The sequence below is a fragment of the Triticum aestivum genome, chromosome 7B (genome assembly GCF_018294505.1).
Source record: "Triticum aestivum cultivar Chinese Spring chromosome 7B, IWGSC CS RefSeq v2.1, whole genome shotgun sequence".
NCBI classification, from domain to species: domain Eukaryota; kingdom Viridiplantae; phylum Streptophyta; class Magnoliopsida; order Poales; family Poaceae; genus Triticum; species Triticum aestivum.
In genome coordinates, this window is record NC_057813.1 from 550,305,545 (window position 1) to 550,377,633 (window position 72,089).

A 72,089-nucleotide genomic window follows, 5' to 3' on the forward strand; every position below is an offset into this window, starting at 1 on the left:
ATCACGAACTCGACATCTCTGTTAGGTGGGACACATGGCAATTCTTTTGGAAAGACATCCGGAAAATCACAGACTACCGGAACGTCTTCGAGGTCTGGCAAGGGACTAGCATTAAGGGAATATAGCTGTCGCTTGGCTACTCGGGTCAAGACATTGACTATCTTTCCCGAAGGATGTGTGAGTTGAACAGTCCTAGAGAAGCAATCAATCTTGGCATGATGGGCTGACATCCAGTCCATACCCAAGATGATATTAATATCCGAGGATTTGAGAGCTATTCATGATGCAAGTAAGACAAGTCTGTCGACCTAAATTTCATTCCCATGGCTTACTCTAGAAGTTTGCCATTTGGATCCCGGGGTTTGAATTACCATGGAGGTGGGCATATCACAGAATGTGGTGCTATGCAGACGAGCATAGCTCTCAGATATGAATGAATGAGATGCTCCAGTATCGAAAAGAACAGATGCCGGATGGCAATTAACAAGGAGCGTACCGAGAACAACGTTGGGATCCTCTTGAGCCTCTTCAGCTGAGACACAATTAACATGGCCACGTGTAGTGGTGCGAGTTAGTGAGTCCTCCTGTGTGGAGTCAGCATAGATAGCCTGGAGATACCCCTGCGCTCCAGGGAGTGAAGCTGGCATATAACGGAAGTCAGTGTTCCGAAGCAGGCCAGTCCTGACTCGCATGATGGTCATCATAGAATAGGAAGCATCCTGCACAGCCATCTCAATAGTAACCCCGAGTCCATAGGAACAGTGGAGGGGCTCTGTAGATCCAGGATAAGAGGGAAATATCCTGACAGTGCAGAGATATTGGCTTTGATTAAAGTCACAGAACTGCTTTTCGACAGTGTATTCGGGATACCAACGGTAACCCGTCTCGATCATTACCCGGAGTAACATAGCCGTATGACCGGGCACATGAAGGCACCGGGTCAGGCGAACCACTTGGTTTTGAGCAGGAGTGGCCATCTGAAAGCACAACCACAATGCAAATGCATTAGAATTTCTAGCAGAATTTGGACAGCATAACGACTGTAAATGCTCAAAAAGGATTTTGAGACATTTTACAAAGAATTGCATAGACACTCAGCAATATCATATCAAGGTTCTGGGTCCAACTTAGCAATATAACAGGGTAGTAGACCTGAACTAGGCTTGTAATCATCAAACCTATAAGGTACTACTGATTAGTAACACGTGAACCTGATAGAAAGATGACATCCTAATCCTTAACCCCCGGGGGAAGAATGGACTGACTCAGATCAGAATGCCATGAGATAAAGGAGTAAAAAGAGCCTTACGTTCCATCCCACAATCAATTCCCCTACATATAACTAAAGCATTTCTAGACTCAACATCGACCAGTTTGGCTTGGAGAACCTACAGGCAGTCCGGCTCTGATGCCAACGCTGTCACGACCCCGACTCAATGCCACATCGATCTAGCATGTAACACCTCATATCACTTTGCGGCCTCACGCACGGTATTCCCACGGGTGTCGCCTTACCTTTGCCCGGGACCATTTGCGCCTTTTGGCACATGTATATGATAGTGTCGCTAGCATCCATATGGTAAGGAGCCCGGGCTGACATGGCTAGTCGTAAACCCAAAGTGGCATAGACTTACAGGGACAGGCATCCATGACCCAGCATCGAATGTGTCGGTCATCAGTGAGTGAATCCGGGCTGTAGCACTGGGCTAGCAGGACTCCGGTAAACCGGGCTGTAGCGGTCTAGCAGGACTCCGGTATTCATCGCGTGACATTTCCCCGAAGGGACAGACACAGGAACGAAGAAGGACACATGCCGGCCAGCCTAAGTGTTCCGGAGCGGTAGCAAGCTACCATGGCTTAGTGGAAGCACTAGGAGACATTTCCCGGTAAGAGAGGCTACTAAGGATAAACAACTAGATAGTCAGAGACATTTCCCACACTTACCAAGCATTTCAATCATACACACAATATGCTCGATATGTGCAAATACAACGAGGCATCACAACATGACTCTACAACACAAGTACTTTATTTAAAGGCTTAGAGAGCCATACATAGCATACACACAAGTATGGGTCACACGACCCACATTCAAGTCATACAAGCATACAAGCCAACAGCGGAAGTATCGTGTCTGAGTACAGACAACTAGTAAACTAAAAGAGGCTTGGGTAAGCCTAGCTATACTACATGGTCCTTCACAAGCTCAGGATCACCACCTGGGCCTCAGTCTACTCATCGATGTCAACGTCTACGAAGAACCCATCAGAAGGGGTTGTAGCATCTTTTGTAAAATGTAAATTAAATCATCATGAGTACAAAGGTACTCAGCAAGACTTACATCAGATCCTACATACATGCACATTATCAAGAAGGGTTGGTGGGGTTATTGCAGCAAGCCAGCTTTGACTCTTGGCTAAGCTATCCTACGAGACTCCAACTTGAAATGGTTTTGAGCACTCGAGTCCACTACTCACCATTTCAATACACTACCGAGGAATAAGAAGCCGAGAGGGTCCATTGGTTTCGGGCCCAATGCATGGTAGTAGCTAATTCTTAAATCACACATACAAATCTCAGTGCTTAAGGACGACTTCAATGAAACAACCCACCATGTACTCCTACATGGCCTCTCATCGATACATTTACCAAATCGTGTTCAACACATTACTCTCATACCCACATGATCATTTCACTCTAGCCCATCACCCAGATGAACTAGACCTGACACGACTCTAAGCATAGTAGGCATAGCAAGGTAGGAACAACACATACACATGGCCTAATCAACTCCTACACATGCTAGTGGGTTCATCTAGTTACTGTGGCAATGACAGGTCATGCAGAGGAAATGGGTTCAACTACCGCAGCACACAACAGTTTGAATCGTGTTGTCTTAATGCAGTAAAAGAGAGCAGGAGCGAGAACATGGGATTGTATCGATATGATCAAATGGTTGGTTACTTGCCTGATGGGTCGGTGCACTAGTATTGTTCTTCGTTGGGGTAATCACGGTACTCCTCGGGGGCAAGACCTGCCGCAGAGAGCACCGATACACAATCATCACCAAACAATATGCAACAATATGATGCATGCATGAGACATGGAAAAATGAGTGTATTGGGCTAATGCTACTTAGGCCAGATGGGTTTGAACTATTTTGAACCAAAGATTCAAATTTCAAACTCATAAGTGGCCCTTTTAAGTGCTTAAACTTGTTCTGTACTGAACAACAAGTTAGTTTGATTAAACATTCATGAAACCAGTACAGATGGATAGATTGGATTTTTCTGATCATTTTTATATATAACACTTTGCATTTGGAGCTACAGAGTAATTTCTATGATTTTTTGAAGTTTGTGGTATTTTCTGGAATTTCCTGTGTAATAATAATTCCAGTAAATAACTTACTGTGTCAGCATTACGTCAGGATGACGTCAGTGGTCAACGGAGCTGGTCCAGGTCAAACTGACCAGTGGGTCCCGCGTGTCAGTAGTTATATAAACTAACTAAATTTAGTTAGTGCTAATCTAAGTTAATTAGCAGAACGGGCCCCACTTGTCATAGACTCAGGGGGAGTCAACCTGGGCCCACCCAGTCAAGTCAACGGGGTCAAACCCGCCGGCGTTTAGCCGCCGGCGAGGCCAGACGCGGCGGAGAGAGTGCATTAGTGCGTTCCGGTGACCAAATGAGCGGCGGAGGGCATCTACGTGTAGCTGGGAGCAAGCCGCAGCGCTTGGTGGTGGTGGTTGAGCTCGGGGTGGCCGGAAACGTCGCCGGTGACGACCCTGGCGGTCGCCGGAGTTCGGGTGGGGTCGAACCCGAAGCTACGGGGCACGGCGAGGCACGTGGTGAGGTGCGTTGGGCTCCTGGGGATGCAGTGAGTGTGTTGGACACGGTGGTGTGGTCGGTGGTTGGCCGGAGACACGTCGGCGACGAGCTCGGCGGTGGCGCGTGCGGTGAAGCTTCATGTGCTCGCTGTGGTGCACGAGAGCAAGAAAGGGAAGGGGGAGAAGGTAGCTGGGCTCACGGCGGTCTCGAGGGAGCAGACGGTGCGGTCGGGGATGAGCTGGTGCGGCGGCGACGGCGAAAGGGATCTCCAGTGGTGGCGGGGTCGGACCAGGTTGGTGCAGAGGCTTCGAGGCAAGCGAGCGCTCGGGGCTCGGCTAGCTCGAAGGAGAGGAGGGCGGCGGAGCTCCTGGAGACAGTACCACGGTGCAGGGACGACGAAGAGCGCAACTACAGCGACGGTGCGGGTGCGGTGGTGTCGGCCATGGTGCGGGAGAGCGAGGGAGAGGAGCTGGGGAGGAAGGGGCGTGTCTGTGAGCTCGGGGGAGGAGTGGGTGACCGACCCAGGGCGATAAAACGGCGAGGGGAGGAAGCAGGGCGGCGGGCACCTGCGTGGCACGCTCTGGTGCCGACGTCGAGCACCTGGCTGCCTGCCTGGCCAAGCCAAGCAGCTCGCTGGAGCGGTGGCTGGGCTGGGCCGGCAGGTGGGCTTGCTAGGTGGGCGCCAGGTAAGCCTTTGCTTTTCTTTGATTTTCCTTTTCTATTTTTCTGTATGTTTGTGGACTTTCTAAAAATACCTAAGCAACTCCAAAAATCCCCAAACTTCTCATGCCCACTGTTTAGAATATAAACAACATGGAACATTTTAGTTTAGGATTATTTGGACATTTAAAATATTTTATAAATTTTAAATGTCCAAATTCAAATACTTATGATTTAATTCAAAAACCTTAGGATGACCTAGAAAATTGTGCACCACTTTTGGCAGAGGTTCTGAACCAAGACAAAAATGATGGACATTTTAGAAGGGCATTTCAGGTTCATTGAAAATATTTTTAGTAAACCCTAGTTGGATTCAGAGGGGGCTCGGGGTTCTGTCATCCCCATTTCAAGTTTCTGTTGAATGGAATAGACATGATGCAACACTCTAATGCATGAACTAGCTAGGGTGTGACAGTGTAATATATTAGAAATAATGATCTGCGGACAGGCCCCTGAAAGAAGGGTTGTGAGAAGTCGCCATGATATATTAGCTTGATGTCGGATAAGTCCTAGATGGTACTTATTGTTGTCCGAAGACGCATTTTCCTATAGTTTGGTCATGCCGAACACTGAGCAATTTGAATTCTTTGCATTGAATAAGCAATGTCGTATCCCCCGAGACACTGGTCGGGTGGCAACACCAGATTAGGGGATCGATGTGCCCCTTTAATATTTATAAATAATGAGCGAGAAGCCTAGTAGCCCCCGAACCTTAATGTAGGCACGGGTGGCCGAATCAAGGATCAATATCCGTTTGACATAAAACTTTGTTGTGTTTAACACAAACTTCTCAGAAAGAGAATAAAGATCTCTTAAAGGAGCTTAGAGCTGGTCAAAATCTGAGCTCGCCAAGGTAGCCCCCAAGGGGTTTAAAAGATGGATTACAAGAAATGGATTTTTTTTGCAATTTTTATGTGTAATGATTATATGTATCCAAGTACTTTACATCGTTAATGCTCGGATCCGCATTATACAAAACTTTGTTTGCCGACCATCGGCTTCAACCTCCTCGGCCAGTAGCTGGAGAGTGTTTGTCCTACTTTATAAAGCCTTTACAAGGGCAAAGTATTATGAAAAACAAGGCAATCTGGCCATATGGTTTAATAAACAAAGGTATGCGGAGAGATATGCTATATTGCTATTAAATGTAAAAAACATCATCCAAAGAAAATAGTCCCTCTATCGGTTCCTTTCTTTGGGTTGTCATGCTGATCATGATCATGAAACCCACCTCTTATCATTTTGGGAGGAAAATATTGAAGATTTACTTTGGGGAAAGTTCCCAAACTATGCGGTCTATAGCGAACCTAAATTTTCACTTTCGTCGTTGCCGAACAATTATATCCTTTAATATCACTAGCTTTCGGCTTCACCCAGTCTGAGGTACTAACTCGGATGACCCGGTAGTAAAAGTCACAGAGGTGCTCCCTTTACCGCCTAGCAAAACAATCTGGAACGTAGGGGTAAGCACAGGAGCCAGGCAACCCAGCTTGGCCAAAATTTAAGTCAAATTGATGCATATTTATGGCCTTATATAACGATGATTACGGAAGGCACCCCTCGTATATTTAATACAAATGTCGATGATATGTTTATTTTGACTCTGTTGCGACAGTTTATCAGTTGAAAGTGGCCCATCGTTGGCTTCCGCCCCTTTGCAGATGCTACGCAGGGTGCTTCCACAATAACAAAATAACCCTTAGTCGACGTCTCGGTGCCCGAACGCGATTGTGTTAGCGAAAATTAGGCAATCAGATATGCAGGCTTTAAAACTTGCACTTAGTCATAGGAGCTTAAAGTTGGGAGGCCAGCTACTAGCCCTTTGTTAGTGTTCGGCGACAGCCGAGGGCAAGCCGTAAACACTTCAGCCAATGTTATGAACGACCCATCATTTAACACAGTCATCGAATCGCTGACCAGTTTATGCTTATTGTGACAGTCACTTTTCTGCTTTCTCCACTGAGGTGCTTACCCATGCGAGCTGGAACCACAATTGCAGTGGTTCTCCCTTTGCACAAGTAGACAAACAAAGCGGAACGTAGGAGGCAAGCACAGGAGCCGGGCAACCCAACTATTGACGAAGACACAATTCGAAACCGATGCATATATAGCAATATCCAAGAATGTTTTCACAGAATCTCAAAAGGTGTCTGGCGCTGCACTATGAGACTTATGTTGGAAACACATAAATAGTTTAAAAGTGCCATAGGCTCAACAAGCCAAAAACTTATGTAAAAGCTTGACATCCAGACTAAACCGAGATTTTGGTGCCAATCCAGAAATTGGTCTTTAAAAAAAACAAATGTGCTCCTGTCGTGCTTTAACATGACACATCCGATCTCAAGACTTCAAGCAGGTCAGCCTATGGCTTCAAGCTCCTTATCCCGAAGGCGGAGTGCTTCTCCGAGGCTAGTTTAGCAAACTAAACTTGAGCGGCTTTCGAGAGAAGCTAGGATATCCGGCTATTGACCATACACTCGAGTCGAAAAAGGAGCGGTAGAAAAAGACTTTGCAACTACCAAGAAGAGAACACATTATTACAGAACGACTCGTTTAAATTTCAAGAGCCGCCAGTTAACATGGGTAAGGGAAGTTTCTTTTAACGAAAAACGTATGTGAGCATGGTCGAACCGAACACAAGTTAAAAATTTGAAACTTTGAGCATGAAAGCGACTTAGCTGTTTAATGTGTTCGGCGTTGATGACGCGGTCTAAGCTTGATGTCAGACAAGGTTCCATCCCCCAAGCCAATCCTGAGGTGGCGAAGCAAAGAGCTCGACACTCCGAAGTGGTGACATAGCACGGCCAATGCAGGGCGGCAGAGTGACGCCGAAGTCCCCGGCATGTGGTAATGAAGTGTTGACAAAGCCCCCCGTCCAGCCGAGGTGACGGGGTATGTTAGTACACCGAGGTGACAACACTGCCAGACCCGGATCATTTTCCTGTGCACAAAAAATAGTGAAAAACAAAGATAATAGTAATAATAACAAATTAATAAAAAAACTTGCATAATAAATAATTTATGCAAAGTGAGTAATAAAATAAATATGGCTTGCGCCCCGAACACTCGATGAGGTAGAGCTTTCTCGGCGATGCCAAAATCCCCGAGGCAACCGAACACGTCGGTATGATAACTCGACCAACAAGGTGATCATGCGAGCCGATTTACACTGATTGGGACGACGGCGTCGGCTTGCCGAAGTGACCACGTGACGCAGTCGAAGTCCATTACCTGCACATGTACAATAGTGCAGACCAAGAATAATAATATAAATATATAAAAATCCTCGCATAATTAACTTACGCAAAATAATTTATTTAAAGATATGTGGCCTGGCGCCGAAGTCAATGTCGATGCAGGGCATCGGCATCATGCAGTAAAGGCGTGGCAAAGCCTGAATTCACAGGTCGATTCGACTTCCAGAAGCGGCGTTCACCAAACTATGTATGGAAACTGACCGAACCACCACGCGATTGTCATTAATGTGGCCACCATTTGATGGACCTGTGTGTAGATGATGGAACAAACCAGAGTAGTAATTCGTTGGGAAAAATAAACCCAAGCAAGCAAACATTGCTAGGATTAATAGCACCTGGTTTATTTGTTGTAGCAGTCCGAAGAAAAGGGACTCCCAAAACTGGGACTTGGTCCGCACACCCATTGCCTGATGGGCGGTGAAGCGACGGCATGGCGATGCTGGTAAAGGTTGTCTCCCAAGGCAAAGCCCCTGGTCCAGCTAACGTGACAAAGTTGGTCGACGGACCATGCCGAAGTCTCCAGAGTAGGTTGATGAAGGGATGGCAAAGCCCCTTGTACAGACGAGGTGATGGAGCTGGTCGGTAAGGAGATGTTGCAGCTGCCATGTCAACCGAGGTGTTCAAGTAGTTCAGCGTGATGGAAATCGGCTCGAAGAAGCAACGGTGCGGCCATGCCGATGCAGGTCGTAACTCGTGACATGGTGAATGCCGGCTTGATGAAGTGACCGTGCGGCGATGCTGGTATGCCCGCTTTGTGTAATCCATGGGGCGGCGATGTTGGTGATGATTTTTCCTTCGCGATGCCGAACTCTTGTTCGGCTTGCCGAGATGATGATTCGAAGAAGTTGAGCTCAGCTCAACAAAGCGACGACGTGTCTAGCGCAGGGCGGAAGCCGTGGTGCAACGTTGTCGGGCAGGTTTGACACCGGCGCGATGGTGAAGATCATATTGGAGAAGACTTTAAAATTAGTGGGATGTGTTTGGGAACAAAACAAAATACCCCATACAAAACTTCCTTCAAAAAGGATGTCTGAAATCCCCTTCTTAGAAAAGATGAACTCGGGTGAGATTCGTTCTCACGCAGAAAACAGATCTAAAAAGTGATGCACTAATGGGAAGGTTCCGGAGTTTGGACTGTCGGATCGAGCTGAAATTTTGAGGGGTGGTAGACATAGGAATTCCGCAGCCGATCAACGGTTTGATCTTCCAAAGGACGTCCGAGCTAGATGATGGACACCATGCTCCAAACTCGTCCAGATTTGACGGGGCTCCGGTATATCCGAGGCCGGTGGAGATTGCTGCATCGGAATGCGATTAAATTTTACAGTGTTGTTGTAGACTCAATTCCGCACAATTCCACAGAAGGAATCGTCAAAGCGATGCTCGAGGAGGTGGTGGTAGTGGATACAAGTTTGCTGTTTGGAAAAACAACACGGTCTCTCGAGGGCAATGTTGACGCCGAGCCCCCGAGCTCCATGGATGATTCCCCCATGATCTTGATAGAGATCGGAGTTGATGTTGTTGAAGGCCCTCATCCGAACATGATAATTGGAGGTAGGGCACAGTCCTTGGTCAAGCCAAGGTGACCAGTCGAGGTGGCGACAAAGATGCCAACATCGCAGTTGATCTGCAGGCGAGCCATTGATCCTTTTGCCGACCACACAGCGCAACTCTCAATGAAAGCACCATTGTCGGTGTCAATACCGACAGATCTCGGGTAGGGGTCCCAAGCTGCGTGTCTTAGGATTGATGGTAACATGGACATGGGATTTTACCCAGCTTCGGGCTCTCTCAAAGAGATAATACCCTACATGCTTCTTTTGATTGTATTCAATGTGTATGATTATAGAGTTGATCTACCTCAAGATCATATGTTGTGGTCTAAACCCTAGAGGTATGATGGGTAATGTTATGATTCTCCATCACCTAGCCCGGCCTCAGCTTATATAATCTACCAAAGGCCTAGGATAACAAGAGTCCTAGTCGAATACGCCAGTGGAGAGGAGTCCTTGTCTTGATCACCAAGTCTTGTCGAATCTTCCTCGTGTATACATCGGCTGTCCGAACTGGCCCATGAGTAAACGACCATGGGGGTCCTCGGCCCAACCCAACTGATTGGGAGACGACATGGTGAGTACCCCCGAGTCCAGGACACCGTCAATGTGGTCGGCGCAGGCGGCACTGTCACCACCACCCCCATGGCCGAAGCACAAGCGGGAGGCACCGGGGAAGGACAGGAACAATAACAACCTAGTGGCCACACTCCTCGAGGTATGGACGGAGGGATTATTTTTTTTCTACACCCTCTCTCATCACTGAAGGGCACAAACGCAGTGGTGGCGCACGTTCTGGGGCGAATCACAACCCTCCGGCCGCCCCTGCTGCGGGCGCGACCGTAGGGCACGGACCACCCGGTAACTGGCCGCCGCAACTAATGTGCCCAACAGAGGCGCTGGCCCTTAAGCGCCTCTCCCACGTAACCACGCTATCCAAGCGGCTGGTTCGCAACGACGCGAGCACGGCGCGGTCGCCACCGGCACCATCAGGAGCCGAACGACACTATGGTCTACATCATCATCACCTATGCCAAGCACTGCCTCAAAGGCGATGGCATGGGCCCAGCTGCTGTAGAGATTTCTGCCAGCAGCCGATCAGATGGATGAGTTGTGAGCCACCATCCAAAGCCTAATTGGATTCATCGAGGTGGAAGGATCACAGCGAGCTGGCCCACCACGGCCTCCCCAGGTGACGTCAATGGCTCATGCGGTACGAAAGGGGCCGCCCCCATGGTGCAGTCCCCACCCCGGCAAGCAGCACGGGAGCCACGTAACCAAGAGCCCAATGACGTCTCGATGGCCTCTTCCGACCCTCGAGCATGCCAAGGCCAACGGCGAGCCCTAGAGGACAGGCAGAGGGAAGGCGCGCGCGTCATCATTGAGCAGCGCTGCGACAACCACTTCCAGCCCGATGGGTGCGACGGCCCCGACGTCGACGAGCCCGCGCTCGGAGATGGCGGGTACCTTCCTTTTGAGGTTGGGTGTCCTGCCTTCACCCATGAGCTGCGGCAAGTCCGTTGGTTGTCCGCTCGCACGTTCAAATGAGAGATACCCCAGAAAAATGATGGGAGACTGAACCCGACAGAGTTCTTGAGCATCCACACTATCTCTGTTCAGGCTGCAGGTGGAAGAGATGTGAAGGTGTTCACCAACTACTTCTCTTTAGCACTCAAGTCAAATGTGAGGTCCTGGCTGATGCACCTGCGGGAGAACTCCATTTCAACCTGGGCTGACCTGTGCCATGAGTTCATTGGCGTCCTCATGGGCGGCCATCAAGAACCAGGACGGGCCAAGATTTGCAGCTTCTTCAGCAGAAAGAAGGAGAGATTTTGTGAAAATACTTACAGAGATGCAGCCGAGTCCACGGAAATATCCCAGACATCCACCCGGCAGCTATGATAGTTGCCTTCCAATCCAACATGCACAACTGCAGGATACATTCTAAGATGAATGTTCGGTTGCCCAAGACTGTGAAGGAGTTGTATACCTTGGTGGACAAGTGTGCTCGGGACGAGGAGGGAAGGAAACTCCCTGGAGAGGAAGATTGCATTGACATCAACTCAGAGGATGACGACGATACCACTAATCAGGAGAAGAAGAACAAGCAGTGCAACAAGAAATGCAAGGATAAGTTAGTGTTGAAAGTGGAGAGATCGGGCACGCCTAGTGCCGACAAGTGGGCTAAATCCGAAGCCCCCGTCAAGGAAGCTGGCAAGTGCGCTGACTGTCTGGAGGCTGCAGCTGCCAAGAAAGCTGGGAAAGGTGATGGACCATTCTACAAGATACATCGGACCAAGGGCCATGATCTCCAAGAGTGTCATCAGGTTGAGCAGCTCGTCAAGAAGCAGAGGGCTGAGTATGAGAAGCATGACAAGGGAAAAGGTCAGAACGGTACTGGCGGAAATGGCCGGGGCGGTGAAGCAAATCGCCCCAGCAAGGCTCTTCGGAACCAAGGGAAACCTGCTAGGGGCCGAGTGAAGGAGGATTGCAATCATAAAAGTGATGGAGGGAATGAAGAGGGAAACCAGTGAGAAGGAATTCCAGAAGGCTACTGACGCCCTGTGCATTAATGGGGGTGCATCTTTGCACTCCTCTCACCGCCAACTTAAATAGGGTGCTTGCCATTGTTGGTCTCACCAACGATCCGCAACCTCAAAGTCACAAAGATGTTGGTTACCGGAGGGGCCGGGTTGAATATGATTTCCCCACAAGTTATCAGCAAACTCCAGATAGCAGAGGAACAACTTAAGGCCACGAGCACATTTCAAGGAGTTAATCCTGGCAGGAGTCATCCTAAGGGAAAGAACACATTGCCAGTGACATTTCGGGGAGAGTTAAACTACCAGACTGAGAAGATTGTGTTTGATGTGGTCGACCTCCCCCTGCCGTATAATGGAATCCTTGGATGCCTGGCCCTGGCCAAATTCATGGCGGCATCCACTATGCCAACACCTTGAAGATGCCAGGGCCAATGGGCGTCATTTCCATTTTGCCAGACAAGAAAGATGTAATGATTTGAGTGGATAAGATGTACCGGGACGCAGTCGCGGCAGAGGCTGCTGAATTCACGGTGCCCACCAGGGACAACAAAGGAAAGAAGAAGGATAGTAGGGACGCCGACAAGGAATCCGGGAAGCGTACCTCCATGGAGTGTGCCTCACCTATTGATGACGTCTCGGGGCATTCCAATAGCAAGAGGACCAAGGCTGTTGCACCCCATGTGAAAAAGGTCCCTGCAGAGCTAGCTATCACTAATTGTACTTTTACTATTAGTGCCACCCTCAATGACAAATAGGAAAGCATGCTTGTTCCCTTCCTGCGGGCGAATATCGAAGTGTTTGCTTGGCAACCATATGATATCCTCGGTGTTCCCAGGGAGGTATCGACCACCACCTTGATGTCTGCCCACATGCCTGACCCGTCAAGCAGAAGGTTCGAATGCAGGCCTTGGAGCGGCAACAGTTCATTGCCTAGGAGATCAAGAAACTTGACGCAACAGGTTTGGTCAGAGGAGTACTACATACTACATGGTTAGCAAACCCACTGGTTGTGCGCAAGGCCATGGGAAATGGAGGCTTTACATATACTTCACGGATTTGAACATGGCACGCCCAAAGGACCCATTCCCCTTTCTGCGCATCGATCAGATTGTGAATTCCACTTTCGGGTGTGATTTTCTATCCTTTCTGGATGCATACTCTGGGTACCATCAGACATTCATGCTCAAGGAAGATGAAGAGAAGACCTCCTTCATCACCCCATGTGGCACATACTACTTTGTGTGCATGCCTTTTGGGTTGAAGAGTGTCGGTTCCACTTTTGCAAGAGCAGTCCAAATTGGTTTTGAGCCACAGTTGCACAGGAACATTGAAACTTATATCGATGATATTGTGGTCAAGACCAAGGACAAATCAACCCTCATCCAGGATTTGGAAGAGACATTTGCTAATCTGGGCAAGATCAACTCGAAGTTAAACCCGGAGAAGTGTGTGTTTGGCGTTCCCTCTGGCAAGCTACTTGGTTTCTTTGTGTCCCACCATGGGATCGAGGCCAACCCAGATAAGATCAAGGCTACCGAGCAGATTCAGGTACCCGAGACAGTTAAGGATGTGAGGCGTCTGACAAGATGTGTTGCCGCGCTTAGCAGATTCATCTCCAAGTATGCCAAGTGCGCCCTGCCGTTCTTCAAAATTTTGAAGAAGGCAGGACCTATGAAGTGGACACCAGAAGCAGATGCAACATTGCAAGATTTGAAGACCTACTTGTCTTGCGAGTCCACTTTGGTTGCTCCCAAACCACATGAGCCATTGCTGCTATATCTGGCAGTGACTAATCAAGTGGTTAGTGCACAACTGGTGGCACAACAGGAAGTGGAAGAGATACTAACCTCGGCAGTTGTCCCACCCAGAGCAGAAAGAGAGAATAGCCCGACAAGCCTAGATATTGATCAGGACAAAGAGGAGCAGGGCGGCGAAGGCAACCCCAAGGACGCGGCAAGGAAGAAAGTGGTGCAGCACCCAATATACTTCGTCAGCTCCCTATTGCAGGGGGCTAGATCCAGGTATTCTAGCATGCAAAAATTGATTTTCGGCCTTGTCATGGCCTCAAGGAAACTGCACCACTACTTCCAAGCCAACGAGATCATGGTTGTCACACGCTTCCCATTGTGAAGGATACTCCGAAACCCAGAGGCTACTGGCAGAATTGTGGAATGGGCATTGGAGTTATCTAGCTTTGGCCCATCAATGATTCCAAGAAGGGCATTGGCAGAGTTTATTGCAGAATGGACGCCAACCACTGATGAGGATGTGCTAGAAACAGTCATCCCCAGCAAGGGATCACCCCAAGAATGGATCATGTATTTCGATGGTGCCTTCTCCCTACAAGGTGCAGGGGCTAGCGTGCTTCTCGTTTCTCCCACTGGGCTCCTTACTGGGCTCAGGATACAACAGAGTATGAAGGGCTCCTTACCGGGCTCAGGATTGCCACAGAATTGGGAATCAAGAAGCTGATCATTCGAGGAGATTCAGAACTTGTGGTGAGACAAGTCAACAAGGATCACCAAAGTCCATTGATGGTGGCATACATCGAGGAAGTGAGAAGATTGGAGGAGCGCTTTCACGAATTGCAAACAGAGCACGTACCCCGTGCGGAAAACAACATAGCTGATCATCTGTCAAAGTGCGCTGGACAGACCTGTGGAAGTAGGAACTTTTGTTCTCCATCTTACTCATCCCTTCGTATCCCCGACAACAATGGCCAGAAATAGGAGGAAATTGGATTCCGGTAAGCCTCTCCCGGTAAAACCCCTCGGGGTTCCTAGCAGGGACCCTACCGAAAACAACTCCCCTTTGATTGCAGGGATGCACCCTCCTGTCGGGCCACTGGTCCCCACAATCGAGGGATGTGCTCCCATGAATGAGGAGGTGCCGCTGGTCCTCGTTGCCGAGGCTTGGGCTCCAACTTGGGCAAGGCACATAGTCCATTTCCTCCAAACTGGAGAACTTCCTGAAGAGCAAGAAGAAGTGGAAAGAGTAGCCCGGAGGGCCAGTATGTATCAGTTTGTTGATGACACTATGTACAGAAGAGGGCCTAATAGTGTGAAATTGAAGTGCATTTCCGGGAAGAAGGAAAGGAACTGTTGGTAGAAATACAAAAAGACATGTGCAGCTCCCACATTGGATCAAGGGATTTAGGTGGGAAAGCATTCCGGCAAGGATTCTAGCTATTGGCCCACATCCCACGACTCGAAACAGGAAATTTGCCATCAGCCAGCTCTTTGCCATCTGCCAGCTGATGGCAAAGAACGTCTTTGCCATCTGCTTATAAAAAACAGATGGCAAAGAACTGACAGACGACAAAGAACATGGTTGCCATCAGCCAATTCTTTGCCATCTGCTAGTGGACGGCAAATAATCTTTGCCATCTGCCAGCAGATGGCAAAGAGGTTGGCAAATCCTGTGGCTGTCAAGCGTGTAACGGCGTACCAGCCCCACCTCTTTGCCATCTGCCAGCAGACGGCAAAGATTCTTTGCCATCTGCTGGCACATGGCAAAGAGATGGGGTTATTTTTTTCGAGGTAAAAAAAACTGTGGGGTTATCCCCTCCCTCTCTCCCCACCCATCCAAGTAAAAAAAACGACGTTCGCATCTCATCCACACACCACCACCTACCTCCTCCCTCTCTGCCTCCCGCCCCTTCCTCCCACCCCCATCCCCATCCCCCTTCACCTTCCCCCACCACCTCGACCTCCTCGACCTCTACCTCCCCACTGACCCCTTCTTCGTCCCGCCCCTCATACCCTCCCCGCATGCCTTCCTCCTGCACGACTTCACCGACCGTGTCGCCGTGCTCGAGCTCGCAGCCCGCGCGGCCGCCCCGCAGCCGGCGCGCCGCAAGTACACCTACGCGGCCATGGAGCCCGGCGGCCGGAAGGTCAAGTGGACGGCGGAGGAGAAGTCGCGCGGCAGGGGCCGGGCGCTCAAGTGGGAGGCGGAGCTCGCCTCCCCCAACGACGACGGATTCGACCGCAAGTGGAGGTGGGAGGCCAAGTCCAAGGGTGGCGCCGGAGGCAAGACAAGGAGCAAGTGGGGCACCGAGATCAAGGGCAAAGGCTCGCTCGAGCCATGGTCGCATGCCTACACCTGGGAGGAGGACTTCACCGCCTCCGACGACGACGAGGATGAGCTGGAGGTCGAGGAGCGCAGGCCGGAGAAGCCCAAGAAGATCAAGGCCGCCGCCAAGGACAAGGAGGATGACAAGAAGAAGAAGAAGCCGGCAAGGACGTGCATCCAGATCGAGGAGATCCCCGAGGAAAACACCGCCGGCTACGACGCCATCCGCAAGGTACGGTACTCAGCACAAAAGATGAGATTTTTGTGGGGGTTTTGGTTCTGTGGCCCGATCTGAACGAAATGTGTGATTTCTAGTAGAATTTCCAATAGATCCAAGTTACCTCTCACTGAATTTGAGAGAAAATTTGGAATTTTAGAGGATGCTAGTGTCCACACTCTAGATCTGTGCCTAGTACTAGCTACAGATTGACTGAACTCTGCTCTGAATGATATCAGCTTGAGGATTCTGCTCCCTTGCAATGCACTACTGTCATATGTGTACTGACCGCCTGACATTTGTCTCTCTTTCTGATGATGCAGGCCTTTGCCATGGGGAACGTCAAGGGGAAGGCCAAGGAGCTGTCGCCGCAGGATGCCGCGCTGCTCATCCAGATGAACTACAGGGCGCACCTCACCCACCGCTCCCAGGTGGTCAGCTGCCTGCGCGATCTCGCCCTCGCCAAGGCCATGCTCAAGGAGCTCCGGTCCCTCTTCTACAACCTCTCCTACAGGCGCCGCCTCTCGCACGACCACGAGGAGCACCAGAGGTTCTCCGAGAAGATCATTGTCTTGCTCCTCACTGTCGACGCACTCGAGGTGAGCTCCGTCACGGCCTGTTTACGATTGCCGATTGCTGATTGCTGATTGCCATTGCTGTGTTGTGGATTTGAAATTCAGTTACTGCATACACTGGTTAACACTATTACTAGTGAGACAAAAAATAAATAAATGAAAGCGCACAAGGATGATTACCATGCTATTTAGCTCAGCATCTATCCAACATATGTATGCACTTGAGATGATCACCATCAGAACCTGTTCATCATTGCCATGGCTGTGTTGTGAATTTGAAATTTACTTGCTAGTTAGTACAGTACATTGTTGGTTTGAGGATGGTCTATCAGGGTTGTGTACATAAGTATGATTTTCTAGCAGTGCTTTAGTGTCTGAAGGTATTGGTTAGCGATGCATTATAATTGAAAAAATAAATCAAAGCTCACTACAAAGATTAAGATGCTATTGAACACCTTTTCTTGTCAATGATGAGTGTGCATGTATATGTGCTCAACCAAGTATGTAGTTCCTGTTAACACATATTGCACGATCACTTTTTCAATAAATATGGTAGAATGGGTGCCAACACTCCTCAGTATGGAGATAAATACTATCATATTGACGGGTAATGTTTGATCTGAGTTCTCAGTTGTATCTTCGGTGCTTCATTAGGTCCAAGCATGATAATATTCTTACATTCGGTACTGTTACTTGTTTCCCAGTTATATCTTATATCGAATGATTTCCATGGTAATGGTATATCAAGTGCAGGGGCCTCTGGGCATTTAAATGTTTGTTTCAGCTTATGGTAGCTGAACTAACAATACCGTGAACATTTCTAAGGCCATGCTATTATTGAGTATAGTGAAGGAGAATGTAGTCTGTTTCTTGTGATAACTGAATTATTTTCTGTCATTGCCATTGCCCCTGTAGGATTATGCGTCTGTTCATCAGTTACTGTGTTTATAGCTCTCATTATTTTATGAACTCGAATAGCATGGGTTGCTTCCTGTTCTTGTGCTACCTTTCACTCTTTTATGAACTAACTAGCAGAGTGGCCCGCTCGATGCGCGGGCTAGAACTTTACAAAGTTAAATGGTGAAATTATATTATTTGATTTATCTAAAGGAAAAATTAAAACCAAATGTGAGACATTTTTTAATATAAGACTTTGCAAACATAGTGTTTTAGTTCCAGAGTCATGTGCAGACGAATACTCAATTTAAATTTATAATTGATACTTTTGTTGTTCAAGTGGAAGTCCAAATCAATGGTGGGGATCTTTTATGAAGAAAACAATACTTTTGTTGTAAGATTTTGAAGAAAATAATATAATATAAGTGACTCTGGAAGTCTTCATAAAAGATCCCCACTATGTTTGCAAGTGGAAGTCCAAATCAATGGTGGGGATCTTTTATGAAGAAAACAATACTTTTGTTGTAAGATTTTGAAGAAAATAATTGGCCATGTCATATTATCCTAATGTCTTGATTAGTCACAAACCATGTATGTTATCTCTTGGTTTCATCTAGGTGATTCAAATGCTTAACATGCAGTTTCACCTACATGAATGGCACATAGTACGTTGCCAAAATGATGAGCATCACTTCCAGTTTCCTATAACTGCAAATTAAGCATCTGAATCACCTAGGGCAAATGTAGCATGAACCGGGTAGTGCTTTTATGTAACTTCTGTCCCATTGTATTCTTGGTTTTCCGAAGTAAGTACATACAAGGAGCAAGTACGTACAATGTTGTATGTCTCTCGACTATGATCCATAGAATTAGGCGCAGCCATCGTCTAATTATTTTTCATGCTCAAGCAATGTAATCATGCAAAAAATAGTACGTATCTTGTTTGTCAAATATGCGGCCAACCTGGAAACTTCCACCGCATAGCTGCTGCTCCTCCTTATTAAGTTTCTGCATCGTACATGCCATTGGTCCATTTTTTTAAAACCTGTCGCTGGCCTTTTTTTATGGTGTGAGCAGAATTAAGAGATCTCTATGGAACTGCAGAATTAAGATTTTTTAACTTTACCCTCAATTAAGTATGTACATGATCAATGGAGCCGCGATGCCATCCTGTAATTCTTTTTCCGTTCTTAAGCAATGTTCTCATGGAAGAAATAGTAGTACGTATCTTGTTTGTGAAACATGCAGCCCAACCTGGAAACTTCCCCCATAGCTGCCGCTGCTCCTGTTGGTAAAAAAAGCTGCCGCTGCTTCGCACCTGCCGCACGTTGTTTTTTTCTTCAAGTTTACCTGCGGCTGGTCTCTTTTTGTGACGTGAGCAGAATTAAGAAATCTCTTTGATCTGTTGTATAAAGTTTTTTTTTTACTTTACATGTCCCTTATTCTTTTTGTGAGACGTGGACAGAATTAAGAGATTTTCTTTGATCTGTTGTACTAAGTTTTTTTTACTTTACCTGGCCCTTATTTTTTTTCTGTGACGTGGGTTAAATTAATTGATCTGTTTTGATTGGCCTAACAAAGAGATCTTTTTTTTTTGCAAATCAACCTGTGGTTGAGTTGGTTAGGTGGACAGTGGTATCCCAAACCCATCAGGGTTCAAATCCTGATGCTCGCATTATTCCTGGATTTATTTCAGGATTTCCGGCGATGCGCTTTCAGTGGGAGGAGACGTTCCCATCGACGACGAGGCGCCTACGGTGACTTCGTAAATTTCAAGATGATATGCCGGCTCAGTCTCTCGGAGGTACTCATAGGGGTAGGGTGTGCGTGCGTGCGTTCATAGGGATGAGTGTATGCGCGTGTATATGAGCGCTTGTGTCTGTACTGATGCTCAAAAAAAAACAAAGAGATCTTTTTTTTGACTAACAAAGAGATCTAGTCCAAGACGTTCTATAGATCTATAAACATGGTATGGGCCAAGGTTTACTTATAAAGATCTAAGGGTCATGTTTTGTTGATTAATAGTGGGTCCACCATATCAATGACCGGATGTTTCTGATTATTGTCGTAATTTCTAGCATATTTACCTTTTTATGGTTAACCCGTCAATTAATTTTATATATAAACAGATATGACTAACTCGTCAAAATGTGCAGTCCATGTGCGAGAAGAACGGCCAGACCCCTCCGCCGATGCCAGTCATTGCTCCGGAGGGCATGGTGAGTTTCATTTGAACGGTCATTAGTTACTAGTCTTCACATTTGAGTTGCATCATGCTAACGATACATTGGAAATAATCTTTGGTGCAGCGTAACTCCCGACAAGCATCGACCGATCCTTCTCCGTCTGCCACTGGCGCAACCGGTCCTACACCTACACCTACACCTCCGTGATGACGGTAAGTTTCCCAAGTGTTTTGCTTAATAGAGTTTTGTTATAATGCCATGTTGTATCTACACATATCGTGCATAATGTGTGTATGTTTGAAATGCATTGTATGTGTGGGATTTGACACCTAGTCGTGTGCCTTTGGTAGCCTTCCATGCAGGAAAATGCCTCCTAGTGCTTCCACTGAGCCATGGTAGTTCGCTACTGCTCTGGAACACATGGATTGACCGGCATGTTTCCTTCTTTGCTCCTATGTCTGTCCCTACGGGGAAATGTCACGCAGTGTATCACCGAAGTCCTTGTAGCTTGCTACGACTTGGTTGCACTCGCTGATGACCGACACGTGCATTGCTGGGTCATGTATGCCTGAACCTGTATGTTTGTGCCACCTTGGTTCTATGACTAGTCATGTCGGCCCGGGTTCTTTGCCATATGGATACTAGCAACATAATCATATACTTAGCATTTTTTCCTCCAAAATGACTCAATATGCTTAGCTAGCTCAAAAATGACATAATAAGCTTAATTAGCTCCAAAATGACATATTTAACCTAGGATAGCTCTAAAATGACCTATACTTAGCATTTTTCCTCCAAAATAACTTAATATGCTTAGCTAGCTTAAAAATGACATATTTAAGCTAGGATAGCTTTAAAAATGACCTATACTTAGCATCTTTTCCTTCAAAATGACTTAATATGCTTAACTAGCTCTAAAATGATATAATATGCTTAAGAGATGACATATTTTAGGTCCTAAATGACTTCATATGCTTAGCTAGCTCCAAGATTCGGTCGAGCTAGTCACAAAGTGTGAAGCCTACCAGTTCCATTCCAAGAATATCCATCTGCCTACCCAAGCACTTCAGACAATCCCTTTCTCATGGCCGTTTTCGGTCTGGGGGCTCGATATCCTCGGCACTTTCCCCCGAGCTGCCAAGGGCTTTGAATTCTTGTTCGATGCAATCGACAAGTTTACAAAGTGGCCGGAAGTAGCTGCTGTGAGAAAGGTGACTTATCAGTCAGCTATCAAATTCTTGAAAGATTTGGTGTGACGCTTTGTGGTCCCTGCCCAGATCATCACTGACAATTGGCACCCAATTCACAAGCCACGCCTTCATGCAATATGTTCATGCCCTCTGAAGCAAGATCTCATTTGCCTCTGTTGCATATCCCAGAAGCAATGGACAAGCTGAGAGGGCGAATGCTGAAGTGTTGTGGGGCATCAAGACAAGAACATTTGATAAGTTGCTAAAATGCAGCAGCCAATGGATCGATGAGCTGCCGATGGATCGATGAGTTGCCGGTGGTTCTTTGGTCCCTTAGAGCGACAACAAATTGAGCTATCGGGCAGACTCCCTTCTCCCTATTCTATGGGGCAGAAGAAGTTATCCCCATGGAACTCATTTACGGGTCACCTCGAGTACTAACCTATGATGAAGTAGCGCAGGAACAGCACCGGCATGGTGACGTTGTGCTTCTCGAGGAGAACTGTCTCCGGGCTGCTATGAGTGTTGCACACTACCAGCAAGCCCTACGTCGCTATCACAGCCGCAGGGTTCATGCCCAATGTTTTGAGGAAGGCGGCCTTGTCCTTATGCGCGTTCAGTCCACCAAGGGTACAAACCAGTTGTCGCCAAACTGTGAAGGCCCTTACTGGGTATTACGAGTCACCGGACCTGCACTACAAAAAAATACACTTCCGCGATGATACGTGTTTGTCACAGTAGGTCGCGTTTTTTGTCATGCATGTACATCCATGACGATTTTATGACAGAATCAAGATAGTCATACATGTGCTATCATAGAGGTGTTCCATGACATTACCAAAATTATCATAAAGGAAGTGTCCACTTCCATGACGATAAATCGCGCGTCATAGAAGTGCTTTCGTCAAGGGTGACCGACACGTGGCATCCACCGTAATGGAACGCCGTTAAGCTATCGGGTCTTGGATCCGATAACCTGTTAACAGCCCCGACCAATGGGGATTTTCCATGTGTAAAATCATCATTGGCTGGAGGAAACACGTGTCGGCTCACCGTTGGGATAGATGTCATCCACTCATTGGACCGAAGGCGCCAATGATACGGCGACATGTGGCACGGCCCAACAGAGGCCCATTCCTATGAAAAGGCCGGCCCGTTTGACTTGGTTAAAAGGTGGCGGGCTGGCCCATGGAAAGCCTGTTAACGGTCTGTTCGCATATAGCCCATTTACAGCCCGCTAACCAGGGCCCGTTACGACCTCTCCGAATTAGGCCCAGTAGCGTCATCTGGGCCGTCCAATATGATTCTAGCCCGTTTTAACTTCTGGCCCATGTGTGGCCCATGACTTCTCTCGGCCCATATGAGGCCCTTTGTAACTCCTGGCCAATTAACGGCCCGTGGTGAAAGTGGCCCGTAATGAACAGTGTATCACTTTATACCCATTAATGGCCCGTTATACCATTGGGTCGTTTGCAGCCCAAGTTATCTTTCGGCCTTATCAGGGCCCATTGATTCATGGGCTCATTTGCAGCATTCGGTTACATACGGCCCGTTATTGTCATTTTTTGCTTGTGGGCCAAATTCAGCCCGTCGTTATAGTCGGCCCTTTTTGTGGACCGTTAATATGTTGGGCCGTTTTCATGTCAAAAAAACCAGTTGGGCTGTTTTCATACAGTTATCAAATACGGCCTATTAACGGCCTGTTATGGTCCACGAATAGTACGACCCATGATTGGCGAAATGATGATATGCCCCGTAGAAGGCCCATGGATCGTACGGCCCGTATGAGGCCCATGGATCGTACGGCCCGTAGAAGGCCCATGGATCGTATGGCCCGTAGAAGGCCCATGGACCCTACGGCCCGTAGAAGGCACATGAATCCTAAGGCTCGTATAGAAGGCCAATGGATCCTATGGCCCGTATAGAAGACCAATGGATCCTACAGCCGGAAGAAGGCCCATGGTTACAATAGTCCGTGTGTTGCCATGATTATTTTGGCCTAGTTACCAAAAATAGGCTATTGTGGCCACTAGAAAAACACAGAAAAAGAACTGCAGTAACTATAAACAAACAACTAAACAAGACAATAAGAAAATAAATAAGCAAGCAATTAATGCTAGCCTATTACCGCTATTACACATATTACATCCACTGGGCATCAAAGTTCACCACCAGTGCAAATATAGGGAACAAAGCAGCATATTACATACACTCGCTGTCAAAATTGGCCACCAGTGCAAATAAACGCGACAGCAAAACAAGAGCATAACTGAAACAACTTCAGAAGAGCTCAAGAAACGTTATCTTAGGTATCCACCATGCTGGCAATAAGCTTAGCAAGCTTATTAGCTTTGTCCTATTTGGCGCTAAAATCCTCCAACGCTTGCTGTTGCACCAGAAAGTATGCATCTGAATGCTCCAGGGACTTCCGCAGTCCTTCCGCGTCTTGTCGCAGCACAGCTGATCGATGTCTTTCAGCTTGTAGTTGAGACTCAAGAAACCGAACTGATTCAGACAGCGAGTTTGAATAGCTTGTGCAAGTGGTAGTGGCCAGTAACTCGAACACTAAACCAAGACAGGACTTTGGGGTTGTCTCCCTGTCTTCAAGATAGTCTTCCTTAGCTATTTTATCTGCTTTGTTGGAGACCAACAAGGATGTGTCACTATCCTGAACCTTATCTACATTACTTCCTTTACCATTGCTTAATAAGGCAATCTTCCCCAATATTCTGCCAGCATTCTAAAAGAAGAAACAAGAAGACACATAACAAGTTTAGCATGTACTAGTCTAGGAAACTCATTTCGGTGAACCAGTTCATTAGTAAGGTGGAAGGATGAAACTACCAAGTCTTCTATTGCCAAGTACTAGTACATAATAAAAACATCAAACAAACATATATCTATGTCCTATGGTCACTTCATTGTCTTGCCAAATCAAAATAGAGACACGGTTCAAATAATATCAGTTCAAGACAAAGCAGCAGTGAAAGAATACAAAGCGTGGGAAACTACACGGCACAACAAGATTTCAGATGGGTACCACGGGTTTACATGTACAACCACACTATTGGCTCTGTTGTGATGCTAGTAATGTGCATGATATGAAAGTCAACTGTATACACAATTGAAATTGAAATCAACAGAGCTATTGATAAGAGCAAACCTGTTAAAGAAACATGCATGAACATACCTGCTGTGCCATTGGAGTTTCGATTGGATCCTTCAATTTCAAAATAAGTTTGTATGAGTAAATACAGTGATACAAGAGAAAACCAATCATAGTTAAAAAATGCGCGCCTAAGCAAGCGCTTAAGCGCGCCTAGGCTCTAGGCATTGGCAAAACGCATTGCGCATAACTACGCTTAATTTGTGCATAACTGCGCATAAGCATGCGCTTTTGTGAGTAAAGCGCAAGGCGGTGGCAAAACGCACGAATAATGCCAGTGCTTTTTTGAACTACGATAGCAATGAATCTTAAATTAGAACAGTTGTCCTTCAGGTTTAGGCACTTGTTCTACATGAACAGAGTACAATAAGACGCAAGAATATAATACTTCAAAATAGAAAATGAGCTCGTAGACCTTACCACATTCTTGGTTCGGGACCAATACAGAACAAGGCGCTCCTAGTCATCGTCCAGTAAATGTGTCTCAGGAGCACGTAAGGAAATTTGATGAGTTTCTTTGCCGGTGAAGTACATTTTCTTCAAGTAATTCCGATACTGCCACCAAGTATTCTTGAAGATAGCATAGGTATTAGGACAGGTTACCTCATGCTGAGTTTCCAAATCGGTCCTTCTCTATAGAGAAAAATGGGAAACATTTGCTGTATTATAACCATCATGGAGGTAGGATGTATGGGACGAAGCAAAGTAATTGCCACGAATAACATTACTTACACATAACTCCTGGACAAACACCTGCAACTGGCATTTTCCTTCATCTTCAGTATAATATTTCCAAGATGGGAAGATACGCACATACGATTTAACAACAGCAAATGCGATAGATGCTAAACTACGACTAGCTGGTTGTGCTTCCTCCACAGGAATAGGCGTGCTAACTGGTGGAGTTGGGGTTCTCCGTGATAGTACTGGCCATTTGGGCACTGAGCTGCCTTACTAATTGCTCTTATTTGGGAGCTCTGTGGTGGAGATGACGTTGTGTCAACATGAACTGGGTTACTATCGGCTAGGGTTGGGGTTAGATTGGGTGAAGCTGGTTCTTTGTCCGTCGCAGTAGGGGTACAATCTGCAAGGGTTTGGGTTATGTGTGGTAGGGCCGGTTCTTGTGCATGTACAACCGGGGGGCTATCTCCACCAAGAGGTAGCACTGTTTTATTTGAAGACCGTGTTTTTAGTCCGCTAGATATTGGCATCACTCGCTCCAATTCAAATGGATGATAAACAGGAAACATAGTTGAATGTACAGACATTGTATGAGAGACAGATGCAATAGATAGTGGAAAAAAGAGGGCATGAAATAGTTGACATGTATATTGTTTAACTAAAACGGATAGCATGACATAATTTCACATATATGATGTCTATCTAAACTGGATAGCATAGCATAACATAATTCAAAGATATGATGAATAACTAAATAGGATCGCATGACATAATTCACCTACATGTTATCTAAGTAATCAGGATCGCATCATTTATTTCACATATGTGATTTATATGCTAAACAGAGGGCATTCGATATGATGTCTGAAATAAGAACATGGTGTTGAATATTGTGTATATGATGTCTAAACTATGCAATGCAAGACACCATCACTACTGGAATCAGAGGATTTGCCATCAGCCCTTTCTTTGCCGTGTGCTAGCGGACGGCAAAGGAGGTCTTTGCTGTCCGTTTCCAAAATACAGACGGCAAAGAACTGGCTGATGGTAAAGATCATATTTGCCATCAGATAGTTCTTTGACGTCTGCTAGCGGATGGCAAAGAAGCTTTGCTGCCGGCTAGCGGACGGCAAAGAGGGAGGGGGCCCCACTGACGAGCTGCTTAAAAAAAACTTAACGGCCCACCCCTCTTTGCCGTCTGCAAGCAGACGGCAAAGAGCAAAAAAGCGGACGGCAAAGGGGGGCGGACGGCAAAGATTTAACCTATCTAACAGCGGCCGCGCCATACCCCGCCCCTCTCTCTCTGTTTCTCTCCCTCTTCACATGCGCGCCGCCGCCCCGTCGCCCCACCATCCCGCCGCCCCACTGGCCCCCAGCCCCGGTGCCACCGCGGCCCCGTCGCCCCCACCGCCCTGCCGTCTCGGCGCCCCCGCGCCCCGGCCCCCGCGCCCCACTGCCCCGACTCCGCCCCCCCCCCCCGCGCCCCACCACCCGGCGCCCCACCGGCCCCCGCCCCGTCGCCCCCGCTGCCCTGCCGTCTCGGCGCCGCCACGCCCCGGCCCGACGGCGCCCCGGCCCCCCCGCGCCCCACCGCCCCGGCCTCGGCCCCATCTCCACTACCGCCCGGTGCCGCCGCCCCGCCCCCCTCCTCCAGCGGCCACCTCCTCCAGCGGCCCTGCCCCAGGTGAGCTCTAGGTTTATGTTTAGTTTAGATTTAGTTTTAGTTTTAGTTTTAGTTTTAGTTTTAGTTTTAGGTTTAATTTTAGTTTAGTTTTAGGTTTAGATTTAGTTTTTTCCTTTTTTCTGTTTTTTAGTTTTAGGTTTACATGTAGTTTAGTTTTAGTTTTAGTTTTAGATTGAGGTTTAGGAAAGAAGAAGAAGAAAAAAAGAGGAGAGGAGGGGAAGAAGAAGAGGAAAAAGGAAAGGAAGAAGAAGAAGAGGAGGAGGAGAAGAAAAAGGAAGAAGATGTAGAAGAAGAAGAAGAAAAAAGAGGAGAGGAGGAGAAGAAGAAGAGGAAAAAGGAAAGGAGGAAGAAGAAGAATAAGAAGAAGAAGAAGAAGGAAAAAAAAGGTAGAAAAGGAAGAAAAGGAAGAAGAGGAAGAAGAATAAAAGGAAAAAAGAGGAAAAAAAACCCTGACCCGACACGGCACTCCGACCCCGAGACCCCGACCCCGACCCCAATCCAGAGGCCGACGGGGTCATATATTTGTGAATTATTAGTTAGGTCATATATTTTTCGATTTTGTTATGAAAAACATCATATATAATTGTGTTGATCTGGTAGTGTTAAATGTGCAGTTGTTTCATCGCTGCGAGGTTTTGTGTTCGACGACCTCGCCGTGCGTTTGACGAGCTGTGCCCCTTCGTTCATGGGTGAGCAGAAATGACATGCCCTCCTCCCCCATTAATTATTTGATCTATTTCGATGAAACTTGATAGCTAGCTATATACGTGTCTTGAATCATCAGTATGCGTAACCAACATGTGTCTCACGTTCGAAAGCGTCATAGTTATAAATATGCATGCATTTGCATATTTATAACCTTCATTCTTTCGAATTGTCCAACGCTATCCATGGACAACCCGAGTATGTATAAGTTGGGTTCGTTTTCCCATATGCTTTACTCCGGATCCGACGCATAAATTTCGTCAGTGCCTCCCCTGTTGTTCTCCGGGCACACATCATCTCTGTTTATTGCAGAGACGTGTATCAGGAGAACAGCGGGGAGGTGCTGCCGAAATTTTGCGTCGGATCCAGAGCATAGCATGGGAAAATGAACCCAATCTACACATACTTGGGTGGGATTAGTACCTATCATTACCTATTAGAGTTTAGGTTACATGGACGTAATAAAATTGACAAAGTAGATCAACTGATGAATATATACATGGTGAATTATATATATAATTGTTGTGTGTCCAGTAGCTCTGAAAGTCAAGATGAGTGATCGTGCGTGGATGTATACTGGTCACACTGGTCAGAACAAATGGAGCATTGAATGGTTCACAAAAACCAAGGGGTTTGTGCAAGCCGCATTTGCAAATGGCCAGAGGAAAACTTGGTGCCCCTGTTTCTGATGCGGCAATTGGGAAAAGAGGACAGAGGCTGAAATGGGTAAATACCTGCAGAAGAATGGTTTTACGCCCGATTATACGGTGTGGACATTTCATGGTGAGTCTGCCCAACGTGACCGAGCTGAGGTGGATCATCGTCGCACCGACGAGCATGGTACCAGGATGGAAAACATGGTGCAAGACTATGATGATGCTCGGGATTCGGACGAGGAGATGCAGGAATCTGCAAAGGCCTTCAATGAAATTTTGGAGTCTTCAAAACATCCGCTCCATGAGCACACTGAGCTTTGTAAGTTGGATGCCATCTCACAAGTAATGGCTCTGAAGGTTCAGTTCAACTTGGGCAGAGAATGCTACGACGCAATTATGACAGTATTTGGACGCTTTCTACCCAAAGGCCATGTAATGCCTGCAAACCTGTACCAGTCGGACAAAATCCTCCGTGCACTGAAGATGCCCTATGAGAAGATACATGCCTGTGAGAAAGGATGTGCCTTATTTAGGCTTGACTATGCGGACTTGAACTATTGTCCCATTTGCAAGTCTTCCAGGTATATTGTGGTAGACAACGATATGGGTGAGAAGACATAGACCAAAATCCTCGTTAGTGTTCTTCGGTATATGCCAATCGTACCAAGACTTCAATGTCTTTTCATGGTCGAAGAGACGGCCAGACAGATGACATGGCACAAAATAGGCAAAAGAACCGAACTAGATGCAGATGGGAATCTGATGATGGTACACACATCGGATGGTGTTGCGTGGAAAAAGTTTGATGACATGCTGACAAAGCCGCAGATCGGAGGCATCCTCGAGTCGGCATCAGCACCGATGGGTTCAGTGTGTTTGGTATGACGGCAGCCCAATACAGTTGTTCACCCGTATTTGTCTTTCCACTCAATCTTCGCCCCGGACAGATTATGCAAAGAAAGAACATTTTCCTAACGTTGATAATTCAAGGGCCCAACTATCCGGGGAAAAATATGAATCTGTACATGCAGCCGCTTAAGGATGAATTGCAAGAAGCCTGTGATAATGGGTTCAAGACATACGACGCCTATAGCAAATGAAACTTCATAATGCATGTCTGGTACATGTACTCGACGCATGACTTGCCGACGTATGCGCTATTCGTTGGCTGGTATGTGCATGGAAGGTTCTCGTGCCCCACATGCAAGGGAGCTCTTGAATTTCGTTGGCTCCAGGCCGGTCGCAAGTTTACTTGCTTCGACATGCATAGACAGTTCCTGGATCCTCGCCATAAGTTCAGGAAAGACAAGAAGAACTTCATCAGAGGTAGAGTTGTAAAAAACTCTGCACCACCTGCGTTGACAGGACAACAGACCCTGGATCAGTTAAACGCTCTCGAGCCAGATCCAGAGCGTCCAGGGTACTTCAAGGGGTATAATTCTGAGCACGCTTGGACTCACAAAACATGCTTATGGGATCTGCCTTACTTCAAAGACCTCCTTTGCACTCACAACATCGACATGATGCACACTGAGAAGAATATCGCCGAGGCCCTTTTTGGTACATTGTTTGGCATAGATGGGAAGTCAAAGGATAATACTAAGGCTAGAGTCAATCTGGAGGCGCTATGTGATAGGCCGTTACAAAACATGAAAGAACCGAAAGGAAAGCAGAACTGGACGAATCCAAAGGCATGGTTCAATCTTGGAAGGCCAGCTATGAGGGAAATTATCTTGTGGGTGAAAATGCAGTTGATGTTCCCCGATGGGTATGCAGCAAATCTAAAGAGGGGAGCGAGTCTTGATAAATTGGAGATATTTGGTCTCAAGAGTCATGATTGGCACTTATGAATTGAGCGGGTAATGCCGGTGATGTTGCGTGGCTTCATCCCTGAGGATGAATGGCTAGTACTGGCAGAACTCATCTATTTCTTCCGTGTTCTTTGTGCGAAAGAACTATCGCCTGGCGTGCTAGAAGAAATGGAAGAATTGGCGCCGGAGTTGATCTGCAAGTTAGAGAAGATCTTTCCACCGGGCTTCTTTAATCCAATGCAGCATTTGATTTTGCATCTCCCGACAGAGGCAAGATTGGGGGGGCCCATGCAAAATCGTTGGTGAGGATGCAGAAGACGCTTCGAGAAAAATGTAAAAATAAACGTAGAATTGAAGCATCGCTGGCTGAGGCATTCATCACCGAGGAGGAGGCAAACTTCATGACAGCACACTACGAAACCAAAAATCGTCATTTGCATAATCCGAAGCCTCAATACAATGCTGACGAGCCTAAAACGGGTGGATCCAACCTCAGCCTATTCAAAGGGAATCTCGCACCAGCCAGTGTTTCAAATCCAGTATCTTTGGATAACGAAGAATGTGGACCATTTCGTTGTATATCTTCAACAACCTGATAGAAGTGCGGCCGTACATCGAGTAAGTTCTCGGTACATTGTTTCGCAACTTCTATTTCCTTTGAACTGTTCTTATTCCTGGATATTTCATACAGTCGATATGTCGCCCTATTCTCGTATGGAGCGGTGATCCAAAAGGATTCCGTCGAAGATTATGATCTTCTCGCAAAGCAAGGAGGCGGCTATCCCGGTTTCATCTCTTGGTTCAAACAAACGGTAAATTCTATTAGACAATTTCATTTCATTCGCTAATTTGTGCGTAATGCAACAATCCTTTCATATTAAACTTGTAGGCTAATTCAGAGTCTATGGACGCCGAATTGAGACAAGTCGCTAATGGTTTGACTATAAGGTCCGTTCATTTGGTAAATACGACATCAACGGGTATCGCTTTCGTACCTATGGCAAATAGCTATCTATGGCCGACCGAAAGTCTACAAATTGTTGTGTATCTGCTATCGGCGAAGGAGGTACCGAGTATTATGGGATAGTTGAAGCAATTTATGAACTTCTATTCTATGGTGAAAACCCACCGAATCTCGTAGTCTTCAAATGTTATTGGTTTCAGCCGAAGGAGACTAGAAGGACTCATGAACATATAGGGCTAGTTGAAATCAACCAAAGCACCCATTTAGATGTTCCTGATGTCTATATTACGGCTCAACAGGCGACCCAAGTATTCTATCTACTGTGGGCCTACCAAACTAATCCAAATCTGAAAGGTTGGGATGTCGTTTATGAAGTGCCGCCACGTGGTAGACAATCTCCCCCAAAGGAAGAGGATTATGAACCTCGCATTAACCCAGACACATATGAAGGAGAATTCTTTCAAGAGACACGTCTTTCCAAAAAGCGTTTCAAGAACCGGTATACTTCACCCGAAAACATTGAAGTAGACAGCGACAGTGAATCCCACATCACTCCAGAGGAGGAACAAGAAGAGCCGGAACAAGAATAGGTTACTGCTGCGGATTACCTCTCAATGCTTAACCGATTACGTAAAGGTGGCCTTCCACATGTTGATGCCACTGAACCCTATGAGCCAGTCATTAACTATAGTGATGATGATGATGATGCATATATTGATGATACTGATCGAGATTATTAGTAGTGTCAGGTATTCAATTTTTTATGTTGTACTTGATGATGATACACTTAAGTGATATACATATTATTATTCATGTCGGTATTTTTTTATGTTGTACTAATTTTGTTTACTCTTTGTCATGGCAGGTGTTGAAAGATGGAAGGGGAGCCGACTGAGGCCAAGGACAAACGTGCCCAAATTGATGGTGTGCCACACCATCAAGGTAGCTCCAGCTTATATTAGTTTGGGCGGAATTGGGTATGTGGTTTGCTTCATGATTAATGCAATTCATTCATCATGCTAGCTTGAGCCCTTTAATTACTAATTTACTTTGTTTCTCTCTTTCAGGCATGCTACAATAAGACGGATAAGGTGCTAGAGGGGTACGACCTGTATGCCATGGCCCACACTGCCTCTTACAAGCAAGTCAAGGGGAAGGCGAGGAAAGGGGAGGATTTTAACCCGAGCAAGATTCCCTATAATCCAGAGCAGGTGATGATATCTAGTGGCGGGAGGTCCCGTGGCTCCATAGCCATTGATCCAGAGATTGCTCCTGAGACAACGGTGAGTTTAATTTGAATGGACGTTACTTGCTAGTCTTAATATTTGAGTGTCATCATGCTAACGAAACATTGGAAATGATCTTTGGTGCAGCGTAACTCCACACAAGCATCACACGATCCTTCTCCAGCTACTGGCACGAGCCAGCCCGCTCCCACACCTCCATGATCAAGGTAAGTTTCTCTAGTTTTTTGCTTAACAAATCCATAAAGACCTAGACTTGGCTTTATTTCCTCCTATATGCCTACCTTAATGACCTAGAGTTAGCTTCTTTTCGTCCAAAATGACTTAATAAGCTTACTGACCTCCAAAACCAGCCATTTTACCTAAGTTAGCTCTAAAACGATCTATACTTAGCTTTGTTTCCTCCAAAATGACCTAAGTTAGTTATAATATGCTTAGTTAACTAGGTTTGCTCAATAATGACATGTGCTTAGCTTACTTATGTAAAAAATGGCATAATTAGCTTAGTTAAGTTAGCTCATAAACGATCCATTTCACCTAAGTTACCTCACAAACGATGGCGTGCTTCTTCTTCTAGTCTTCTTCTTCTAGTCACCTTTTCCTAACTTTCTTATTTGCCATTTTGCAGATTTCATTCACTTCTCGGAAGCTAGCTTGCTATGATGGAGTGCTTGTTTTTTATTTCATTCTCTTCTAGTATTCTTCTAGCTTGCTACGATGGAACTTGCTATCTTGATGAAACTTTGCATTGTAATATGTATGTGCAACTTCCTAATGGTTGCAACTTATGTGTATGTGCAGCTTGCTATGTATGAATGGATGGAACTATATATGTATGTACGATGAAACTTATGTGCTATTAAATAGCCCTGTGAAATATATCTATATATGTCATATATATTTGCTGTGAAAATTGTTGGATTAAAAAAACAGAAAAAAGAGACAATATGCAGGCTCTTTGCCGTCTGCCACTGACGGCAAAGGGCTCTTTGCCATCAGCAGCGGATGGCAAAGAGGCCACGTGCCAGGCAACTGTGCTTCCTGGGAGGCTGACCAATTTGGTCAGTTTGCCTACAGTGGCTGACGGCAAAGAGAGAAAAACTTTGCCTACAGCGGCGGACGGCAAAGGCCCGCCGTGTAGTGACATCGGCTGACATCATTCGGTGGACGGCAAAGGCTTCCGAAGTTTGCCATCAGCGGCGGATGACAAAGGCCTATCGTTAACCACCTAACGGAGTAACAGCGCATTTATTGTTGTCTGCATTCTTTGTCGTCCGCTGCTGAGGGCAAAGGCCCCTTTGCCGTCAGCCGCCCGAAGCAGACGGCAACGTAGCTCTTAGTCGTCCCCTACTTTGTCGTCCCCTTTTGCCGTTCACGGCGGACAGCAAAGACCTTTGTCGTCCGCCATCCGTGCCTTTGTCGTTCGCCGTGGCAGATGGCAAAGTAGTTGATTCCTGTAGTGCATATGCATGATATGAGCAGTATAACCGTGCCAAGTTAGAGCATACACCTCAGTGGGGGAATAGGACTGGTCATCTATCTCTGAATCCATCTTTGAGGAGCTATTGGGGCCCAATAAGAGATCTTCTTTGACAGGTAGCACTGTTTTCACTGAAGGCCTTGTTTTCACTCCAGATTTTTCCATCTCCCACCCAAATGGTTGATTCACAGGAAGAGTAGTTTAATAGACAAACATTGTCGACAAATGGAAATGTAATGAAGAAAAGGATGGGCAAGATATGATTCAAATATATGATGCCTGGTTAAACAGGATGGCATTGCACATTTCACATACATTATGTCTGGCTAAAAGGCATGAGACTGCATAATTCCCATATATGATATAGAAACTAAACATGTGGCATTACAGAACATGTCTAAACTAAGCAGATGCCATATATGGTGTAACATCCCAAATTTTCAATTTGGAATGTTATACATTAGATCATCATTGCATATCATATATTATTGCATTTTGGCTTGATCCTAGAAATTCTACGCAACTCAAGGACCCACGGAGAGAGTTGGGGATTTCGTTATTTTCATATTCGAGTTTTCTCAAATTTTGAAGAGAGGATCGTTTGATTTTAGTTATTTTCTCTTCAAATATTTCTTTTATACAAATAAAATAGAGGGATAAAATGACTTTCCCAAAATAAATAAATATTGGAGATTTAATATTAAAATCAAATAAGATTTTTATTCGGAGTTTTATCGCTATTTTATTTGAATTAGGAAAAATATGCATTTTTCGAAATTGCATTATAAGCCTAAATAAATGTTCACCTTGTCCGCTCTATTTTTAGAGGACGGGGAAAATTTATTTCAGGATTTTTGGAGTCCGTTTAGTATTTCTTTTCTTTGTTTTTCTACGTGGAATTATTTTAAAAAACGAAACCGACTCCGGGCCTTAACCGGCCAAGACTCCCCAGGTCGGCCCTCTTATAAGCAGCCCGCGACGCCCCCTGCAGCCCGTCCCGCCGCCGCAGCACACCCGCGCCCAAACCATAACCTTAGCCGATCCACGCCGTCCCCGCCGGATCCGCCGTCGCCGCGACTCGCCACCGCGACTCACTGCCGCCGCCGGATCCCCTCGTCGCCCCGCCGCCCGTCGCTGCCACCACCGCCGACCACCGCCGCAACCCGCCGTCGCCCCGCCGCCCGTCGCCGCCGACCACCACCGCCAGAGCCACCGCCCACCGCCACCGGTTTTCTTGGAAAACCATACATTTTTTAAGAACCCGCGGTTTATATATATATATATATATATATATATATGTATATATCAGTTTTATTTTTTCAGTTTAGTTATTTAGCGAACGCCCGTTTGTTCGTTCGTTTTAACGAATGATTTTCACCATTTAGCCGCAAACTGCGAACGTTCGTTCGTTAGCCTCTTCGTCAGTTTTTCTTTTTCTAGGGTTTTTCCGTGATTATTTTCGATCACGATTTTTGCCCTAATTTTTGTTTTAGTTTATCTTTTTGCCAAAATAAATGGCCATAAGAGAAACCATAGAAAGCGTGTACAGTTAGAATGTTATTCTGGCACTAATGCACTTGGTCTTGGTTTTCATGCATAGGATTTTGAAAAGTAGCGTCTAGGGTGGATGTTTTTGCTCATTCCTTTCAAAAAAATTGCATGAATAATGAATAGTAGAGTGCCATTGGAAAATTCCCTATTGGCAATGTTTTTCTGTTGAACCAAAATAGCCCTAATGGATCGACGTGAAATGTATAGTAATAAGTGACGCAAAAAGTGTACCAACCTCTTTGTCGTAGCCGTGTCAACCTCAATAATCATTGGGTTGGTCGCTGAAGCAGTTGGAGCAGAGGTGGCTGTCGGAGGTGTGGAGGAAGATCTGAGGAATCTGTAGACGGCATCCAGGGCACTGCTCTGTTGTGAATGGATCGTTCTGTCGTTGGAGCAGCTCCGGTGAGCCGTAAGACGTCAAGGCTGAAGCAGCACAAGACAGACATCGTCAATCTCAAGTGGGATTCTAATAGCATCTCCAATAGCTGATGTAAAATAGATGTAAAATTTACGTCACCAAAAACCACCTGACTACAACAGATGAGGTAACAACTGTTGACTCTGAACTTAACTGTCGAAACTGAAATTTAATGTGGAATCTGAATGTTACTATCGAAACTGAATGCAATGGTAACAAAGAGGCACTTAACATGTAGTTTAGGGAGGGCCTGCAGTTCATATTCAACCTGCACCCCCCTGAGCCGCCAACCACCACCGGCCGAACCGCCGGCCCCAGCGCCGCCTCGCCGCCCCGAAACAACTCCCCACCGCCGCCCCGGCCAGCCCTCTAGGCCCCCCGCCCCCACCCTGAACCCTAAGATAGATAGTGGGGTACATCTCTGGCGAGCCCCCGTCCCCGCTGCGGGTGGTTCTTCCTTAATTCCGATGACTCCCCCCAACCCCTGAAAATCGTCTGACCCAAAAGTATATTCATTCGACTGAAGTGTGGCTAAATCGGAGCAGAGCAGCAGCACGAGCGAGTGGGAGAGCAGCAGCAGCAGCTGGGCGAGCGAGCGATCGAGCCAGAGCCGGAGAAGCAGCAGTAGCGCGAGCGAGCGAGCGAGAGCCGGAGCAGCAGCAGCAGATCCAGCTGGTATGGACGCCACCGCCGAAGGGGCCTCGCACTGGGGGAGAGCCGCCGTGGATATGTTGCCCGCGGCGCCGGCTTCAAGGTAGCCGCTCCATGGGGGTGCGGGATGGAGCACCGTCGGTGTCGGGAGGTCGAGTTAAGGAGAAGGTGCGATGCAATGAGTGTACAACCTCTTTGGTGGCGCCGAGTAGGCCTCGGCTTCGTCCGAGGAGTCGGTGAGGATGCTGCGGTTCCGGTGGAGCAGGTTAAGGCAGCGCTGTGGGGATGGAGCAGCCGCGATAGACAAGGCGATCGTCGGAGCAGCTCCTTGGAGGTGGAGGACGGGGCGGCTGAACCGGCGGGATGGCGAGATGGACGACGGATCCTCATCCGGGGAGGTGGACGAGGGACGTCAAGCTGTTGCGGTGGACGACGTCGTCGGGGAAGAGGCTCCGGCTGGGCAGCGATGACGTGGCGGACGAAGGAGGGTGGGGTTTCGCGGCTGGAGCGGAGAGGTTATGGCGGCCTGGGATTTCGAATGGCGAAAAGGGGGCGATGGGAGGGGGTGAAGCATGACTTACGGACGCGCTTGTCCAAAATGTAGGGTGTGTTACAAAAGTACCCCACACCGATTTGAACTAGTGGCCCTTTCGGCTCAGGGTTAGAAGGGGGATTTCGCGTGTCGGGATTTGGCAGCTGGAGGGAGTTTTCGCGCGCGTTGTAATTTCGGGATAGCAAGGCATGGGTTCTGAAGGCGCCAGTTTTGGGAGCACGATATCTGAATTTTCGGGATATAACTAACCTAACGTGTAGTAATATTGTACTTGTACGTACCAAATCAATTCGCACTTCCCTCAACCAAAAGAAAACGAAAAAAATAAAACTATTCACACCACACAAAGAGAGAGTCTTGCCCTGTTTTACTATACAAATGCTATTCAAAGCTACTCCCTTCCATCTATATAGAGCCTAATGCGTTTTTCGATGCTAACTTTGACCAAATATTAGAGCAATAATATATGACATGCAACTTACACAAAGCACACTGTTAAATTCGTCTGTGAAAGGTTCTTTCAATGATATAATTTTCACATTGTGCATGTCATGTACTATTAATCTTGTCAATATTCAAAGGCGGTCTTAAAAATCTCATTGCGCCCTATATAGATGGAAGGAGGGAGTATGAATCCATGTTATGTCCAATTAAAAAAATTCGCTTGGTGTATAATGCATGTAACGACCTACTCATACCAACATTTTAGTGCATTCCAAATGTCTATACTACCGCTTCAATTCGAACCAAATTTGAATTCGTTTCTCTATTTCAATAAGAATCTACAATCATGATTGTTGCCAACTTCAACCATCATTCGTGTATTACCTTAATAACACACCACATGATTACTATAGAGATACATATGAACTATGTGTACTACATGAACTCGAATTCTATTTTTTTAATACACTTGATGTTGATTCCAAATAATAGTACATTTGATATACTAACTATATATTCATAATCTAAACCATGTTCCATACGTACACTGTGTTTATCACAGAAAGTATAGTACCCCGCCCCCTACATTATGACAAGTATTTAGACCTGAGTTTCAAAAGCCACACATTAGCCCAAATTATAATCAACTACATTATGGTATCTTCTTCAAGTATACGTATCCACTTTTTTATAATGAATTATGATCTTTTTCGTCTTTTACACCTTCACGATGCTCTTCTATTTGTAGCTAGCTAGCGCTAACTTTCTATCGTGCATGCACATGCGTGCCCCCCTCTCACCCACCCTTAGCATGCCCTCCATCGCACACGTTCATTATTTCTCTTTAGGTCGTCCACCCGCAGTGTGTGTAGGCCCCCGGCTCCTTCTTTTCGGCACACACCGGTCGATATACCTCTCTAGCCAAGTGTGCCTACAACAAACACATATATACTTCCCCTCTTCTCTTCTCACCATCCATGCCCCCCTATGTCCAATACGGTTCCACGGAGGTGCACACTCCCGCCCCTCTTTTCATTGATCACATACTCGCACACTCCTCCCCCCTCGACATGGTAGGCCTCTCGCACCACCTCCTAGCCGCACCCTCTCCCCCTGTCTGTCTCTCCGGACCTTATTTGCTTCTAACACATGCAGGCGTGTATATCAACTAATCTCCCTACATATAGCCAGGTCGACTATAATTCGTTTTCACCAAGCACCGATACACTTAACTCGCTAGTTATGTCTCTCCCTTTCTCAGACACACGACGGTTGATCTTCCTATGTAGTTTCGTATGCTTACCACAACCATATATTCTCCCCTCATCATCCTTGAATACCTCCCAACCCGTCTCTCACACGCACGTACATAGACAGACAGACATCCCCCGCCCTATCTTACTGATATTGCACTCATACCCTCCATTTGTCTAGAAGGCCTCTCCAACCATTTGTGAGACGCCACTCCACCACCAACCCTCCGACGCTCTACCTTTGTCTTCTTCCCAACCTTATTCCTCTGCTACACATATCCATGGATGTCGATCAATCTCCCTCAATACATACTAGTCTCTCTCCTTCCCCACACATATACTAGTCGATCGGTCTCTGCCCCCCCCCCCCAAACACACACATTGATAGTCGAACGTTGTAGGTAGGTATCCATGCCACGGAGAAAACCTGCACCTCTGCCCTCTCAAATTCCAGTAGGCCAGCCGCCCTGTATCTTTGACGTGGGCAAACACAAATTCGATGGCACTCTTTATCGATCGCGCAGCCACACACTTCATCCCTATTTTCATTCTATCGATATCTCACGTCCATGACTCCGTTTCACACACATTGCATATGTTATGTTTTTCTGTTTGAGATATCATCAACACATTGCCTCTGTTTCGCACAAACCATGTCTCTCACACTCACCCACGTACGTACCTGCACCTAAGAAGAAGTGCATGCAGGACGCACGTACTCACGTCTCGTTCCCGGCCACACCCGCCCGGGTACACGATGGAGTTTGTTTCTGTACGAAAAGCAGCCCACGTGATAATTTGACGCGTGTAGCGGTTGTTTACTCGAAAGGAGGGTCGGTACCTATGCCTAGAATATAAAACGATTGCCGTGGGAAAATGGAAAAAATGGGTTTGTCTCTCGTGAGTCTCGTCACACAATCTCACACAAGGCCGCCGTTGGCTCTCTCTCTCAGTGTTGGTCAGTGATCCGGCCGCATCCCGTCCGCCGGCGGGAAAGGGAGGATGTGCATCGTCTCTCCGTTCGACGATGTTGAGGCAGCTCGTCCGATCTGCGGTACCCGTTGTTCTCTCTGACCAAGCTCCGGCGTGGTAGGGCCTTCGCCACTTGCTCGCTGCCGCAGTATGGGCAGATCCCGGCCGCCGGCGCCCTCCTAGTAACATCCCGACGACCCTCAGGTACAGCTTCCTCCGGCCTTGCTCCACTGCCCATCTTCCCACGTTGCTGCATGTGGATCTTCTTTAGTTGTTTGCTTAAATCGTATCTCGGCTGGTGTACTTTCCATCTTACAATCTCGTCCTCATTCCATTTTTGATAAACCACCATGTGCTATCTTTCCCTTATTACATGGAACATGCTTCTTTTTTGTCGACGTATGTGTCTTCAACTCGTGTTATTGGGCAGTAATTGTTTCCTTTCAACCTCCTTTTGCAAACAGGGCTATCCATTTTCACCTGGTTGCTATTGCGACCTTTTGGTGAACTGCACAAATCACTTTTTTCTAAAGAGTGTTCTGTGAAGTTCCGCCAAAATGTCACACGGGCAACGTTTTTACATTTCTGTGGGACTGCAGAAAGGGAGATTGGTTTTGCTATCCTCCTCATCCAACTCCGTGCCTAATCTTCTCCAACAAGAAGTTAGTCCTAAAGAGAGATCGTAGAGGTGATCGGCTTCTATTTATGTGTGTTATGTTTCATCATCTAGTTCCACTATTATTGTAATCACACTGACTGGATATCTTTGCAAACAGGGATTGTCCGCTTGATTTTAGTGGAGCTGCACAAAATGATCGGATTGTGGTGTCCTTCATACACCTCTTTTTTGGCTACAGAGCTGGGTGAAACTAGCTGCCAAGCAATGAACACTGTGCCAAGGAAATGGAGCCATGCCTACGAACAACATCGATCAATTATATTTTTTTCTTTATTTGTACACCTTCTCACAACTTTGTCTTCAGTTGTGATGTGAATATTGGCGCTGATCTACGAACCATTGAGATGCATTAGCCATGGTAGCCATGGTAGTTTCATTTGTATTTGATGGAATGTTGTAACAAGATAATCTCGAGGCAAGACACATGAATCCTAAGTTGAAACCTTTTTTTCCAGCGGGAACCAAAGTTGAAACCTTCATAGCATCACAGTACAATTTCATTAAAATTATGCGTACATATAAACAAATCCCGAAGGATTGATAGCAATGCCAGAAACAATTCAACTTTGTTTCGCCGACATGTTGGACATCCTTCATCCGGCTCCACCTGCCATGCAGCAATATTGAGTGCACAACACAACTTCAAGGAAAGATTCACCCCAGTCGTCGCGCCGCTGTAGTAATGACTAGTGAGCAGTCAAATCACAGAGCCCCACCTTCGCCACAGTAAGTTGCTTGGACGAAGCAACCATCATTTCTTTGTTTCTCGAATCCGCTGGTACTCCCATATTCCCACAGTAATAAGTTGCTCGGGCGAATCAACCATCACTATATCCGGTCACGTGTGATGACCACAGGAGCTATCCATTCAGATTGTATGTTAAAAAAATAAAGGTCGATAACTAATGCGGCAAACTTTCAAAAAAAAACTAATGCGGCACTTCGGGCCAACGCGGCCAGATCGCATTTTGCACGAGAAATTACACACCATATTGCACTGACATGTGGTCCCGTTCCAACATATCAGTGAGACGACGGCGAGTAGTAGGAGTATTTCCGAACCGACATGTAGGCCGGGGCGCCCCTTCATGAACCGTGGCAAACTGGCAACCGTCCACCGACGCTTCGACTTTCCCTCTCGATATGGAACTGCTATCGCACGCTCTTCCTCTCCCTCCTCCATTTTCCTTCAGCCCTTCACGCTTTCTTCTGCCATTGTTCGATCGTCTTCTTCCATGGAGGGAACAGGACGGAAACGACCCCGTTATTCTTGCTCCAATCTGAAAGACGACGTGGTGGAGGAACTCATTGATCAGTGTGACGTCATCACCTCGGCTAGCATGGCAGGTTCGTTCAAGCCCATTCTTGACTCAACCGATAACATCATTACAAGGAACCCAAGAGTCAAGGAACGGTTTGATCTCCCCTATCTTCTTCGCCGTCACCCTGATGACCGGCGCCGACACGACGGAGGCCTCGCCCTGTGCAAGTTGATGCCTCTTGATAATGATACGTACGATGTTAAGATGCCATCGCTTGAGGTCAAGGCCTGGGCAGGCGCAAATTGAGATTGGGTTGTTTACATTGGGTCCAACTGCGAGTGGGAACTTGTGAATGTGTACACTCGTGACCGGGTTCCACTTCCAAAAATCTCAGCAGACTGCCCAGAGGTTGAGCACACCGGTATTGTACACACATTCAAATACAATCATGGTGACTGTCTTCTACGGAAGATAGCAATTTCTCGAGTCCCCACCCGCTCTTGGAATTACAACAACTATTAAGTTGTTGCTATCTTCGACAAGCTTGTTGCCGTCGTTGCTGGTTTGACTCGATGGACATTGCTCAAAAATCAGTTTCTGTACACGGATGAGTACTGTGATGCAATTGAATACGAGGGCCTTGTGTTTGCTGCCACCACTCGTGGCACTGTTTTTGCATGGAATCGTTATAGTTTTGGTACATTTGTATTCCACCGTAATTATAATTGTTTCATCCACATGCATGCGGGTTAGCAAGTTTCCCTTTACTAATTAACCTTCTTCTTGTGTCTCCAAGGTCCTATGAACATTCCACCACCTATACTTGAAAATTTTTATAACCAAGGGGGAGATGACGATGGTGATGATCACGAGCATGAGGACGAGCAAAACTTATATACTCAGTGGCGCCTGGCAACTAATTCTGATGGATCACCTCTTCTTGTTTGTATACAGTGCACTGAGTTTGTTACTACTGAGGGAGCACGTGTTGTCTCCCATGGTCGCACTCTCCGGACCTATTCCAACACTCGTTGCATGGTATTCGGGATGGATACTAGTGTGCTAGGGCCAACACCTTCTCCCTGGAACAGAATTGATAGTCTTGGAGAAAACTCGCTCTTCCTTGGACAAAACTATCTGATGATGGTGAAAGGCAATCCAACTGCTGTTGACACAATGTTAATAGTACCATTTATGAGAAGCAACTGTGTCTATACCACGGACATTTGGCTAGTTCCCTACCCTGGTACTAATATAGTAGGCCGCTTCAGCCTGGATGATCAGTCCTGCGTTGGTCTCGAGATTGACAATAGATGGCCTGTCCCAGAGAATCACTTGTGGTTCAAAGCAAGCGTTTCCAATGCCGAGGATTGGTTGAGTTGAAGTTCATTTCATTGCTTGTTATTTGTTGTGTGACGAAAACTTTAGTATTTATAATGTATCCTCGTTGTCGATGTGGGTTGATGACATGTCGTATGTAATAAAATGATATGCCTGTGATAAACTTACTAAATTTATGAATGGCTATAGAGTCTCTTCTCTGAGTGAGTGGTGCGACGAAGCCAAAAAAAATTCTGAATACATAATTGTACGTGCATTGCAACAGGTTATCAGATGAGGCGAATCAACAATAGTGGTACACTATTTGTACTAGCTTCACATGCTTCGCGCGTCGGGCGGGTGTTTTTACTGTAGCCATATGTTAATGTGTTCGTTGTACGTAACCAGCACCTCGAATCCTCGATACTACTAGTAGGAGTACTATATAAGTAGTAGGAGTAGTAGGGTAGCATGGGCCAGAACAAGCATTCACGTACAGCAGTACGACACATGCCACCAGCACGACATCCATCTGACACCATATTTCTTGGAGTCCGTGCTAGATCAATCTCTTCAACGTCATCGTTTCTCTAACTTCAGCCATCGCGCAGCGGGCGAGGTGGGGGTTTCCCGAGAGTCGGTTTCCTCAACTGCGGTCCCACTTCTAAGGCCAACTCCAACGCACGACCCCAAACGGACCTCCATTTTGCACGAAGTCCAACGATAATTTTGTAAGAAAAGCAAGACCAAAGAAAACAAGAACCACAAGAATACATTTTAGAAGATATCTAACTTCCATAACTGCTCCTATAAGTTGGATTAGTGCCTTCTCGATGCATTCATTGTTGATATGTGGAGGCTCGTGCTTCTTTCTTCTTCGAGTGTAAAGAAGTAGATGTTGCTTCCTCGCATCTAGTCTCATGTCTAGCCTCTATTCTAGTAGGAGTATCAACAAGTGCACTAGTCTCATCTCTAGCCTTTATGCTAGCTAAACGTGCTAGAACATCTACTAAATTTCACTCTATCAATATATCGATTTACTCTTCTTCCCAATACCAAAACTTGCATCCATTGTATTACACAATAAAAAAATTAAGTTAGCACAACTAGTCTAATCCGAGAGCACAACCGAAGATTTGGTCGGGTTCTTCCTCCTTTTGCCGACACATGGGACATCCAGCATCCAGGTCATGTCATGCAAGAAAATAGAGTGGTAGTTGAAGCCACGTGATGTGCATCTTGGGTTAAACTATAAATAGAATCTTACTACTCTTGAGTAACTCCTAAAGCGGCCACCGAAGATCTTTATTGGATTTTTTTTTCATCACCAGCACGCCGAGGTGAAAGATGTGCAGGTTCAGTGGGTCCTCTTGCGGTTTCACTGACATGTGGGACCGCATGTGAGCAAACAGACGATGGGCTCCGCGTGTCCGCTGGCTGGCTGAGAAGAGAGAAAGAGGAGGGCTGAGCACGGACTCCAGGAAATTTGTTCTACGTAACCAGCACCTCGATATTCGCATGTAGTTGTTTCTAGAATAAAAAAAGGAGGTACCCCTACTTATGTTACTCCCACTACGCCTAGCCTAAGGTTATTAGGTGACCTTGCGCTTGGCTCTTCGCCTCTTCCGGAAGTCAATGGTTCTACAGTAGTACTTCTGGCAATCTGACACCAAATGAACTGCTGCACGTCCACCGCTTGTGAGCAAAAGTTTCTCCTCGTGCTGCGAGCCACCGCACACACGTTGGCGAGGGAGAAGGCATAATCAAGCTTCACATCGTTCTGCGAGTTGACGGGACACATCAAAGTTATTTAGTACGTACTCTCTCCGAAAAAGGGCTGACCATGTCATTGCTACCATCCCGTGCTCCGTCGTTGAGTACGTGCACTATTCACGTGCCATTGAGGAGAAAAAATATCGCGTAGGTGCCATCGAGGTGCACAACTCACTTACGCACTGCTTATCTGATTATATCCATTTTCTTGCATGACACGTGCACCTTGATGCTAGATGTCTCGCGTGTCGGGAAAAGGATGAACAAAGCTCACGTAAAAGAAAAGAGTTGAAGAGCATAGATTCCCGACGACCGAGAAGGAGCAATGAACCTCACGGTGGAGCATCTGCAAGGAACCTTGCACGTTTTCCCCTGTTTTTGCCGCCTGCCCACCTATAAACAAATAAAAGAACATGAACTTTTAGCTAACCACTAGAAACAGTACATCAGGATGCTAAGTTGAAGATGTTTTATACTCCCTCCGTTCCCAAATATAAGTCTTTTTAGAGATTTCAATAAGGGACTGCATACGAAACAAAATAAGTGAATCTACACTCTAAAATATGTCTACATACATCCATATGTTGTAGTCTATTTGAAATGGCTAAAAAGACTTATATTTAGGAACGGAGGGAGTAGTTTATATTGAATTATTGATAAACACTCAACAAGCCACGCATGTACAGGATGCACATGCAGCCACGCATGTACACAAGCCAACGCACTAACTCCATCCGATCCAACTCATGCACATACGCGCACAACATGGAGCAGACAACACACGTACACAACATGTGCATGCACACACGCTCGGCCGTAGAATGCACGTGAATAACACATGCATGTGCACACACTCGGCTGCATCGAGGCGTGCGCCATCCGCGGCGACGTCCGGTTCGTCGTGCTATGGCGAAGTTCGCACACAACGACGCCTACTCATATCTCTTGCAGCACCTCTTTGTCGTCGTTGCTCAATGACTAGTCGGTGACGAAGACGACCGCAGCCTCAGCCTTAGAGCTAGCACCGATGGAAAAACACGCACGCTGCACGCACACGAGCACGTACGGAGTGCCCATGACGTGGTGGTGGTGCGTCCCCAATCGCCTCTACTCCTTCTGCGCATGTTGTCTATCAAGGTGGCTGCATGCTAATGATGATGTGGGTGAGATCGTCTAGCACTCTGATGATGACGAGGAAAATTATGAGACACAAGGTGACGTACACCGTCAAGGTCCACGGTCAAGGGGGTGCTAGTAAGTCCTTAGATATGATTAGATGACTCAAGTCTTCAATGCATAGGTTCTTAGTTTATTTGTGCCAGATCATATTTTATGCCTATGTGGCAGGCTTAGCAGCTATACATGGTGGAGCACTGGGAGAGGCCAAGGCTGGTCATAGTGGGGAGTAACTTATACTGTAACATATTACTATGTTAGTCTAAACATCTCTATAAACCGGAAAGGAGAGAGTAGTAACATAGACTAGTGTCATATGCAAAGTATGGGAGCACATGATATTTCCCCGTCCGGACCGGTCCCAAGTTGGCTTCTCACCTTCTTGGCCCAACAAAAACCCCTCCCCCCTACCGCGCGTGCTTCCCGCCCAGCGCCAGCTGAGCCTACTGCTCCACATTGATGGCAAGTCAGGGCAACGCGATTTCTCACTGCTGTCGGATATCGGGTTCTGGCAAAACCCTTAAGGTTTGAACTCTGGGGTGCGCACGAAGATCTTCTCCCTACCGATCCACGCCCCAAAACCTCACCGCGAATCTAAGCTACACGATGAACAACACGAGGGACACGGGGTTTATACTAGTTCGGGCCACCGTTGTGGTGTAGTACCCTACTCTAGTGTGTGGTGGTGGATTGCCTCTGGGGCTGATGATGAACAGTACAGATGAAGAACAGCCTCGCGAGGGGTGTTCTTGAGCTGGTGCGGTGTTCTACTTGGGAAGGATTCGATCAGCTCTGGATTCGGTCTCCTCTGGATCATCCCCCCCTCTCTACAGTGGTGGCTATCTCTATTTATAGGAGCCCTGGTCCTCTTCCCAAATATTGAGCGGGAAGGGAGCCAACAACGGCCATTTTTAAGGGGTACAGCTAGTACAAGTTATCCTAACTAAAGTTGGTCTTCGACTGCAAAAGGCACTAGCGATGACACCATCTTAGGCTCCACGGTGACCTCTGTCCTGCCGTCCTGCTGGTCTTGGTATCGTTGCACCGATATGGTAACCTTTGCTTGATGCCTTGGTACTCCATGCCTGCACTTGCTCCCTTTGTGCCAAAGAGGAAACGAGGACACTGCGCTGGCTGGTGCCCACCTGGTCTCGATCGTCATGGCTTGCATCACGAGCACCTCGCGAGGTACTCCTTGCCTTGATCTCTCTGCCTCCTCGCGAGCTAGTCTGATGAGGCCGCCCCTGAAGAAGCCTTGCGTCGTCCCCCCCGTGAGGCTTGGCCCCTCGCGAGGGTCTTGAGCTTGGGTTGATGTAGACGGGTCGTACTGGGCCACTGCTTGAGCCACGCCGCAGGCCAGAGGCAGGCAAGTCTGGGGACCCCTGTTCCCAGAACGCTGGCAGTAGCCCCCGGGCCCAAGGCGCACTCGGACTTGGCTTAGCAGCAAAGCCAAAGGGCAAGTGCGGAGCGCCGCGGGCCCCAACAGCCTGCAGCCTTGGTTGCCGCATGGCGATAGATTGGACGTGGGCGTCTCCTCTTCCCCATGCTGCCTCGGCAACTGCCCGACTAACAAAAGGCTGGCCTGGGTTAGACTTACCTTAATTTCTCTCATTTGCCTTGCTCCAGATACCCTTTCTTGCTCTTGCGCTCTTGCTTCCGAAATCTCTAGATCCGCCTCATTATTCCTCCTCCAGCGAGTGATGGCGCCCCGCAAGGCAGCGGCCGAGGCTCCACCGGCTTGGTACTCGCCGGCCCTGGATCCCCCAAACATGGCGGAGAAGAATCTCGCCTCTACGCGCCTGATGACGGTGGTGCAAGGAAACGAGATGGTGGAGACTGTGCACCGAGCTAGCTCCGCCACGCCGGAGGCTAAGGGGAGCACCTTTTACCACTTGTTCATGAGCACCATCATCGGCGGCCTAGTGCCTCCCCTCTCTAAGTTCTTCTATGTCGTCCTCCGCCATTACAGGTTATAGGCCCTTCATCTCCATCCCAACTCCATTCTCCTTCTGTCAATTTTCGCCTACTACCGTGAGGCGCACGTCGGGGTGATGCCTTCCGTGGCCTTGCTGCGCCACTTCTTCTCCCTCCGGGTCACCGGCAGCCATACCTCGGCGTGCGCTGGCTTTGTCGTGTAATCCAAAGCCAACACGATCTCGAAGGCCAGGAAGAGGGTTGATGGCTTCCGAAGTAAGTGGGTCATGATGGACGCCAGATGCACCCACTCTTGGTTGGTGCTGCCCATGGAGCAGCCCCAGGCTGACGAGGCGTGGTCTCACACGAAGCTTGACAACCGGCGGGCGAAGCTGGTGCTGGAGAAGATGAACGCCGACCTGAGGCCGGGCAACATGAAGGCGGCGAATCTGACTGGGGCCACGCTCCTGAGGGAGTTCCTGGTGCAGCGAGTGGCTCCACTTCAGGCGCACTCGCGCTCGTTGTGGAGACTTGGAGATGCGGACGATGATCTCCGCCTAAGCTCGGAGGCCCTGGCTGATGAGGATCTGGCCGCAACTCTCCGCTTCCTGGTTGGAGAGGATGTGGAAGGCCTGGAGGGCACTCCTGTCCCCTTGTTCCTTCGCGAAGAAGTGCAACGGGTGGTGGACGCCATGCCCACCTTCAATGGGAGTGGCCTGGTGCCGGAGGTGCCTCCTGAGGGCCAGGAGGCGGCGGCCCCAGTGGAATTGTCTTCCGATGATTCCCACGGAGGAGAGGAGGAAGACGAGGAAGAAGAGCAGAGCGACTCGGAGGCGACCACTGAGGGGACGGGGGAGACTTCCCCCTGGTGCAGGGCCAACATCCTCTGCACCCTGTCGGACGATGATGAGGCCGACACCAGGTGAGGGGGAGAGGACCCGCCCGTGATCCCGAGGAAGGACAGGCCGGGGTTGATCTCCCGAGGGGCTACTCTGGCCCCGGCACTGCTCTAAGCTAGCTCCAACCCCTCTGGTGTTCCCTCCTCTGCCTCTGGACCTCCCGAGGCTGCGCCCCGCAAGAGGCTCACGAGCTTTAAGCTCGTCAGGAGACCGCCCGAACACGCCGTGATTGACCAGTAAGTACTTGAACTCCGCTTTGCTCTTGTTTTTGCCGTCAGGGCCTGACGTCCTCCATCACTTGGGTAGGCTGTCACCTACGGTGAAGAGGCGGAAGGGGAACACAATGGCTCTGCTTGGGGAAAGCTCACCCGTTGTGGCCGCACCTTCGTCTGTGGGAAGGGGAGGCAGTGGAGCTCGCACCTCCCCTGCCCGGTCGTCCTCGCGAGGCCAGGAGGAGCCCTTGGCGGGGTGCCACCCCCCGTGGCCCAGCTGGCTCTGGAGCCACCAGCACTTGATGCTATCGCTGAGGTTGCCAAGACTCAGGAGCTTCCAGTCTCCCATGTCGTGATCATGCTGTCGTCTCCTCCTCCTGCTCCACTAGTTCCTGACTCCTCTGCCTCCTCCGCCGTCTTGGACCATGCCGCTTCTGAGCTAGGCCAGTTGCAAGAAGACCTCCAGGGCGCCAACCCCCGCCTGGTGGCCGGGCACCTGGGGCTGATCTCTGGCTGGGTTCATTCCGAGACATCCTTCCGAGCGGCGCTGAGCCAGGCTACAGCAGCTTCCAAGAAGGAAAAGCAAGCCTCCACCCAGGCTGCAGCCGCTCGGGACGCAGCGTTGAAGGACGCCTCGATCATCCAGGACCACTGCAAGGCGCTGGAGGACGAGCTGCGGGGCCTGTGTGATGAGCTCGCCAAGGGGACTCGCGACCGCCAGGCAAGGGAGGAAGATATGAAGGCTCGGGAGGCCCCCATCAAGGACCGCGACACCAAGCTGACCGCTGATCGCAGCCGACTGAAGACTCTGTAGTAGAAGCTGAAGGCGGAGAGGGCCGAGCTGGACGCCAAGGCGAAGGTCTTGACCCAGGATCGCGTGGCCTTCGCGGATCTTGAGAAGAGATCTCGCAAGGCGCTAAAGTCGCTTTACGATGATGGTTTGGAGAAGCCGCTAGCTAGAGCCAAGGACGGCCCCACCAAGCTGCTTCCCTTCTTGGTCGAAGCGCTTGAGGAGGTCATGACCGGCATCGGCCCCATGGACGAGGTTGAAGCTCGCATCCTTTCTTCTGCGGCGCTGACTCTGGTCCTCAGCCACCTCTACCTTCATGACCCCAGCGCTAACCTTGACGATCTGTTGGAGCCTGTGGACACTGAGCGCTCCGCCGCTGCCGCTGAAGTTGTAAAGGGCCAAGCGGAAGCCCTGCTGGTGAAGTTCCGCGCCTTTGCCACTGCACCCAAGGCAGGTACTGCTGGTTCTACAGCCTCGGGAGGTGGAGCTGACAAGCGCAACTCCGCCATGCAGGCAGGGCTCCTGGCGAATGACGTCGCATCTCAAGGGTGATCTCCTCGCGGCTTCTTTCCTGTTTCAATTCCTGCGACATGCACCATGCCTTGTGGAGGCGTTTAAACTTGTGTTTGGTATTGTGAGGATAATTTTTGTTTTGTAATATTTGCTTCTCAATTTGCGAGATTTTGTGGTTTCCTTCCTATTTACTTTGTGTTCTACGTTGGCAGGGGGCCGGCCCTGTGCATACCTCAGCCGCCGTTAGCCCCGACCGGATCACCAAGACGGGACCAAGGAGTGAGGGGCTATGTGGCAAGTTAGGCTCCTTAGTCACGATGCTCAGGAGTCCCCCTTGACGCGCAAACAGCAAATAGGGAGGGGGTGTGGGACTAGATCTGGCGTTCTACATCGGCAGGGACCAGCCCCGCGCATACCTCAACCGCCGTTAGCCTTGCAAAACTATGGAGTGATGGGCCACGTGACGAGTTAGGCTCCTGAGTCGCGATGCTCAGGAGTCCCCCTTGATGCTCAAACGGTCTTCATACCTTGGCTCCGCTCGGGGAGGGGCGCACGACGACCAGGTCCGAAGGACCTGGCTGGGTGGCGTGCGCTCGGGCGTGACCCAGGCGCAGCCCCCGTGTCCAGCCCCCTCGCGTGGCGCTCCCGAGGGGATTCATTGCGATGAGCCCACACACTGATCTCTGGGCTCCTTGAGGTTGATACAGCCATGGGCTGCCCTCATTTGTTTATCACCAGCGCGGAGCATAGCGCTTCCGTATGTGTACGGGCATAGCCGCTCCTCGGCAGTGTTGTCAGCCAGCGCGGAGCATGGTGCTTCCACTGGTACGTGGGAGGGGGGCCCCCTCGGGGAGGAGCCCCCGGGGTGTGTACAGCCCCGCCCTGACATGTGGCCGGCATGGTAGGGCTAGACGACGTGTATCTGGGCACTCGTGAGCCAACGCGGGACTCACGAGGCCCTACCTCAAGGCGGGTTGCACCTGATCTTGATCCTTGGGCGGTTGAGTGTTCCTACAGGGTGGTTAGATACAAATGCTCTACGTCCTCAGGTCCCAGCCCTCGAGCGAGCACAGCCACCGCTGGTGTGCCAGGTCGCGATGCCGTGGACAAGGCCAGGGGGTGAGGGCTGGAGAGCCAGTAAGAGCCCCTGAGTCGCGATGCTCAAGCGCCCCCTTTTAACGTGCAAGCGATTTGCATGAGGGGGAAAAAGGGGTCGTGGTAGGCGGGAGATGATAATCATAGCCAGGTTAAGCACGAAAGGCAAATTGTCTTAGATAACTACAGGAAGGATACATGACACTGGGTCAGGCCCGAGAGGCTTGGGGATGATGCAACCCGAGGGGCGCCCCCAGCAAGGTAAACTGAAGACATAAGCAAAAGAGATACATGCCGCAGGGACAGACCCACGCGGCCAGGGAATTATGCAGCCCTGAGGGTGCTCCCAGCTAAAATGAACTCGAAAGATGTCACCAGATACCATTGTAGAGCGGGTGTTGAAGTAGCTAGCCGACGCGCGGTGAAGAGGCCGATCCTCACGAGCCACTGGAGCCCTGAGCCTCAAGAGGCTCTGGGGGTCCGGGCGGCTCCTCGAGGACCATCTCCATCTCCGCTAGGACCGCGTGGTGTCTGGCCTCATGAGCTGCCAGAATGCTCTGCAAAAGACGCTGGTGAGCGGCAGCCGCGTTCGGCAGGCCGAAAGGCATGCGAACGTAGCTGTGCGGCGGACCCTCGCGGTGTCCCACGCGTGAATGCCAGAATCGCTCCTGAGACACGACTCGGTTGAGCCCTAGGTAGTCAATGCAAACCCGCAGCCCTCCATCCTCGCCAGGATGGGGAGCTACGCTAAGTAGGCGGCGATTGCCGCGTATGACTCTCGATTCTTGAAGCTCCTGAGTGGCCTTGGTGATGAACTCCTGAGGGTTGGGCCCTCCTTGACCCATGCCTTCCTGAGGGAATCGTGCCGCAAAGCACGCCTCCAAGTGGTGCCGGAGCTCCTCCCTCGTGATCTTGGCAAAGTATGAGGCCCTCCAGGAGAGAGCCCCCGAGCCTTGCCCGAGGAGGGCGCCGGGCGCGCCTTCCTATGCGACGGTGGGAGGCGACCCTTGCACTGGTGCAGATCCTGAAGCGGCGCCTCCGGAGATGTCAACCTCCTGAGGCCTTGAACTGGGTGATGTCTTCTTCTTCTTGGGAACTGCCTTGGGAGCGTTCCCACTCTTGATGTCTCGGTCCTCGACTGATGCAGCTTGGAAGGCACGCTCGAGAGAGCACACCGCATCCTTCTCTTCGCAGGGGACTGTGATAATTCCGCCGCTTCCCGGCATCTTGAGGACATTGTAACCATGGCGAGTTACTGCCATGAACTTGGCCAGGGCTGGATACCCGAGGATGGCATTGTATGGCAGGCGAATGTGGGCAACATCAAAGTCGATGAGCTCGGTACGGTAGTTCTTGCACTGTCTGAAAGTGACAGGGAGGCGAACCTGCCCTATCGGAGTGGTGGAGCCGTCAGTGACTCCTGAGAAAGGCTTGGTTGGCTGGAGTTGATCATAAGGCACTTGGAGGTTGTTGAACGTCTCGATGGACAGAACGTTAAGTCCTGTGCCACCATCGATGAGGGTCCTGGTAACTTGCGCATTGCTGATGACTAGGGAACAAAGCATTGGAAGGACAACAGTTGTAGCCGCACACTTGAGCTGATCCGCTGAGCTGAACATGATGGCACACCTGAACCACCTGAGAGGGCGCGTGGCCTCGAGCTTGGGGAGGATTGCGTTCACCTTGCGAGCAAACTGCTTGAAGATGCGCTGAGAGGCTGGGGCCTAGGCGCCACCCAAGATGCAAGCGATAGCACGTGGCTCCTGGAAGCCCCCAGCCCCCTCGTCCTGGTGGTGGTCGTCATGCCTTCTTGGTGGTGGTGGTTGAGGGAGTCCTGGACTAGGGGGTGTCCGGATGGCCGAACTATCATCATTGGCCGGACTCCAAGACTATGAAGATACAAGATTGAAGACTTCGTCCCGTGTCCGGATGGGACTTTCCTTGGCGTGGAAGGCAAGCTTGACAATACGGATATGTAGATCTCCTACCATTGTAACCGACTTTGTGTAACCCTAGCCCTCTCTGGTGTCTATATAAACCGGAGGGTTTTAGTCCATAGGACGAACAACAATCATACCATAGGCTAGCTTCTACGGTTTAGCCTCTTGGATCTCGTGGTAGATCCACTCTTGTACTACGCATATCATCAATATCAATCAAGTAGGAGTAGGGTTTTACCTCCACCGAGAGGGCCCGAACCTGGGTAAAAACATCGTGTCCCTTGTCTCCTGTTACCATCCGCCTAGATGCACAGTTCGGGACCCCCTACTCGAGATCCGCCGGTTTTGACACCGACATTGGTGCTTTCATTGAGAGTTCCTCTCTGCCGTCACCTATAGGTCCGATGGCTCCTTCGATCATCAACAACACGGTCCAGGGTGAGACTTTTCTCCCCGGACAGATCTTCGTATTCGGTGGCTTTGCACTGCGGGCCAATTCGCTTGGCCATCTGGAGCAGATCGAAAGTTACGCCCCTGGCCATCAGGTCAGATCTGGAAGTTTGAACTTCATGGCCGACATCCACGGAGACTTGATCTTCAACAGATTCAAGCCACAGCCGAGCGCGCCACACTGTCTCGATGGGCATGAATTAGCTCTGCTATCGGACGGTGCCCTGGAGGCCGCACAAGAGTCCGCTCCGACCCTTAATTCGGAGCCGACTGCGCAGATCGAGGATAGGTGGCTAGACACCGCCTCGGGGGCTGCTACCTCTACGGTGATGGAGCCGAATACCGACCTTGTCCCTTGTGAAGCTCGTGACTCCGAGGTGCCGGACTCCTCGCCGGACTCCGAACCTCCCGCGCCCCTACCAATCGAATCCGATTAGGCGCCGATCATGGAGTTCACCGCTGCGGACATCTTTCAGCACTCGCCTTTTGGCGACATCCTGAATTCGCTAAAGTATCTCTTGCTATCAGGAGAGCCCTGGCCGTACTACGGTCAGGACGGTTGGAATGCGGACGATGAAGAAATTCAAAGCCCACCCACCACCCACTTTATAGCCACTGTCAACGATCTAACCGACATGCTAGACTTCGACTCCGAAGACATCGATCGAATGGACGACGATGCCGGAGATGACCAAGAACCAATGCCGACAGGGCACTGGAAAGCCACCTCAACTCATGATGTATACATGGCGGATACGTCAAAAGGAAGCGACAACGAGGAACAACGGGACGCGGCGAAGGAGAATTCCCCCGCAAAACAGCCAAAACGGCGACGCAAGCGCCGCCCGAAGTCCCGCCTCGACAGCAACAGCACCCATACAGACCCAGCCATAGAGCAGGGCAAACCAGTGGACGACGAACATGCCACTAAGCAACCGCCCGAATAGGACGAATTGGACAGACAACCCATCCACGACGAAAACAACAAACCGGATGATCTCACGCCGGACACATCACTGGAGCATAAGAACCTGCACAAAAGACTCGTCGCCACTGCAAGAAGTTTGAAGAAGCAAAAGCGGAAGCTCAAAACAGCGGAAGACGTACTCAGATTGAGATGGAGCAAAGTACTCAAGACCGCAGATAAATACGGCGATAGTCACCAAGCAAAGAGCTACCCGAAGCGCAAGCTGTTGCCCGAATTCAACGAGGAGGCCGTAGAGCTCCCACATTCAAAGAACAAAGAGGCCGCCTGGTCGGATAGACGACCACATGACAAGCAAAGAGCGGCAAGCGGCGCCGCACGCAAGCCGGCACAAGATCCACATAAGGATCCTAGTAAAAAGGATGGCCCGGTCAGATCCATCTACGAGCCAAGAAAGAAGGCTCCAGGGAGCAGCACAGCACGTAGAGTGTTCGAAAACAATGGTACACACAAATACAGGGGCGCCGCACACCCCCTATGTTTCACCGATGAGGTACTGGATCATGAATTTCCAGCGGGATTCAAACCCGTAAACATAGAGGCATATGACGGAACAGCAGACCCCAGAGTCTGGATTGAGGACTATATATTACACATACATATGGCTAGAGGAGATGATCTCCATGCCATAAAATACCTACCCCTCAAGCTCAAAGGGCCAACCCGACATTGGCTCAAAAGCCTCCCAGAAAATACCATTGCAAGTTGGGAGGATCTTGAGGACGCATTTCAGGCAAATTTTCAAGGGACCTACGTCCGCCCTCCGGATGCAGACGATTTAAGTCACATAACTCAACAGCCCGGAGAGTCAGCCCGCAAATTCTGGAACAGATTCCTCACCAAAAAGAACCAAATAGTTGACTGTCCGGACGCCGAAGCCTTAGCAGCCTTCAAACATAACGTCCAAGACGAATGGCTCGCCAGACACCTCGGCCAGGAAAAGCCAAGGACAATGGCCGCACTAACAAGCCTCATGACGCGCTTCTGCACAGGAGAGGATAGCTGGCTGGCAGGATGCATCACCAGCAACCCAAGTACATCCGAGGTTAGGGAAGGAAATGGGAAAAAACGACGCAGAAAGGACCAACGCCGGACTAAGGAAAATGGCCCAAAAAACACGGCGGTCAACGCCGGGTTCAAAATCTCTCGGCCAAACAACAAAACACTGCCTCTTAAGGACAATAGTGACGAGCTATCCAACCTAACCAAAATCTTGGACAGGATATGTCAAATTCACAGCACCCCCGGGAAGCCTGCAAACCATACCCACAGAGATTGTTGGGTCTTCAAGCAGTCCGGCCGACTTAACGCCGAACACAAGGGGCTCAACACACCAAGCGAGGACGATGACGAACCCCACAAGCAGAGCACCGGAAAACAAAAGAACTTCCCACAAGAAGTCAAAACAGTGAATTCACTTCAAGTGATAACAAGGAAAAATAGGGCGGCACCTACTAAAGAACGCGCCGCACGGTCCACCACAGCGGAGTCCCGAAATTGGATGTTGAAACCAATTACTTTCGACCATCAGGATTACTCCAGAAGTATTTGAAATGCAGGACGGGCTGCTCTGATATTGGATCCCATAATCGACGGACTACAATTTACACAAGTCCTAATGGACGGCGGCAGTGATATAAACCTGCTATACCAGGACACCATCCACAGAATGGGGATAGACCCTACCAAAATTCTCCATAGCAACACTTCCTTTAAAGGAGTAACGCCAGGGCCTTATGCCAATTGTACGGGCTACTTACTACTAGAGGTCATGTTCGGTTCATCCGACAACTTCCGTCGCAAATAGCTAACCTTCCATATCGCCCCATTTAAAAGTAGCATCAAGCACTATTGGGACGTGAAGCTTTCACCTGCTTTAACGCAATACTGCATTACGCGTCTCTCACACTTAAAATGCCCGAACCACGCGGTATCATCTCATTGATGGGAAACTTCAAGTGTTCCTTGACCGCGGAAGAACATGAGACTGCCTTGACAGCCACACACTAATCTGGCCTTGCTGACCAAAGCCCCTAAAACAGGTCATTCAGACCCCGAACACGTTTAGGCGAGTTCGGTATAATAAACAAGGGGCTTCGTAGCCGCGCACCCCTTTACCAGGGACTGCACGAAGAAAGAATGAGAGCCAATAAAGCTCAATTTTGTTCATTTCTTAAATCATACTCTATTTTAAATACTTTTTCCGCACGATCCTTTTTCCAACTAAGTTCTTCTCTTTTACAGATGAACAACGTGCTACACCCATCCAGGATAGAGCACAACGGAGACACAGGCGCAGACATGCAGCAGGGACCCGTTGCAAGGATTCTTTTCAGATTAAGACCCTGCGTAAACCTTTCTTACTTTCTCTTGTTGATACACATCCCCCGGTTTCTTACCATAACCGAGAGGAGGCTGGTGTTTTGGCATCGGGCGCGTCAGAAGATTTCACACGTACCCAGACACTAGGGGCTTAGGGCATCGTTCTGCCCATTTTCATAAAGACCGAATACCTTAGGGAGTGTTCGGCGTCTCGAGTTAGGCCTTATATGCATCAGCTCCGAATCATGTCTTTGATCAAATGTTGGGTTTGCCCGGCTCCTGTGTTTTGCTGCCTTACGTTCCGTATCATCGGCCAACGCAGCACCAGGAGAACTACTGCGATTGTGCCCCGGTTCGGCCTGGCGAGCACCTCAGTAGAGAAAGACGAAAACTGACTATCATGATATAGCGAGAGACTGGTCAACCACTCGATCGACCACCGGAATGTCTAGAATTCCTCCGCTTTGACGAAGGACCGCTTCCCTGTCAGGCAGATACGTGCCCCGAATTCGGAGAGCACGGTGCCCCTAGGGGCTATATCGCAGCCCCACCTTCGAACTCCTATAGCTAAATTGAAAGTGATAAAGCATTATAGTCCGGTTGCCTAGTTTGCTACACTACCACCTCCTTCACAGGACCAAGACGTAGGATTAAGTGTGAAAATGTGCCTTTTTGCAAACACCCCCGCACAATGCGCGTGGGGGTTGAAGCCAAAGACTGCCATCTTTCAGGTTATATATATATATATATATATATATATATATATATATATATATATATATATATATATGTATACATTAACGGCCGCATAGGAGAAGTTTCAATACTTGAACGCACAAGTATAAAAATCCCTTATATTATAAATATGGTTTTACAAATCATACATGTCATTTGAACATAACGATTTTCGAGCACTGCGACTCTATTAAACGAGCAACCCGCAGGACTTCCCCAAAATAGTTCTCGGCGGGTAATCGGCTTCTGTCCGAATCCCGGGATGCAACATCGGTGGCGTCCATCTCTGCCCAGCATGTTTTGACACGGGCGAGAGCCATCCGTGCACCCTCTATGCATGCCGACCGCTTCATTGCCTTGATATGCGGCACCGCATCAAGGAATTGCTGCACTAAGCCGAAATAAGTCTTCGACTTGGGCCTTTCCGGCCACAGATGAGCCACGACATCCTTCATGGCAAGTCCAGACAACCTATTCAACTCAGCCCACTCAGCCAACCGATTGGTTAACGAAAGTGGACGCTCCGGACTATGGAATTGAGACCAAAAAAGCTCTTCCATTTCGTGATCCTTTTGGCTTCGGAAGTGCACGACTGCGTCTGACGCACTCGCTGCCAAATTCAAATGTCACATCCCTAGTCTGGTATGACCTAGGCTAGCTAGCCATTTGTGCATCATATTTAAATTTCATTTAAATTTGAAATGAGGATTGGTGGAACCCTCAGAATCATTTTTGAAAATGACCCAAATAAAAATTTCTCCAAAAGGGTCCAAGAAAATGCTCATGTTGCCCTCTGAAAATATTGGACAGAGATAAAAAATCAAAACAATATTTTTAGGAGCTCATGGATATTTATTTTGGCCATTTGGTTTAATTCGATAAATATTTGCATTGGAAATATATTTCTATATATATGAAATATGGTCCAAAAATTATGCCAATTATAAAAGAGCTCTGGAATAATACCATTAGCCCCTACAAATATTGGCATAATAAAATTAAATGATTTAATATATTTAGTAAATCAAAACAAATGTCAGAAAAATTAGAAAACAAAAATAAAAGAAGGAGGGGCTTACCTGGGCCTCCCCTCCCCTGCGCAGCCCAGCAGCAGCAGGCCGGCCCAGCCAGGAGGCGGCCCAGCCCGCCTGGCCCCCCCTCCTCTGTCGTCTTCCCCCCGACAGGAGAACGGCGTGTGCCCGACGCTCGCCGGCATGCGCGCGTGCCACCTCCCCCCTGCTGGCCACCTCCTGCTTCCTTCTCTCGCCCTCGATGCCCCGGACGAAGCCACGCAGCTGCCCCGCACCGCTCTCACTCTCCCTCGCCCTCCTCCTCTCCCCCTGCTCTCTCCCTCTCACCCGAGAACCGCCGCCGCCGCCGACGGGCATCGCCGTAGCCACCGGCCTCCCCTCGCCTTCCCGACACACGCGGAAGCTCCGCTCCTCCGCCCTGAAGCTCCCCGTCAAGCCGTGCCCCTCCGGACACCCCGTGGAGCCGTCGCCGTCGCCAAATTCGACTCCGGCCGCCGTGAATCCTAGCCGGCGATTCGGGAGCTACCGGGCATCCCCGACCTCGCCCTCGCGCTCGCTGGTTCCGCGGTGAGCCCCCGCACCGAACCCCCTCCTCCCCGTGTCCGTTTGCTCCGTTTAGGCCTTAGCTCCGCCATGGCCGAAGCTCGCCTCCGCTCGAGCTTGTCGCCGGGCGTTGCTCCGGCGACCTTTTGGCCACGCCAGTGCATCTAGCACTCTCGCCGCACCTCGTAGTGCCCCGCGAGCGCTTTAGTTCGCTCGTTTGCACGCTGCAGCCGCGTCCCCGAACACAGCCGAGCTCCGGCCGCCGTCGCAAGCTTGCTCCGGCGAGCTCCGGCGCCCCCGCAGCCCTTCCATCAGCTCCCCTGGTTGCGGACGAAGACGGGCTACGCCCCGGTGGTCTTAGCGCGATCAAACGCCGTCTGTAACGCAAGTCCGGCGAGTCGCCGCCGCGCTAATGGTCGCCGCCGGCCAGAACTCCGGCGGGCTGACGTGGCTTAGTTAATTAGTCACTAACCCCCCCACCTGCTGACGCTGACAAGTGGGCCCCAGGGCTTAGTCAAAGCTAACCAGCCCGGGTTTGACTCGGGGTTAACCCCAGTGTCACTGACGTGTGGGTCCCACACGTCAGGATTGACCTAGACAGCCGCGTTGACCGCTGATGCAATGATGACGTCATGCTGACGCAATTATACATTTTCTGGAATTAAAATAATTCAGAAAATCCAGAAATTGATTTAAACTTCAAAAATTCATATCAATTCAACCGTAGCTCAGATTTAAATAACTTATATATGAAAAATTATCAGAAAAATGCAACCTTTCCATCTGTACTAGTTTCATGCATGAAAAACCAACTTATACATGTTGAATATGGGAAAACACATTATGGCATATATAAGAGACCTAATTTAGAAATGCATTTGAAGCTTTGGTTCAAAAGGACTTCAAACCAATTGAACACTAGTTGCATTAGCTCAACAGCATCACATCTACATGCCATGTTCATGCATCATATTGTTGCATATGATTGTGTATTGATTGCCGGCACCGTTCCTTCTCGATAGGTCCTGCTCCGGAGACGTTCCAGAGTACCTGTCTGTGAAGCAGTGCCTCCCCTGTTGATTTACCAGGCAAGCAACCCCCCTTGTTCATTTCGATAAAACCCTACTCTCTCGCTCCTGCTCTCAGTTATTGCATTAGGACAACAGCGATTCATCTGCTACTTTGTGCTGCGGTAGTTGAACCCATTCCTCTGCATGACCTGTCATTGCCACAGTAAATAGTTGAAACCCACTAGCATGTGTAGGAGTTGATTGAAGCCACTGATGTGTTCCTACCATGCTATGCCTGCTATTGCTTAGAGTGTGTCAGGTCTGGTTCATTGGGAATGAATTGGAGTGTCACGATATGTTCTATTGCTGAGAGTGAAGTGTGTGAACACGATTTGGTAAAGGTAGCGGTGAGAGGCCATGTAGGAGTACATGGTGGGTTGTCTCATTGGAACCGTCCTTAAGCCCTGAGTTCTGTGTATGTTGTCCAATGACTCGATACTACCACACATTGGGCTCCGGGCGCTCCAAGCCCTCTCGACTTATTAACCAACTTGATCTCTGTCCAGGAGTCGCAACTAGTTTCTGGTGTTTGTAGGTAGTGCTATTTTTCTACCAAGTGGCACCCGGCAGGGTGGGCTTGGGACAGACTAGGCACACGTGGCCCGGTGTACCGAGTGGCACCCGGTTGGTGGGCTCGGGAACCCTGTACACATCGTTTGGGGCCGTAAGCGACACCCCGGCCGGATCTCCTTGCGGATGGAACCCGAATAGGCGATAAACCTGGACTAGAGTCTTGTGTGGTTAGTCAGGTCGTGGCCGACACCCTCGCCAGGCTTCCGCTTGAAGGTTGTCGAGATACATGACGTGTACATGGCGGTAAGCGGCGAGAGCGTGTGTGAAGAAGTACACCCCTGCAGGGTTAACATGATCTATTCGAATAGCCGGGTCCGCGGTTATGGACTTCTTGGATGCTTACATGGTACATAGACAACTTGAAGTGGATACTATAAAATGCTCAAGACAAGTGTGAGTGCTATGGATGGCCTTCTCGTAGGGAGACGGGGATGAATCCATAGTAGTGTATTGTGTGGTGATTAGTGGACTCGTGTTCGTTGTTTCACCTCAAAAGTTTCTGGTAGTCGTAGAACAGGATAGCCACAGAGTCAAAGCTGGCTTGCTGCAACTAAACCCCACATTACCCTCTTGATACAAATGCATGTATGATAGGATCTGATGTAAGTCTTGCTGAGTACCTTTGTACTCATGTTGCTTTATTTATGTTTTTGCAGCGGAGACTTCGGTCTTACTAGGGTTCTCATGGACTTCGACTAGTAGCTAGTACCTCAGCTACGATCTTGATCGGATGTTGTAGATAGTCAGGCTTCCAGCCTTTTTCATTTATAGATGTCTGTACCCAGACATGTAATGCTTCCGCTTGTTGCTTGTATGCTCTGTATGACGGGTCTTGTGACCCCTGTTTGCAATAAATGCTATGATGGCTCTTCTGAGCCTTTATCTATATGAGTTGTTGAGTTATGCTGTGATGCCATGTTGTATAGCACATACTTGCATGTTATGCGTACGTGTAATGTGTATTGCTATGTGTGGGATCTGACTATCTAGTTGTTTATCTTTAGTAGCCTCTCTTACCGGGAAATGTCTCCTAGTGTTACCGCTGAGCCATGGTAGCTTGCTACTGCTCTGGAACACTTAGGCTGGCCGGCATGTGTCCTTCTTCGTTCCTGTGTGTGTCCCTTCGGGGAAATGTCATGCTTTGAGTACCGGAGTCCTGTTAGCCCGCTACAGCCCGGTTTACCGGAGTCCTGCTAGCCCAGTGCTACAGCCCGGATGTCACACCCTAGCTAGTCATGCATTAGAGTGTTGCATCATGTTTACTCATTCAACAGAAACTTGAAATGGGGATGACAGAACCCCCAGTCCCCTCTGAAACCAACTAGGGCTACTAAAATAATTTTTCAATGAACCTGAAATGCCCTTCTAAAATGCCCATCATTTTTGTCTTGGTTTAGAACCTCTGCCAAAAATGGTGCACATTTTCCTAGGCCATCCTAGGGTTTTTGAATTAAATCATAGATATTTGAATTTGGGCATTTAAAATAATATAAAATATTTAAATGCTCAAATATCTCCAAACTAAAATGTTTCATGTTGGAAATAATCCAACTATGGGCGAGGAATAGTTTGGTGATTTTTGAAGTTGCCTAGGTATTTTATTTAATTCAACAAAGTTGCAGATATATTAAATAAAACAGAAAACAGAAAGAAAAGGGGGAAAACCTACCTGGGCTCCTCCACTGTGCGGCCCAGCCAGCTGGCTGGCCCAGCCAGCCCAGCCCACCTCCCTCCTCTGTCGTCTTCGTCCAGACAGAGGGAGGGGAGTGTGGCCGGCGCGCGCGCGCGCCACCGCGCCACGCCACCTGCTCGCCTGCTTGCCTGGCCTCCCCTCCTCGCTCGACGCCCTGGACGACGCCACGCCTCTCCCCCTGCTCTCTCTCACTCTCCCCGGCTCTCTCCTTCCTCTCCCTCGCTCTCTCTCTCACACGGCCGAACACCACCGTCGCCACCGTTCGCCGTAGCAGTCGTCTCCGGCCACCCCTCGCTCCCCCGACTAGCTCAGAAGCTCCGCCACAACTCCCTCTTCCTCCCCACCGCTCCACAGCTCCCCGGAAGCCCTGCATCGCCGCCACGTCGCCGTTCCCCTCTTCGGGCTCCGACCACCGTCGCCGTCAAATTCGTCGTCTCCGGCGCATCCCCGAGCCCGCTTCGACGCCCACTGCAACCGCGGTGAGCCCCCGGAGCGTTTCCCCCTTCTCCCCTGGTCTCTCCCGACCTCTAGGCCCTAGCCCCACCTCGGCCGAGAGCTCCACGCCGCCGGCGATGTCGCCGTCGTGGCCACGGTCGCCGTAGCGCCCAACCGAGCACACCATCGTGCTCCACACATCACCAGGAGCACGTAGCACGCACCAACGCCTCCCCAAACCCCCTGCAACACTGATCCCGACCGCACCCGAACTCCGGCCGCCGCAGCCGAGCTCGCCGCCGTCAACTCCGGCCACCCCGAGCCCAACCACCACCACCAATAGCCGCGGCTCACCCTCAGCAACACGTAGATGCCTTCCGCCGTCCATTTGGTTGCCGGAATGGCAAAAAGCACTCTCGCCGCCGTCTCGGACCTCGCCGGCGTCATGTCGCCGGTGGGGTTTGACTTGTCCGACCTGGGGTTTGACCCCCCAGGGTCACTGACGCGTGGGCCCTGTCGGCCAGGTGGTTAGGTTAGCGCTAACTACTGTTAGTCAACCCCCCCTGACACTGACAGTGGGCCCCAGCGCCACTAATTAGTAATTAGGATTAATTTAAACCTGGTTAACCCCCCCTGTCACTGACGTGTGGGCCCCACACGTCAGGTTTGACTTCAGCCAGCCGCAGTTGACCTGCTGACGTCACACTGACGTCAGGCTGACGCAGTAATTGATTTCTGGATTTAAATTAAATCAGGAAATTCCAGAATATTATTTAAACTTCAAAAATTCATAACTTTTATTCTGTAACTCCAAATTGGACAAATTATATATGAAAAATGATCAGAAAAATCCAATCTATCCATCTGTACTATTTTCATGCATGATCAAACAAGTTAAATTGATGTTTTAAGCAGAATAAGGAAAAGCACTTAAAGAGGCCATGTTTGAGTTTGAAATTTGAATCTTTGATTCAAATTTGTTCAAACCCCTCTGGTTTTAGTTGCATTAGCCCAACACACTCATATTGCCATGTTTCATGCATGCATCATATTGTTGCACATTGTTTGGTGATGCTTGTGTATCGATGTCCTTTGCGACAGGATCTGTCCCCGAGGAGTACCGTGATTACCCTAACGAAGAATCATATCCGAGCATCGAACCATCAGGCAAGCAACCAACCATTTGATCATATCGATACAATCCCATGTTCTCGCTCCTGCTCTCTTTTACTGCATTAAGACAACGCGATTCAAACTGCTGTGTGCTACGGTAGTTGAACCCATTTCCTCTGCATGACCTGTCATTGCCACAGTAACTAGATGAAACCCACTAGCATGTGTAGGAGTTGATTGAGCCATATGTATGTGTTGTTCCTACCTTGCTATGCCTGCTATGCTTAGAGTCGTGTCAGGTCTGGTTCATCTGGGTGATGGGCTAGAGTGAAATGATTATGTCGGTAATGAGAGTGGTGTGGTGAACACGATTTGGTAAAGGTATCGATGAGAGGCCATGTAGGAGTACATGGTGGGTTGTTTCATTGAAGCCGACCTTAAGCACTGAGATCTGTATGTGTGATTTAAGAATCAGCTACTACCATGCATTGGGCCCGAAACCAATGGACCCTCTCGACTTCTTATTCACCCTAGTTCTCCGTCCAGGAGTTGCAAGTAGTTTCTGGTGTTTGTAGCCTACTGGAGGCCGTGGACAGCGCTGACCGTAGGGGTGGGCTGTGATGCGGTAGGTACGTGGCCGGGTGTACCGAATACCCGTTAGGTATCTCGGGAACCCTGTTCACATCGTTCGGGGCCGTATGGGAAACCTCGGCCGGACTCCCTGCGGATGGAACCTGAATAGGCGATAAACCTGGACTGGAGGCTTAGGTGATTAGGTAGGTCGTGGCCGACACCCACGTTGGGCTTCCGCTTGAAGGTTGCCGAGTACATGTCGTGTAAACGACGATAAGTGGTGAGAGCGTGTATGAAGAAGTACACCCCTGCAGGGTTAACATGATCTATTCGAATAGCCGCGTCCGCGGTAAAGGACTACTTGGTTGCCTATACAGTTCATAGACAAGTAAATGGAAACTACTAAAAGCCTCAAGATAAGTGTGAGTGCCGAGGATGGCTCTTCCGTAGGAAGACGGAGGTGGATCCTCGGTAGTGTATTGAAGTGGTGAGTAGTGGACTCGTGTGCGCAAAACATTTCAAGTTGGAGTATCGTAGGATAGTCTAGCCAAGAGTCAAAGCTAGCTTGCTGCAATAACTCCACCAACCCTTCTTGATACTCTGCATGTATGTAGGATCTGATGTAAGTCTTGCTGAGTACCTTTGTACTCATGTTGCTATAATCTACATTTTTACAGAAGACGCTGCAACCCCTTCTGATGGGTTCTATGTAGACGTTGACATCAACGAGTAGGCTAAAGACCCAGGTGGTGACCCTGAGCTTGTGATGGACCACGTAGTATAGCTAGGCTTTCCAAGCCTCTTCTATTTTACTAGTTGTCTGTACTCAGACAAGTTACTTCCGCTGTTGGCTTGTATGACTGTATGACTTGTATGTTGGGTCGTGAGACCCGTACCTGTGTGTATGATATGTATGGCTCCCTGAGCCTTAAATAAAGTACTTGTGTCATAGAGTCATGTTGTGATGCTTCGTTGTATTTGCACATATCGAGCATATTGTGTGTATGATTGAAATGCTTGGTATGTGTGGGATCTGACTATCTAGTTGTTTATCTTTAGTAGCCTCTCTTACCGGGAAATGTCTCCTAGTGTTACCGCTGAGCCATGGTAGCTTGCTACTGCTCTGGAACACTTAGGCTGGCCGGCATGTGTCCTTCTTCGTTCCTGTGTCTGTCCCTTCGGGGAAATGTCACGCTTTGAGTACCGGAGTCCTGTTAGCCCGCTACAGCCCGGTTTACCGGAGTCCTGCTAGCCCAGTGCTACAGCCCGGACCCACTTGCTGATGACCGACACGTTCGAAGCTGGGTCATGGATGCCTGTCCCTGTAAGTCTGTGCCACTTTGGGTTTACGACTAGTCATGTCAGCCCGGGCTCTTTATCATATGGATGCTAGCGACACTATCATATACGTGAGCCAAAAGGCGCAAACGGTCCCGGGAAAAGGTAAGACGACACCCGTGGGGATACCGTGCGTGAGGCCGCAAAGTGATATGAGGTGTTACCAGCTAGATCGATGTGACATCGAGTCGGGGTCCTGACAGCGTTGGCATCAGAGCCGGACTGCCTGTAGGTTCTCCAAGCCAAACTGGTCGATGTTGAGTCTAGAAATTCTTTAGTTATATGTAGGGGAATTGTTTGTGGGTTGGAACGTAAGGCTCTTTTTACTCCTTATATCTTATGACATTCTGATCTGAGTCAGTCCATTCTTCCACCGGGGGTTAAGGAATTAGGATCTGTTCTCTCTATCAGGATCACGAGTTACTAATCAGTAGTACCTTATAAGTTTGATGGATACAAGCCTAGTTCAGTTCTACTACCACATTATGTTGCCAGAATGGTTTCAGAACTTTGATATGATGATGTTGAGTGTGTACGAAATCCTTTGTCAAATGTCTCAAAATCCTTTTTGAGCATTTACAGCTGTTATGCTGCCGAAATTTTGCTAGAAATTCTAATGCCCTTGCATTATGATTGTGCTTTCAGATGGCCACTCGCGACCTAAATCAAGTGGTTCGCCTGACTCGATGCCTAGATGTACCCGGCCATACTGCCAAGTTGGTCAGGGTAATGACTGAGGCTGGATATCGCTGGTATCCCGAGTACACGGTCGAAGAGCAATTCCGGGACTTCAATCAAAGCCAGTATCTCTGCACTGTCAGGATATTTCCATCTTATCCTGGATCCACCGAGCCTCTTCACTGCTCCTATGGACTCGGGGTTACTATTGAGATGGCTGTGCAGGACGCCGCCTACTCTATGATGACCATTATGCGAGTCAGATCTGGTCTATTTCGGGACTCTGACTTCCGGTATATGCCAGGATCACTTCCGGGAGCACAAGGATATCTCCAGGCTATCTATGCTGACTCCACTCAGGAGGATTCACGGACTCGCACCACTGCTGAGATGCTCGAGGATAAGGACCGTGAAAATCGGGCCTTAAGGTTAGAGCTCTTCAATACCCGTGCTGACCACTGGGCCACTTTGACTCGGTTCGCACCGGCAGTGCAAGCTGGATTCTCAGATATGCGCGATCTCTATCCTGTGAGATCTGCTCTGCCAGACGTGATGGTTTGGCGTGATGTAGGAGGCATCACCCCACCTCGCGGTCCCCGCAGGCCACCGTTTGTTGGTCCAAGGCCTCATCCTAGCCCCTATGGTCCACAAGCTCCGCGAGACCGTCTGTTTCCGGATGATCATGTTGAACTTCCAGGCTATGGAGGTGACTTCTATGAGGACTACTACGGATCGGTCTGAATTAGGGGTAGTATCACTAGTTCGCACTAGCCGTGTCGTCTATCGTCCTGCGTGACTCGTGGGATATGACCTAGTTTGTACTCTTTCCGGAGATGTAGAAAAATAATGTATAGGAGCTTGGAATGCCTCCGATGAGATGTAATCCTCTTTTCACCGTAATAGTACTTTGTTTGGTCTTGTACTAAACCCTGTATGGTGTGTATGACGATGGAATAAAGAAGCAGTTTCTGTATCTACCATGTCATACGGATGATCATCTTGCATTCCGAGTTATTCCTTACATTATGTATCCTATGTCGGAATTTTATCATTCTGACTAAATCATTGTCTTGTTTACCTAGGATGGTCAACACGCGCGCTAACCCTGCTTCCCAAGAGCAGGCCGAGGGCAGTGAAGGCAGGAATGAAAATCTGCCTCATCCTCCTTCACTAGCCGAAGTTATGATGGAAGCTGAGAGAAACAAGCGGGAGACAAACCGTTTGTTGGAGCGTATTGAACAGAATACAGCACACCATCAGAGGGCTAACGTGGTGTCACTCAGTGATTTTATCAAATTGCATCCACCCACGTTCCACCACTCCGTCGAGCCTCTCGACGCTGATGACTGGCTTCGCAGTATCTCTCACAAGCTGCGTTCCGCGCTGGTAGCGGAGGCTGACAAGGTCACCTTTGCTGCATATCATCTTGAAGGCCCCGCCAGTCTATGGTGGGAGAATTATGGAGCTATGCGCCCAGCGGGCCATGTCACTACTTGGGCTGAGTTCAGCGAGGCTTTCCGTGAACATCACATTCCGGAGGGTCTCATGGACCGTAAACGTGAAGAATTTTGCAATTTCACCCAAGGCCGACTTTCTGTGGATGTCTATAGCAGGGAGTTTGGTAATCTCGCACGATATGCAACTGAGGAAGTGTCTACTGACGCCAAGAAGCAAGCAAGGTTCCGTAAGGGCCTTAGTCCTGAGCTTCGCCGCGACCTCCGTCTGCATGAGTGCACATCTTTTTCGAAACTTGTCAACAAAGCCATCAGTGCTGAAACTGGTCAGACTGACTATGACGCAACACGCAAGCATGGACGTGACATGGGTTCCTCATCCGGTGCTGGTCCTCAGAAGCGCCGCGTGTGGGTACCCAACACCGCCCTGCCACCCAGGTTCACACCGAGGCCATCCTTCCAGGCGCCTCGCCCTGTTCAACAGTCTGCACCAGCCAAGCCCTATGGGGGTCCAACCAATAATGCTCCTCCACGTACCAGTTCCGTGACTTGTTTCAAGTGTGGGGAATCTGGTCACTATATGCGTGAGTGTCCCCAGACCAACCCCAATCAATCTGCTAAAGCTGTTGGCCGTGGCAAGCCGACAGGGAAAGTGTTTCATGCTAAACCGGTCACCGCTTCACGTGGCCATGTCAACTGTATCTCTGCCGAAGAAGCTCAAGAGGACCCCAACGTCGTTCTCGGTACGCTTCTTGTTAATTGCCACCCGGCATCTGTTCTTTTCGATACAGGAGCCTCTCATTCTTTTATATCTGAAAACTATGCTCGCTTGCATAACGTCGCATTCTGTGACTTGCCAACCTCTATGGATAATTCAACTCCGGGATCCAAATGGCAAACCTCTAGAGTAAGCCATGGAAATGAAATCCAAGTCGACAGACTTGTTTTCCTTGCATCTTTGATAGCCCTTAAATCTTCAGATATTAATGTCATTTTGGGTATGGACTGGATGTCAGCTCATCAAGCCAAAATTGATTGTTTCTCTAGGACTGTTCAACTCACCCATCCTTCGGGGAAGATAGTCAATGTCTTGACCCGAATAGCCAAGCGACAATTATATTCCCTTAACGCCAGCCCGTTGCCAGACCTTGAGGACGTTCCGGTAGTCCGTGACTTCCCGGATGTCTTTCCAGAGGAATTGCCAGGTGTTCCACCTGACAGGGATGTTGAGTTCGTAATAGACCTCATTCCAGGAACCGTTCCGATTGCTAGAAGACCCTATAAGATGGCACCCCTAGAACTAGCCGAGCTTAAGAAACAACTTGATGAGTCCTTGAAAAAGGGTTTCATCCGACCTAGCTCATCTCCGTGGGCTTGCCCCGTCCTATTCGTCAAGAAGAAGGATGGTACGGACCGGATGGTTGTAGATTACCGACCGGTCAATTTGGTCACAATCAAGAACAAATATCCACTTCCCAGGATCAACGATCTGTATGATCAGCTCGCTGGATCCTCAGTCTTCTCCAAGATGGATTTGAGGTTGGGTTACCATCAAATCAAAATCAGAAACGGGGACATTCCTAAAACGGCCTTTGTTACTCGTTATGGCCAATACGAGTACACCGTCATGTCCTTCGGATTAACCAACGCTCCAGCCACCTTTTCTCGGTTAATGAACTCAATCTTCATGGAGTATTTGGATAAATTCGTCGTAGTTTATCTCGATGATATACTCATCTACTCCAAGAACGAGGAAGAACATGCCGAACATTTAAGGCTAGTGTTGAAGAAACTTCGAGAGCATCGCCTTTATGCCAAATTTTCTAAATGTGAATTCTGGTTGCCAGAAGTGACCTATCTGGGTCATGTAATATCTGGTAAAGGTATTGCTGTCAACCCTGAGCGAGTTCAAGCCGTCCTTAATTGGACTCCACCCGAATCGGTCAAGCAAGTTCGGAGTTTTCTAGGCTTAGCGAGCTATTGCCGTCGCTTTGTCGAGAACTTCTCCAAAGTTGCTAAACCTCTAACCGAACTCCTCAAGAAAGATAAGAAGTTCGAATGGACTCCACAATGTGAGCACAGCTTTCAGGAACTGAAAAGACGCCTGACCTCTGCTCCCGTGCTAGTACCGCCAGACTTCTCCAAGGACTTTGTTATCTACTGCGACGCCTCGCGACAAGGGCTAGGTTGCATTCTCATGCAAGATCGACACGTAATTGCTTACGCTTCACGGCAATTACACCCACATGAGGAGAATTATCCTACTCATGATCTAGAGCTTGCAGCCGTAGTCTATGCACTTAAGACCTGGCGACATTACCTCCTCGGTAATCGTTGCGAAATATTCACTGATCACCAAAGCCTGAAGTACATTTTCACCCAACCGGATTTGAATCTCAGGCAGAGACGTTGGGTTGAATTGATCACAGACTTCGACTTAGGAATAACCTACACCCCAGGGAAAGCCAACGTCATGGCTGATGCGCTAAGTCGTAAATCCTATTGTAACAACCTGATGTTACAACAAAGTCAACCGCTTCTCCATGAGGAATTTCGGAAGCTTAACCTTCACATTATACCTCAAGGTTCTCTTTCCACCTTGGTGGCAAAACCTACCCTTACGGATCAAATTATCAAAGCACAGAAGGTAGATCCGGGAATCTCCCGCATCAAGAGAAACATTCAGAAAGGAATTGCGAATTGTTTCTCCATTGATGATCAAGGGGTAGTATACTTCGGGGATCGACTAGTGGTTCCCAAAGTGCGCAACCTAAGGCGTTTAATCCTTAAGGAAGCTCATGAATCTCCTCTCACCATTCATCCCGGTAGTACTAAAATGTATCAGGACCTACGCCAGAGGTTCTGGTGGACTAGGATGAAGAGAGAAATCGCTCAGTATATTGCTAATTGCGACGTCTGTCGTCGTGTAAAAGCAGAGCATCAACGGCCTGCTGGCACCCTTCAACCCTTAGCTATTCCTGAATGGAAATGGGATAAAATTAGTATGGATTTCATTACCGGTTTTCCCAGGACCAAGAGAGGGAATAATGCTATTTTCGTCGTGGTCGATCGTCTTTCCAAAGTAGCTCATTTCTTACCTGTTCGTGAGAGTATAACCGCTAGTCAGCTGGCAGACTTGTACATCTCCCGAATAGTGTCCCTCCATGGTGTTCCTTTGGAAATCAATTCGGATCGAGGAAGTCTTTTCACCTCTCGATTTTGGGAAAGCTTCCAAAATGCTATGGGAACCCGTCTCTCCTTTAGCACCGCTTTCCACCCTCAGTCAAGTGGACAAGTGGAACGCGTCAACCAAATTCTAGAAGACATGCTTCGAGCCTCTGTCATTTCATTCGGAATGGACTGGGAGAAGTGCCTTCCATTTGCCGAATTCGCTTACAACAACAGCTATCAATCTAGCTTGGGTAAAGCCCCTTTTGAAGTTCTCTATGGACGACGATGTCGAACACCCCTTAACTGGTCAGAGACCGGGGAAAGACAATTCTTTGGCCCGGACATGATTCAGGAAGCAGAAGATCAAGTTCGTATCGTTCGTGAAAAGTTGAAAACAGCCCAATCTCGTCAAAAGAGTCAATATGACCGAAAACATAGGGCTATGACTTTCGAGGTTGACGAGAAGGCTTATCTTCGGGTCACCCCTCTGAAGGGAACCCATCGTTTCGGTATCAAAGGCAAATTGGCTCCTCGTTACATTGGACCTTTTCGCATTCTTGCCAAACGAGGAGAAGTTGCCTACCAGTTGGAACTACCTCCGCATCTCTCCAGAGTTCACGATGTCTTCCACGTTTCTCAACTCAGGCGTTGCTTCTCGGATCCTATCCGTGAAGTGGACCACGAAACGCTTGATCTCCAAGATGATCTTACATATCGAGAGTACCCCATTCGTATCCTCGATCAAGCCGAACGTACCACGCGACGTCATAATATCAAGTTTCTCAAGGTTCAATGGTCGCATCATTCTGAGGATGAAGCAACTTGGGAAAGGGAGGATCGTCTTCGACTCGAGTATCCCGCCTTCTTCCCGGAGGAACCCAAATCTCGGGACGAGATTCTTTTGAGTGGGGGTGAGTTGTCACACCCTAGCTAGTCATGCATTAGAGTGTTGCATCATGTTTACTCATTCATCAGAAACTTGAAATGGGGATGACAGAACCCCCAGTCCCCTCTGAAACCAACTAGGGTTACTAAAATAATTTTTCAATGAACCTGAAATGCCCTTCTAAAATGCC

General features: G+C 48.7%; 1 protein-coding gene across 1 annotated transcript; it reads left to right on the forward strand.

The window, feature by feature from the left end:
* Nucleotides 1–10,660: 10,660 nt before the first annotated feature.
* Nucleotides 10,661–47,187, forward strand: LOC123158159 (uncharacterized). Its single transcript, XM_044576260.1, has 9 exons — nucleotides 10,661–10,876; nucleotides 10,982–11,044; nucleotides 11,455–11,626; nucleotides 12,409–12,593; nucleotides 15,527–16,210; nucleotides 16,519–16,794; nucleotides 19,364–19,465; nucleotides 19,824–19,886; nucleotides 47,113–47,187. The coding sequence occupies exons 1-9, from the start codon at nucleotides 10,661–10,663 to the stop codon at nucleotides 47,185–47,187; spliced, it is 1,836 nt and encodes a 611-aa protein (XP_044432195.1).
* Nucleotides 47,188–72,089: the final 24,902 nt, after the last annotated feature.

Coding starts and splice junctions, on each gene's coding strand:
- LOC123158159 (XM_044576260.1), top strand. CDS start 10,661: ATGGCCTCTTCCGACCCTCGAGCATGCCAAGGCCAACGGCGAGCCCTA. Junction 16,211..16,518: donor GCTACGACGCCATCCGCAAG/GTACGGTACTCA, acceptor CTGATGATGCAG/GCCTTTGCCATGGGGAACGT. Junction 19,466..19,823: donor TGATATGCCGGCTCAGTCTC/TCGGAGGTACTC, acceptor CAAAATGTGCAG/TCCATGTGCGAGAAGAACGG.